The 71,100-nt window shown below is 44.6% G+C and overlaps 4 protein-coding genes and 3 pseudogenes across 5 annotated transcripts; 6 read left to right on the top strand and 1 right to left on the bottom strand.

Moving 5' to 3' along the window:
• Positions 1–22,818: 22,818 nt before the first annotated feature.
• On the top strand, positions 22,819–36,212 carry LOC147971522 (uncharacterized; annotated as a pseudogene).
• On the top strand, positions 25,968–29,203 carry LOC147971523 (uncharacterized; annotated as a pseudogene).
• Positions 36,213–36,803: 591 nt separating the features above from the next.
• LOC147971524 (uncharacterized) lies at positions 36,804–37,432 on the top strand (annotated as a pseudogene).
• Positions 37,433–38,057: 625 nt separating this feature from the next.
• On the top strand, positions 38,058–39,070 carry LOC147971525 (uncharacterized). The gene is made up of 4 exons (XM_087524006.1): positions 38,058–38,120; positions 38,237–38,701; positions 38,789–38,937; positions 39,013–39,070. The coding sequence occupies exons 1-4, from the start codon at positions 38,058–38,060 to the stop codon at positions 39,068–39,070; spliced, it is 735 nt and encodes a 244-aa protein (XP_087380132.1).
• A 525-nt stretch (positions 39,071–39,595) lies between these two features.
• On the bottom strand, positions 39,596–47,064 carry LOC147971526 (uncharacterized). Its single transcript, XM_087524007.1, has 6 exons — positions 46,967–47,064; positions 42,146–42,315; positions 40,368–40,400; positions 40,179–40,259; positions 39,939–40,102; positions 39,596–39,850 (listed from the first exon to the last, which is right to left on the bottom strand). The coding sequence occupies exons 1-6, from the start codon at positions 47,062–47,064 to the stop codon at positions 39,596–39,598; spliced, it is 801 nt and encodes a 266-aa protein (XP_087380133.1).
• A 1,703-nt stretch (positions 47,065–48,767) lies between these two features.
• LOC125509126 (mitochondrial outer membrane porin) lies at positions 48,768–51,999 on the top strand. The gene is made up of 6 exons (XM_048674016.2): positions 48,768–48,938; positions 49,058–49,125; positions 50,150–50,260; positions 50,348–50,437; positions 50,512–50,720; positions 51,463–51,999. Exons 1-6 carry the CDS (start codon positions 48,893–48,895, stop codon positions 51,764–51,766), a joined length of 828 nt encoding a protein of 275 aa, XP_048529973.1. The 5' UTR covers positions 48,768–48,892; the 3' UTR covers positions 51,767–51,999.
• Positions 52,000–52,186: 187 nt separating this feature from the next.
• On the top strand, positions 52,187–56,089 carry ICS2 (isochorismate synthase 2). 2 transcript variants are annotated; one of them, XR_015604724.1, is made up of 15 exons: positions 52,187–52,641; positions 52,733–52,989; positions 53,115–53,232; positions 53,346–53,462; positions 53,539–53,685; positions 53,860–53,934; positions 54,005–54,073; positions 54,266–54,384; positions 54,503–54,560; positions 54,705–54,815; positions 54,950–55,034; positions 55,129–55,226; positions 55,309–55,414; positions 55,497–55,581; positions 55,713–56,089. XR_015604724.1 is itself a non-coding variant. In XM_087526158.1 (15 exons), the coding sequence occupies exons 1-14, from the start codon at positions 52,336–52,338 to the stop codon at positions 55,569–55,571; spliced, it is 1,728 nt and encodes a 575-aa protein (XP_087382284.1). In that variant the 5' UTR covers positions 52,187–52,335; the 3' UTR covers positions 55,572–55,581; positions 55,713–56,089. The 2 variants fall into 2 exon arrangements, 1 of the variants encoding a protein (XP_087382284.1); XM_087526158.1 differs by having other exon boundaries at positions 55,322–55,414.
• Positions 56,090–71,100: the final 15,011 nt, after the last annotated feature.

Below are 71,100 nucleotides of genomic sequence, written 5' to 3' on the forward strand. Positions count from 1 at the left end.
AGAACTTCATCAGAGGTAGAGTTGTCAAAAACTCTGCACCACCTGCGTTGACAGGCCAACAGACCCTGGATCAGTTAAACGCTCTCGAGACAGATCCACAGCGTCCAGGGTACTTCAAGGGGTATAATTCTAAGCACGTCTGGACTCACAAAACATGCTTATGGGATCTGCCTTACTTCAAAGACCTCCTTTGCCCACACAACATCGACGTGATGCACACTGAGAAGAATATCACCGAGGCACTTTTTGGTACATTGTTCGGCATAGATGGGAAGTCAAAGGATAATACTAAGGCTAGAGTCGATCTGGAGGCGCTATGTGATAGGCCATTACAAAACATGAAAGAACCGAAAGGAAAGCAGAACTGGACGAAGCCAAAGGCATGGTTCAATCTTGGAAGGCCAGCTATGAGGGAAATTATCTTGTGGGTGAAAATGCAGTTGATGTTCCCGAATGGCTATGCAACAAATCTAAAGAGGGGAGAAAGTCTTGATAAATTGAATATATTTGGTCTCAAGAGTCATGATTGGCACATATGGATTGAGCGGGTAATGCCGGTGATGTTGCGTGGCTTCATCGCTGAGGATGAATGGCTAGTACTGGCAGAACTCAGCTATTTCTTCCGTGTTCTTTGTGCGAAAGAACTATCGCCTGGCGTGCTAGAAGAAATGGAAGAGTTGGCGCCGGAGTTGATATGCAAGTTAGAGAAGATCTTTCCACCGGGCTTCTTTAATCCAATGCAGCATTTGATTTTTCATCTCCCGACCGAGGCAAGATTAGGGGGGCCCGTGCAAAATCGTTGGTGCTACCCAACTAAGAGGATGGAGAAGACGCTTCGAGAAAAATGTAAAAATAAACGAAGAATTGAAGCATCGATGCCTGAGGCATTCATCACTGAGGAGGCGGCAAACTTCGTGACAGCACACTACGAAGCCAAAAATCGTCATTTGCATAATCCAAAGCCTCGGTACAACGCTGACGACCCTAAAAAGGGTGGATCCAACCTCAGCCTATTCAAAGGAAATCTCGCACCAGCCAGTGTTTCAAATACAGTATCTTTGGATAACGAAGAATGGCGGACCATTTCGTTGAATATCTTCAACAACCTGAGATGACGGCAAAGAGGGAGGTGGCCCCCACCCCCAGCCCATTTAGAAAAAACTTAACGCCCCACCTCTTTGCCGTCCGCTAGCGGACGGCAAAGAGAGATAAAGGCGGACGGCAAAGAGCGGCAGACGGCAAAGAGCAGACTAATTAATGGCCCCCCACCCCCGCCCGTTACTCTCTCTGCTCTCCCTCTCTCCTCCCCGACGCCCACCAGATCCCCACCCACCGCCGCCCCCACCGCCCGGCGCCGCCCCCGCCCCTCGCCGCCACCCACGCCGCCCGGCGCCGCCCCCACCCCTGCACTCGCTTGGCGGTCGCCCCGCCACCCGCCGCCCGGCGCCGCCCCCGCCGACCGTCCCATTGCTCCGGTGAGGGGCTACTTCTTTTTTCTGTTTTTTCATTTTTTTTGTTGTTTAATTGTTAGTGCTAGATTGTGTTAGTGTTAGAAAAGAATTAGAAGAAGTAGTAGAAGAAGTAGAAGAAGAAGAAAAGGAAAGAAGTAGAAAAAAGATGAAAAAAGAAAAAGAAGTAGAAGAAGAAGAAGAAAGGAAGAAAAGAAAAGTAGTAAAAAAAGATGAAAAAAGAAGAAGAAGAAGAAGAAGAAGAAAAGAAGTAGAAGAAGTAGAAGAAGAAGAAAAGAAGTAGAAGATGAAGAAAAGAAGTAAAAAGAAGTAAAAAGTAGAAAAAAGATGAAAGAAGAAGAAGAAAGGAAAGAAGAAGAAGAGAAAGAAAGAAGAAGGATAGAAGGAAACACCCCGACCCCCTGACCTCGACACCCCGACCCCGTGACCCCAACACCCCGACACCACGCCCCGACCCCGACACGACACCACACCCCGACCCCGACACCACACCCCGACACCTGACCCCCTAACCCCGACACCCTGACCCCGACACGACACCCCGACCCCGAAACAGCACCACGACACCCGACCCCCTGACCCCCCTGACCCCGACACCCCGACCCCGACACGACACACCGACCCCGACACGACACCCCGACACCCGACCCCCTGACCCACCGACCCCGACACCACACCCCGACACCCCGACCCCGACACCACACCCCGACACCCGACCCCCTGACCCCGACACCCCGACCCCGACACGACACCCCGACCCCCCGACCCCGAAACAGCACCCCGACCCCGACATGGCACCCCGACACCGACACGACACCCTGACCCCCGACACCTCCCGAAAAGGTGTTCTTTGGCCTTCCAGAGGCCGACAGGGTCATATATTTGTGAATTATTAGTTAGGTCATATATTTTTCAATTTTGTTATGAAAAACATCATATATAATTGTGTTGATCGGGTAGATTTAAATGTGCAGTTGTTTCATCGCTGCGAGGTTTGGTGTTCGACGACCTCACCGTGCGTTTGACGAGCTCTGACCCTTCGCTCGTGGGTGAGCACAAATGATATGTCCTCCTCCCCCATTAATTATTTGCTCTATTTCGGTGTTCGTGCCAATGAAACTTGATAGCTAGCTATATATGTGTCTTGAATCATCAGTATGCGTAACCAATATGTGTCTCCCGTTCGAAAGCGTCATAGTTATAAATATGCATGCATTTGCATATTTATAACCTTGATTCTTTCGAATTGTCCAACGCTATCAATGGACAGCCCGAGTATGTGTAGATTGGGTTCGTTTTCCCATATGCTTTGCTCCGGATCTGACACATAAATTTCGTCAGTGCCTCCCCTGTTGTTCTCCAGGTACACATCCTCTCTATTTATTGCAGAGACGTGTATCAGGAGAACAGCGGGGAGGTGCTGCCAAAATTTTGCGTCGGATCCGGAGCATAGCATGGGAAAATGAACCCAATCTACACATACTCGGGTGGGATTAGGACCTATCATTACCTATTAGAGTGTAGGTTGCATGGACGTAATAAAATTGACAAAGTAGATCAATTGATTAATATATACATGGTGAATTATATATATAATTGTTGCGTGTCCAGTAGCCCTGAAAGTCAAGATGAGTGATCGTGCGTGGATGTATACCGGTCACACTGGTCAGAACAAATGGAGCGCTGAATGGTAACCAAGGGGTTTGTGCAAGCCGCATTTGCAAATGGCCAGAGGAAAACCTGGTGCCCCTGTTTCCGGTGCGGCAATTGGGAAAAGAGGACAGAGGCTAAAATGGGCAAACACCTGCAGAAGAGTGGTTTTACGCCCGATTATACGGTGTGGACATTTCGTGGTGAGTCTGCCCAACGTGACCGAGCTGAGGTGGATCGTCGTCGCACCGACAAGCATGGTACCGGGATGGAAAACATGGTGCAAGACTATGATGATGCTCGGGATTCGGACGAGGAGATGGAGGAATCTGCAAAGGCCTTCAATGAAATGTTGGAGTCTTCAAAACGTCCGCTCCACGAGCACACTGAGCTTTGTCAGTTGGATGCCATCTCACAAGTAATGGCTCTAAAGGCTCAGTTCAACTTGGGCATAGAATGCTATGACGCAATTATGACAGTATTTGGACGCTTTCTACCCAAAGGCCATGTAATGCCTGCAAACCTGTACCAGTCGGACAAAATCCTCCATGCACTGAAGATGCCCTATGAGAAGATGCATGCCTGTGAGAAAGGATGTGCCTTATTTAGGCTTGACTATGCGGACTTGAACTATTGTCCCATTTGCAAGTCTTCCAGGTATATTGTGGTAGACAACGGTATGGGGGAGAAGACACAGACCAAAATCCCCGTTAGTGTTCTTCGGTATATGCCAATCGTACCAAGACTTCAACGTCTTTTCATGGTCGAAGAGACGGCCAGACAGATGACATGGCACAAAACAGGCAAAAGAACCGAACTAGATGCAGATGGGAATCTGATGATGGTACACACATCAGATGGTGTTGCGTGGAAAAAGTTTGATAAATTACATGCTGACAAAGCGGCAGATCCGAGGCATCCTCGAGTCGGCATCAGCACGGATGGGTTCAGTGTGTTTGGTATGACGGCAGCCCAATACAGTTGTTGGCCTGTATTTGTCTTTCCACTCAATCCCCCCCCGGACGGATAATGCAAAGAAAGAACATTTTCCTGACGTTGATAATTCCAGGGCCCAACTATCCGGGGAAAAGTATAAATGTGTACATGCAGCCGCTTAAGGACGAATTGCAAGAAGCCTGGGATAATGGGTTCAAGACATACGACGCCTATAGCAAATGGAACTTCATAATGCGTGTCTGGTACATGTACTCGACGCATGACTTGCCGGCGAATGCGCTATTCGTTGGCTGGTGTGTGCATGGAAGGTTCCCGTGCCCCACATGCAAGGGAGCTCTTGAGTTTCGTTGGCTTCAGGCCGGTCGCAAGTTTTCTTGCTTCGACATGCATAGACAGTTCATGGATCCTCGCCATAAGTTCAGGAAAGACAAGAAGAACTTCATCAGAGGTAGAGTTGTCAAAAACTCTGCACCACCTGCGTTGACAGGCCAACAGACCCTGGATCAGTTAAACGCTCTCGAGACAGATCCACAGCGTCCAGGGTACTTCAAGGGGTATAATTCTAAGCACGTCTGGACTCACAAAACATGCTTATGGGATCTGCCTTACTTCAAAGACCTCCTTTGCCCACACAACATCGACGTGATGCACACTGAGAAGAATATCACCGAGGCACTTTTTGGTACATTGTTCGGCATAGATGGGAAGTCAAAGGATAATACTAAGGCTAGAGTCGATCTGGAGGCGCTATGTGATAGGCCATTACAAAACATGAAAGAACCGAAAGGAAAGCAGAACTGGACGAAGCCAAAGGCATGGTTCAATCTTGGAAGGCCAGCTATGAGGGAAATTATCTTGTGGGTGAAAATGCAGTTGATGTTCCCGAATGGCTATGCAACGAATCTAAAGAGGGGAGCGAGTCTTGATAAATTGAAGATATTTGGTCTCAAGAGTCATGATTGGAACATATGGATTGAGCGGGTAATGCCGGTGATGTTGCGTGGCTTCATCGCTGAGGATGAATGGCTAGTACTGGCAAAACTCAGCTATTTCTTCCGTGTTCTTTGTGCGAAAGAGCTATCGCCTGGCGTGCTAGAAGAAACGGAAGAGTTGGCGCCGGAGTTGATATGCAAGTTAGAGAAGATCTTTCCACCGGGCTTCTTTAATCCAATGCAGCATTTGATTTTGCATCTCCCGACCGAGGCAAGATTGGGGGGGCCCGTGCAAAATCGTTGGTGCTACCCAACTAAGAGGATGGAGAAGACGCTTCGAGAAAAATGTAAAAATAAACGAAGAATTGAAGCATCGATGCCTGAGGCATTCATCACTGAGGAGGCGGCAAACTTCGTGACAGCACACTACGAAGCCAAAAATCGTCATTTGCATAATCCGAAGCCTCGGTACAACGCTGACGACCCTAAAAAGGGTGGATCCAACCTCAGCCTATTCAAAGGAAATCTCGCACCAGCCAGTGTTTCAAATACAGTATCTTTGGATAACGAAGAATGGCGGACCATTTCGTTGTATATCTTCAACAACCTGATAGAAGTGCGGCCGTACATCGAGAAAGTTCTCAGTACATTGTTTTGCAACTTCTATTTCCTTTGAACTGCTCTTATTCCTAGATATTTCATACAGTTGATACGTCGCCATATTCTCGTATGGAGCGGTGATCCAAAAGGATTCCGTCGAAGAGTATGAGCTTCTCGCAAAACAAGGAGGCGGCTATTCCGGTTTCATCTCTTGGTTCAAACAAACGGTAATTTCTATTAGACAATTTCATTTCATTTGCTAACTTGTGCGTAATGCAACAATCCTTTCATCTTAAACTTGTAGGCTAATTCAGAGTCTATGGACGCCGAATTGAGACAAGTCGCTAATGGTTTTGACGATAAGGTTCGTTCATCTGACAAATACGACATCAACGGGTATCGCTTTCGTACCTATGGCAAAGAGCTATCTATGGCTGACTGAAAGTCTACAAATTGTTGTGTATCTGCTATCGGCGAAGGAGGTACCGAGTATTATGGGAGAGTTGAAGCAAGTTATGAACTTCTATTCTATGGTGAAAACCCACCGAATGTCGTAGTCTTCAAATGTTATTGGTTTCAGCCGAAGAAGACTAGAAGGACTCATGAACATATAGGGCTAGTTGAAATCAACCAAATCACCCATTTAGATTTTCCTGATGTCTATATTACGGCTCAACAAGCAACCCAAGTATTCTATCTACCGTGGGCCTGCCAAACTAATCCAAATCTGAAAGGTTGGGATGTCATTTATGAAGTGCCCCCATGTGCTAGACTTTCTCCCCCAAAGGAAGAGGATTATGAACCTCACATTAACCCAGACACATATGAAGGAGAATTGTTCCAAGAGACACGTCTTTCCAAAAAGCGTTTCAAGAACCGCTATACTTCACCCCAAAACATTGAAGTAGACAGCGATAGTGAATCTGACATCACCCCAGAGGAGGAACAAGAAGAGCCGGAACAAGAAGAGGTTACTGCTGCAGATGACCTGTCAATGCTTGACCGATTACGTCAAGGTGGCCTTGCACATGTTGATGCCACTGAACCCTATGAGCCCATCATTGATTATAGTGATGATGATGATTATGCATTTATTGATGATACTGATCGAGATTATTAGTAGTGTCAGGTATTCAATTTTTTATGTTGTACTTGATGATGATACACTTAAGTGATATACATATTATTATTCATGTCAGTATTTTTTATGTTGTAGCTAATTTCGTTTATTCTTTGTCATGGCAGGTGTTGAAAGATGGTGGGCGCTGGTCGGGAGCGCGCCGAGGCCCCTTCTTCGTCGGTGCGTGGTGTGAGGTCTTCCATTCCACACGCACCTCTCCATCGAGCGTTGCTGGACAGTATGGCAACACCGTCGGGCCCTTCTTCGTCGACCGCGGTGCCCAGCAGGGGACGAGGTAAGAAGAAGAGAGGAGGTGGAGCACGTGGTCGCAGGAGAGGAGGTAGGGTGACTGCTACGGCGCCTTCCTCGCTGCCACCCCCAGCTGTTTCACCCGAGCACGTGACTGCTAGGGTGGACTCGTCCGAGGAGGAGGCTACACGGACTCCGGTCCACGGGTCTTCGACCCACTAGCCTCGGGTCGACGGGCCGTCGGCCCACGAGAGTTCGGCCCACGAGACCCCAGAGGAGCACACGTCTGGATGGGGTACCTAGGCGGATCAGCTTGAGGAGCCGAGTGGCCATGCTGGTGATGGAGGGGAGCCGACTGATATTGAGGAGGAGGGGGCACCGTCTACCAGCGTGGTTGTACACGGCTCCCGTCCGTGCCAGAAACCCGCGAGCAGAGGTGGTTGATTTTCCCTGATGGGGAGAGGTAAGTGCATTTAATATTTTTGTACCTTCTGCATTCATGTTTCTTCGAATAACTAATGCGTTGGCCTTGTCATGCTGCAGGGGTTGGGACCACCATCATAGTGTCCGCCGGCCCAACTCCGTCCTTGGAGTTCTTTGTCGGTAAAACTTCCCGGGGGTTTTCACGTTGCCTGGTGAGGGTCGGCTTCCAGAGCTTGGATTGAGTTGGGAGCACTACTTGGCTGCCTCGGCCCCGCCGGGTGAGATTATTGACGGTATCTTGTGCAAGACGAGGGCAGACGTGGTGATCAGAAAGTTCTGGGTAATTTCTCCTTTACACAATTAAAAATCTTCAACTAGCTAGTTATTAATTTTATTAATCAATATTGTCTCATTTGATTGCAGACATTCTACAGGTGCGAGGAGGGATACGAGGAGGAAGCGGCAAATGTTATCGATAACGTCTGCAAGCGCCTACTACAGAACTTACGGCACGAGGCTCGGGTGCAGGCTGTTCGAGACTACTACGCCTCGCATGGTATCAAGAAGACCAAGCCGGCGTGCCGTGATAAGTTCTTGAGTAAGGAGCAGTACATGAAGGTAATTCTTAAGGCCTTGTACTTACTTCCTTCATTTAGTAATTCATAGCTGTAGCGCTCAAGTTTCTATTTGCTAACTTAGGCCCCTCCGAGATGGTGTGCGGATCGGATGGATTGTTGGGAGGTGTTGGTCAATGAGTGGTGCTCAAATGAATGGCTAGCCCTCCACAACGATGCCAAGGACAAACGTGCCCAAATGGAAGGTGTGCCACACCATCAAGGCAACTCCAACTTATTTCAGTTCGGGCGGAACTGGGTATGTGGTTTGCTTCATGATTCATGCAATTCATTCATCATGCTAGCTTTAGCCCTTTAATTACTAATTAACTTTGTTTCTATCTTTCAGGCACGCTACAATAAGGCGGATAAGGTGCCAGAGGTGTACGACCTGTATGCCATGGCCCACACTGGCGCTTACAAGAAAGTCAAGGCATTCTCTGCGTCTGACCTCGATGATCCAAAGAACTTCACCAACATCTCCTCCCACGACAAGCTCGTGCAATATAGAGATCAGGGGAAGGCGAGGAAAGGGGAGGATTTTAACCCGAGCCAGGGTCCCATTGATACAGAGCTGCTGATGATATCTAGTGGCGGGAGGTCCCATGGCTCCATAGCCATAGGAGATGGACTTATCCGTTGTCCTAGCACTCTCCCGGAGATCAAGGCGCGCCAGTCGAGCTCCGCTCCTAAGATAAGGCCTCGTGAACGGCCAGTCCAACTCGCCTTCAAGGTTAGTAATACGTACTCAGCTATCTTTCTCCATTACATTGTGTGCGCTTCCATGAATGATTACAAATGGTCATGTGAGTGGTGTTGCAGGCTGCTATACAGAGTGAGAGAGATAGAACGGAGAAACTTCTGGCGGAGGCGGCGGAGAGGATGCGGGAGTTGGAGGAGAGGACGACAAAGATGTTGGAGGAGGAGAGGGCACGGAATGACATGCAGGCAAGGGCCATGTACGACTCCTTGTGGTAAGTTTCTTCTACAGATTAGCCAAAACATTCATGTAGTGTTTGTCTCATTACTAACTAGTATGACTCTGTTTGTCAAAACCAAATGTGCAGTCTGTGTGTGAGAAGTCCGGTCAGACCGCTCCAACGATGCCAGTGATTGCTCCTGGGACCACAGTGAGTTTAATTTGAATGGACATTACTTGCTAGTCTTAACATTTGAGTCTCATCATGGTAACGAGACATTGGTAATGATCATTGGTGCAGCGTAACTCTAGACAAGCATCGCACGATCCTTCTCCAGCTACCGGCATGAGCCAGCCCGCTCCTACACCTCCATGATCACGGTAAGTTTCTCTAGTGTTTTGCTTAACAAATGCATAAAGACCTAGACTTAGCTTTATTTCCTCCAATATGCTTACCATAATGACCTAGAGTTAGCTTCTTTTCCTCCAAAATGACTTAATAAGCTTACTGACCTCCAAAACCATCCATTTTACCTAAGTTAGCTCTAAAACGATTTGTACTTAGCTTACTTATGTCAAAAATTGCATAATTAGCTTATTTAGCTCATAAACGATCCATTTTACCTAAGTTAGCTCTAAAATGACCCATTTTACCTTAGTTAGCTTATAAATGATCCACTTTATCCAAGTTAGCTCTAAAATGACCCATTTTACCTAGATTAGCTCCTAAATGACCCATTGCACCTAAGTTAGCTCAAAAACGATCCATTTCACCTTAGTTAGCTCAAAAACAATCCATTTCACCTTAGTTAGCTCATAAACGACCCATTTCAACTAAGTTAGCTCATAAATGATCCATTTCACCTAAGTTAGCTAAAAACGATCCATTTCAACTTAGTTAGCTCAAAAATGATCCATTTCACCTTAGTTAGCTTATAAACGACCCATTTCAACTAAGTTAGCTCATAAATGATCCATTTCACCTTAGTTAGCTCATAAACGACCCATTTCAACTTAGTTAGCTCATATATGATCCATTTCACCTAAGTTAGCTCATAAATGACATATACTTCTTGTTCTAGTCTTCTTCTTCTAGTCACCTATTTCTAACTTTCTTATTTGCCATTTTGCAGATTTCATTCACTTCATGGAAGCTAGCTTGCTATGATGGAGTGCTTGTTTTTTCTTTGCTGAAACTTTGCATTGTATCTAGCTTCTATGATGGAACTTTGCATTGTAATATGTATATGGATGGAACTTGATGGAACTTGCTTATGTATGAATGGATGAAACTTAATTATGTGCTGGATATGTGATATGTTTGCTGTTAAATAGCCCTGTAAAATATATCTATATGTGTCATATATATTTGCTGTGAAAATTGTTGGATTCAAGAAAAAAAGAGCCAATATGCAGGCTCTTTGCCGTCTGCCACCGACGGCAACGGGCTCTTTGTTGTCAGCCGCGGATGGCAAAGAAGCCATGTGGCAGCCAACTGTGCTTCCTGGGAGCTGACCCATTCGGTCAGTTTGCCTACAGTGGCAGACGGCAAAGAGTGAACAATTTTGCCATCAGCGGCGGACGGCACAGGCCTGCCATTAGCCACCTAATGGACTAACAGCGCATTTTTTGCCGCCTGCTTTCTTTGTCGTCTGCTGCTGATGGCAAAGGCCCCTTTGCTGTCAGCTGCATAAAGCGAACGGCAAAGTAGCTGTTTGCCAGACCTTACTTTGCCGGAGCCTGTTGCCGTCCGCGGCAGATGGCAAAGACCTTTGACGTCCGCCGTTCAGGCCTTTGCCGTTCGCCGCGGCAGACGGCAAAGTAGTTGATTCTTGTAGTGTGCTAAGCAATATGACAATAATGAATGTGTCATGATAAAATGAATGGTGGAAAGTTGCATGGCAATATATCTCGGAATGGCTATGGAAATGCCATAATAGGTAGGTATGTTGGCTGTTTTGAGGAAGATATAAGGAGGTTTATGTGTGAAAGAGCGTATCATATCACGGGGTTTGGATGCACCGGCGAAGTTTGCGCCAACTCTCAATGTGAGAAAGGGCAATGCACGGTACCGAAGAGGCTAGCAAGGATGGAAGGGTGAGAGTGCGTATAATCCATGGACTCAACATTAGTCATAAAGAACTCACATACTTATTGCAAAAATCTACAAGTCATCAAAAACCTCGGCACTATGCGCATGCTCCTAGGGGGATAGATTGGTAGGAAAATACCATCGCTCGTCCCCGACCGCCACTCATAAGGAGGACAATCAAATAACACCTCATGTTTCAAATTTGTTACATAACGTTTACCATACATGCATGCTATGGGACTTGTAAACTTCAACACAAGCATTTCTCAATTTCACAACTACTCAACTAGCACAACTTTGATATTATTACTTCCATATCTCAAAACAATCATCAAGCATCAAACTTCTCTTAGTATTCAAAACACTCATAAGAAAATTTTACTAATCTTGAATACCTAGCATATTAGGATTTTAAGCAAATTACCATGCTATTTAATACTCTCAAAATAATCTAAGTGAAGCATGAGAGATCAATAGTTTCTATAAAACAAATCCACCACCGTGCTCTAAAAGATATAAGTGAAGTACTAGAGCAAAACTATATAACTCAAAAGATATAAGCGAAGCACATAGAGTATTCTAACAAATTCCAAATCATGTATGGCTCTCTCAAAAGGTGTGTACAGCAAGGATGATTGTGGTAAACTAAAAAGTAAAGACTCAAATCATACAGGACGCTCCAAGCAAAACACATATCATATGGTGAATACAAATATAGCTCCAAGTAAAGTTACCGATAGAAGTAGACGAAGGAGGGGATGCCTTCCGTGGCATCCCCAAGCTTTGGCTTTTAGGTGTCCTTAGATTATCTTGGGGGTGCCATGGTCATCCCCAAGCTTAGGCTCTTGCCACTCCTTGTTCCATAATCCATCAAATCTTTACCCAAAACTTGAAAACTTCACAACACAAAACTCAAAGTAGAAAATCTCGTGAGCTCCGTTAGTGAAAGAAAACAAAAGACCACTTCAAGGTAATGTAATGAACTCATTATTTATTTATATTGGTGTTATACCTACTGTATTCCAACTTCTCTATGGTTTATAAACTATTTTACTAGCCATAGATTCATCAAAATAAGCAAACAACACACGAAAAACAGAATCTGTCAAAAACAGAACAGTCTGTAGTAATCTGTAGCTAGCGCAAGATCTGGAACCCCAAAAATTCTAAAATAAATTGATAGACGTGAGGCATTTGTCTATTAATCATCTTCAAAAATAATTAATTAAATATAACTTTCCAAATAAAAATGGCAGTAGTTCTCGTGAGCGCTAAAGTTTCTGTTTTTTACAGCAAGTGTAACAAGACTTTCCCCAAGTCTTCCCAACGGTTCTACTTGGCACAAACACTAATTAAACACAAAAAACACAACCAAAACAGATTCTAGAAAAATTATTTATTACTAAACAGGAGCAAAAATCAAGGAATAAAAATAAAATTGGGTTGTCTCCCAACAAGCGCTATCGTTTAACGCCCCTAGCTAGGCATAACAAGCAAGGATAGATCTAGGTATTGCCATCTTTGGTAGGCAATCCATAAGTGGCTCTCATAATAGATTCATAAGGTAATTTAATTTTCTTTCTAGGAAAGTGTTCCATGCCTTTCCTTAATGGAAATTGGAATCTGATATTTCCTTCCTTCATATCAATAATTGCACCAATCGTTCTAAGGAAAAGGTCTACCAAGAATAATAGGACATGAAGGATTGCAATCTATGTCAAGAACAATAAAATCTACGGGCACATAATTCCTATTTGCAACAATAAGAACATCATTAATTCTTCCCATAGGTTTCATAATAGTGGAATCCGCAAGGTGCAAGTTTAAAGAGCAATCATCAAAATCACGGAAACCTAACAAATCACACAAAGTCTTTGGAATCGTGTAAACACTAGCACCCAAATCACATAAAGCATAGCATTCATGATCTTTAATTTTAATTTTAATAGTTGGTTCCCACTCATCATAAAGCTTTCTAGGGATAGAAACTTCCAATTCAAGTTTTTCTTCATAAGATTGCATCAAGGCATCAATGATATGTCTAGTAAACGCTTTATTTTGACTATAAACATGAGGAGAATTTAGCACGGATTGCAACAAGGAAATACAATCAATCAAAGAGCAAATTTCATAATTAAATTCCTTGAAATCCATAATAGTGGGTTTAGCAACATCTAGGGTTTTAATTTCTTCAATCCCACTTTCATCAATTTTAGCATTAAGATCTAAAAACTCCGAATTTTTGGAACGCCTTCTAGGTAAAGGTGGATCATATTCAGTCCCATCATTATCAAGATTCATATTGCAAAACAAAGGTTTAATAGGGGACACATCAATAACTTTTAGATCTTCATCATGATTTTCATAGGAACTAGAAGAACACGCTCCTATAAAGGCATCTTTCTTAGCACGCATCCTAGCGGTTCTTTCTTTGCAATCATCAATGGAAATTCTCATGGCTTTGAGAGACTCATTGATATCATGCTTAGCTGGAATACATCTAAGTTTCAAAGAATCGACATCAAGAGAAATTCTATCAACGTTCCTAGCCAACTCATCAATCTTAAGCAATTTTTCTTCAATCAAAGCATTAAAATTCTTTTGCGAAGTAATAAATTCTTTAATATTAGATTCAAAATCAGAGGGCATCTTATTATAATTTCCATAAGAATTGTTGTAGGAATTGCCATAATTATTAGAGGGATTACTAGGATAAGGCCTAGGATTAAAATTTCCTCTATACGCGTTGTTACCAAAATTGTTCCTACCAACAAAATTCACATCCATAGATTCATTATTATTATCAATCAAAATAGACAAGGGCATATCATTAGGATCAGAAGAAACACTCTTATTAGCAAATAATTTCATAAGTTCATCCATCTTTCCACTCAAAACATTAATTTCTTCTATCGCATGCACCTTTTTATTAGTAGATCTTTCAGTATGCCATTGAGAATAATTAACCATAATATTATCTAGGAGTTTAGTAGCTTCTCCTAAAGTGATTTCCATAAAAGTGCCTCCCGCGGCCGAATCTAAAAGATTTCTAGAAGCAAAATTCAATCCGGCATAAAAAATTTGTATAATCATCCACAAATTTAAACCATGAGTAGGGCAATTACGTATCATTAGTTTCATTCTCTCCCAAGCTTGTGCAACATGTTCATGATCAAGTTGCTTAAAATTCATAATATCGTTTCTAAGAGAGATGATCTTAGCGGGAGGAAAATACTTAGAGATAAAAGCATCTTTGCACTTATTCCATGAATCAATACTATTTTTAGGCAAAGACGTAAACCAAGCTTTAGCACGATCTCTACGTGAAAAAGGCAATAGCTTCAATTTAACAATATCATTATCCACATCTTTCTTCTTTTGCATATCACACAAATCAACGAAGCTATTTAGATGGGTAGCGGCATCTTCACTAGGAAGGCCGGAAAACGGATCTTTCATGACAAGATTCAGCAAAGCAGTATTAATTTCACAAGATTCAGCATCGGTAAGAGGAGCAATCGGAGTGCTAACAAAATCATTGTTGTTGGTATTGGTGAAGTCACATAATTTAGTATTATCTTGAGCCATCGTGACAAGCAAGCAAACTAACACACAAGCAAACAAAAAGCAAGCGGGCAAAAAGAGGCAAATAGAGAAATAGATGGAGGATGGAGAGAGAGAGGGCGAATAAAACGGCAAGGGTGAAGTGGGGGAGAGGAAAATGCGAGGCAAATGGCAAATAATGTAATACGGGAGATAAGGGTATGTGATGGGTACTTGGTATGTTGACTTTTGCGTAGACCTCCCCGGCAACGGTGCCAGAAATCCTTCTTGTTACCTCTTGAGCACTGCGTTGGTTTCCCCCGAAGAGGAAGGGATGATGCAGCAAAGTAGCGTAAGTATTTCCCTCAGTTTTTGTGAACCAAGGTATCAATCCAGTAGGAAGCTACGCGCGAGTCCCTCGTACCTGCACAAAACAAATAAATCCTCGCAACCAACGCGAATAGGGGTTGTCAATCCCTACACGGAAACTTACGATAGTGAGGTCTGATAGATATGATAAGATAATATTCTTGGTATTTTTGTGATAAATATGCAAAGTAAAATAAAGGCAAAGTAAAGAGCAGAGGAAATAACTAAGTAGTAGGAGATTAATATGATAAAGATAGACCCGGGGGCCATAGGTTTCACTAGTGGCTTCTCTCGAGAGCATAAGTATTCTACGGTGGGTGAACAAATTACTATTGAGCAATTGACAGAATTGAGCATAGTTATGAGCATATCTAGGCATGATCATGTATATAGGCATCACGTCCGAGACAAGTAGACTGACTCCTGCCTGCATCTACTACTATTACTCCACTCATCGACCACTATCCAGCATGCATCTAGAGTATTAAGTTAAAAACAGAGTAACGCCTTAAGCAAGATGACATGATGTAGAGGGATAAACTCATGCAATATGATGAAACCCCCATCTTGTGATCCTCGATGGAAACAATATAATACATGCCTTGCTGCCCCTACTATCACTGGGAAAGGACACCGCAAGATTGAACCCAAAGCTAAGCACTTCTCTCATTGCAAGAAAGATCAATCTAGTAGGCCAAACCAAACTGATAATTCAAAGAGACTTGCAAAGATAATCAATCATACATAAAAGAATTCAGAGAAGATTCAAAATTGTTCATAGATAGACTTGATCATAAACCCACAATTCATCGGTCTCAACAAACACACCGCAAAAAGAAGATTACATTGAATAGTTCTCCACAAGAGAGGGGGAGAACATTGTATTGAGATCCAAAAAGAGATAAGAAGCCATCTAGCTAATAACTATGGACCCGTAGGTCTGAGGTAAGCTACTCACAGTTCATCGAAGGGCTATGGTGTTGATGTAGAAGCCCTCCGTGATCGATGCCCCCTCTGGCGGAGCTCCGGAACAGGCCCCAAGATGGGATCTCGTGGATACAGAAAGTTGCGGCGGTGGAATTAGGTTTTTGGCTCCGTATCTGATCGTTTGGGGGTACGTAGGTATATATAGGAGGAAGGAGTACGTCGGTGGAGCAACAGGGGGCCCATGAGGGTGGAGGGCGCCTGGGGGGTAGGCGCGCCCCCTACCTCGTGGCCTCCTCTTTTGTGTCTTGACGTAGGGTCCAAGTCTCCTGGGTCTTGTTCGTTGAGAAAATCACGTTCCCGAAGGTTTCATTCCGTTTGGACTCCGTTTGATATTCCTTTTCTTCGAAACCCTAAAACAGGCAAAAAACAACAATTTTGGGCTGGGCCTCCGGTTAATAGGTTAGTCCCAAAAATAATATAAAAGTGGATAATAAAGCCCAATAATGTCCAAAATAGTAGATTATATAGCATGGAGCAATCAAAAATTATAGATATGTTGGAGACGTATCACTACGTCGGCATTTCCCTGGAGAGGGAGGGATGATGTAGCACAGCGACGGTAGTTATTTCCCTCAGTTATGAAACCAAGGTATCGAAGCAGTAGGAGAACCAAGCAACACAACATAAGCAGCACCTGCACACAAATAACAACACATCGCAACCCGACGTGTTAAAGGGGTTGTCAATCCCTATTGGGGTACGACGCCTCAAGATAGGCAAACAGGTGTGAGGTAAATTGTAGTAGATTGATAGATCGAACACCAAATAAAATAAATAAAGATAAAATGCAGCAAGGTATTTTTGGATTTTTGGTTTAATAGATCTGAATAAAAATGCAAAGAAAAAGTAGATCGCAAGGCAAATATATGAGAAAGAACACCCGGGGCCGTAGGTTTCACTAGTGGCTTCTCTCGAGAAAAATAGCAACTGGTAAGTAAACAAATTACTGTTGGGCAATTGATAGAACTTTAAATAATTATGATGTTATCCAGGCAATGATCATTACATAGGCATCACGTCCAAGGTTAGTAGACTGACTCCTGCCTGCATCTACTACTATTACTCCACACATTGACCGCTATCCAGCATGCATCTAGTGTATTAAGTTCATGAAAAAATGGAGTAATGCAATAAGAACGATGACATGATGTAGACAAGATCCGTTTATCTATATGGAGGTAGATATAGATCTCGTCTTTTTATCCTTAGTAGCAACGATACATACATGTCGGTTCCCTTTCTGTCACTGGGATCAAGCACCGTAAGATCGAACCCACTACCAAGCACCTCTTCCCATTGCAAGATAAATAGATCAAGTTGGGCAAACAAAACCCAAATATCGGAGAAGAAATACGAGGCTATAAGAGATCATGCATATAAGAGATCAAAGAAAACTCAAATAACTTTCATGGATATAAAAAGATATGAGTGATCATAAACTCAAAGTTCCTCAGATCTCAACAAAACAAATCGCAAAAGAGTTACATCATATGGATCTCCAAGAGACCATTGTATTCAGAATTCAGCGAGAGAGACAAAGCCATCTAGCTACTAACTACCGAACCGAAGGTCTACAAAGAACTACTCACGCATCATCGGAGAGGCACCAATGGAGGTGGTGAACCCCATCTGAGATGGTGTCTAGATTGGATCTGGTGGTTCTGGACTCTGCAGCGGCTGGATGAATGTTTTGTCGATGCCTTTAGGGTTTCTGGAATATTGTGGTATTTATAGAGCAAAGAGGCGATCTGGGGGCACTTGAGGTGGGCACAACCCACCAGGACGCGCTTGGAGGCCCAGGCGCGCCCGGGTGGGTTGTGCCCCCCTCGGGGCACCCCCAGGTGCAACCAGGGTCCATTGCCTTCCTTCTAGCCCATAAAAAATCATCATGGAGTTTCGTGGCATTTGGACTCCGTTTGATATTGATTTTCTACGATGTAAAAAACATGGGAAAAACGACTACTGGCACTTGGCACTATGTCAATAGGTTAGTACCAAAAAATGATATAAAATGATTATAAAACATCCAAGATCGATAATAAAATAGATGGAACAATCAAAAATTATAGATACGTTGGAGACGTATTAGCACCCCTAAGCTTAACTCCTACTCGTCCTCGAGTAGGTAAGTGATAAAAACAGAATTTTTGATGTGGAGTGTTGTTCATCAAGTCATATCATATTCTTTTCTTTATAGCATGGACATTTGGACTTCTATGTGATTCAAAGCAATAGTCTAGTTTTGACATAATAATTTAGATACTCAAGCACATCAACAAGCAACCATGTATTTCAAAATATCAATGCTAAAAAAAGTTATCCCTAGCCCATCATGCTCAAACATTGATCCATTCATGAAACACACTCGAATATTAACTACACTCAATACTTGAGCACGGTCATATTGCCTCCTAGTTGGTGCTTTTATGAGAGAAGATGGAGACTCAAATTTCAAAAATTAAAAATTGCATAAAGTAAAATAAAGGCCCTTCGCAGAGGGGAGTAGGGATTTGTAGAGGTGCTAGAGTTCAAAGCAAAAAAATTAGAGATAAAAACATTTTGGGAGGTGTATCCATCCCACCAACGAAAACGACTTAGAGTTCACAACACTTTCCATGCTAGATATGCCATAGGCGGTTCCCAAACAGAAAATAAAGTTTATTCTTTTTTCCACCATAACTTTCACTTTACAAATAATTTATTATTTGACAATATAAAGTAAATTCATTTTTTTATTTCAGGACTGGGCATCCCTAATACCTTTGCCATACTCTCGTGTAATGACAAGTGAATAAACACTCATCTTGAGAATAACACATCTAGCATGAAAAATATTAGCCACCCCTCACCGCTCCGCGAAAAGAGATGTTTATTTTGAAAATTAGAGATGCCACATGCAAATTTGCTTAGAACGGCAAAAGAATACCACATATAGGTATATATAGTGGACTCATGTGGCAAAATTGGTTTAAAGGATTTTGGATGCACAAGTAGAGGTCATACTTAGTGCAAAATGAAGGCTAGCAAAAAGATTAAGAAGCGACCAACCAAGAAACGAATAATCTCATAAGCAAGCAATTAAGCATAATTAACACCGAATAATGCACCACAAGTAGGATATAATTTTCATTGCATCATTATTGACTTTCGTGCATGCATAGGGAATCACAAACCTTAACACCAATATTCTTACTAGAGCACAATTACTCATCAACATAACTCACATATCACATCATCATATCTCAAAACTATTACTAAGAATCAAGTTTATTCATTTTGTCCAATGATCTTCATGACATTTTTTTATCCTTCTTGGATATCTATCACTTTGGCACTAATTTTCATGTGTTGCTTTTCATAATCTCGAACAAATATAAGTGAAGATCATGAGCATAACAAATTTTCTTTCTCTCAAAATAATTTAAGGGAAGCAAGAGAGAATTTCTTAAAAATTTTACTAATTCTTAAATAAATCTAAGTGAAGCAAGAGAGCATTTCTTCAAAAATAACAAAGCACATCGTGCTCAAAAATATATAAGTGAAGCACTAGAGCAAGTCCTAGCTCATAAAAGATTTAAGTGAAGCATAAAGAGCAATTCTAACAAGTCATGATATAATTTTGGCTCTCTCAAATAGGTGTGTCTAGCAAGGATTGATGACTTAAAACACAAAATAAAACAGTTAAAGACACATATCATACAAGACGCTCCAAGCAAGAAACATATCATGTGACGAATAAAAATATAGTCTCGAGTAAAATACCGATAGTTGCTGGAGGAAAGCGGGGATGCCACTCGGGGCATCCCCAAGATTAGTTGGCTGCTCATTCTTGGATAATATCTTGGGATGCCGGGGCATCCCCAAGATTAGGCTCTTACATCCTTCCTTCATCCATCGTAAGATAACCCAAAACTTGAAAAGTTCAATCACACAAAACTCAACAAAAAACTTCGTGAGATCCGTTAGTATAAGAATAATAAACCACTACTATAAGTGATGTATCAAACCAATTCATACTTTGTTTTTGTATTATATCTACTCTATTCCAAATTTTCTATGGAAAAAACTCATCAAAGAAAACCATAGAGCCATCAAAATAAGCACACAACACAAAGAAAACAGAATTTGTCAAAACAGAACAGTCTGTAGCAATCTGACTATTTCGCATACTTCTGTAACTCAAAAAATTATGCCAAATTAGGAAGAGCTGGGAAATTTTTATATTGGTCTACTTAAATTGCAATGGGCATTTTATCGCTCTCTGGTAAAAAATGAAAATTAATTTCGTGAGCGTAAAAGTTTCTGTTTTTTTCAGCAAGATCAAACAACTATTGCCCAAGAAGATCCTAATGGCTTTACTTGGCACAAACACAAATTAAAACATAAAAAACACAATCATAACAGTAGCATAATTGTGACAACACTCAATAATAGAAAGCAAAAAGAAAAAATAAATTTTATTCATTGGGTTGTCTCCCAACAAGCGCTATAGTTTTACGCCCTTAGTTAGGCATAAAGCAAGGATCTAAGTTTTGTCATCTTTGTTTCGAGATCCATAAGATGCCCTCATGATTTATTCATATGGTGACCTAATTCTTGTTCTAGGAAAGTGTTCCATACCCTTTCTCAAAGGAAATTGGAACTTAATATTGCCTTCTTTCATATCAATCACGGCACCGATAGTGCGTAAAAACGGTCTACCAAGAATAATTGGACAAGACGGATTGCAATCAATATCAAGAACAATAAAATCTATGGGCACATAATTCCTATTTGCAAGAATAAGAACATCATTAATTCTTCCCATAGGCTTTTTAATAGTATAATCCGCCAAGTGTAATTCAAAGAACATTCTTCAAGATTGGTAAGACCAAGCACATCACATAAAGATTTCGGAATTGTGGAAACACTAGCACCCAAGTCACACAAAGCAAAACACTCATAATTTTAATATTGACTTTGATAGTAGGTTCCCATTCATCATGCAATTTTCTAGGAATTGATACTTCTAATTCCAACTTTTCTTTCAAAGCTTCCATCATAGCATCAACAATATGTTTAGTAAAAGCTTTGTTTTGTTCATAAGCATGGGGTGAATTTATCATGGATTGCAACAAAGAAATACAATCAATCAAAGAGAAACTATCATAATTAAAGTCTTTGTAATCCAAAATGGTGGGCACATCACTAGCTAAAATTTTGACCTCTCCAAACCCACTTTCATCAATTTTCTTAACAAGATTTTCACCCTCCGAAATATTGGGACGCCTTCTACCTAAAGTTGACTCTTCTCCAGTCCCTTTTTCATCATACTTAACTTTACTAAACAAGGAATCAATATAATAAACACCAACCATTTTAAGATCTTCATCACTTTTGCAAGAATAATCACTAGAAAAAGCTTTTTCTAAAAATTCTCTTTTAGCTCTAAGCATAGTAGTTCTTTTCTTACTTTCATCCATAGAAACATAAAGAGCTTTAATTGATTCATCTACTTCAGGCACAAAAAATTTCACCTTGACATTTTCCACATCATGAGCAATTCTATCAACACTTCTAGACAAATCATCAATCTTATTCAACTTTTCTTCTATAGAAGTGTTGAAAACTTTTTGCGTATTGATAAATTCTTTAATATTATTCTCAAGATCAGAGGTGTTCCTATTATTATTATAAGATTGATTTCCATAGGAATTACCATAATTGTTAGAGGAATTACTAGGAAAAGTCCTAGGATTAAAATTTCCTCTATTAAAAACAGAAAAGAGGCTAGCCAACTCGCATGGAGAAGGCTCCCCCGATTTCAGCCTTCGTTGGTCGTCGGATGCTGGTCAGCTGGGTCGTCTGCGTGCTGCTTCCCGTTGGATCATCGCGTCTTGCATCACGTCTCGTTTTGACCGACCGATGAAAATGATGAGGCGAATGGCCTGTGGGCTCATGACGAAGGGCGATAGGCTGGGTCAAACGTTTCTGGGTGTTCGCGCGGCCTCTCCTCATGCGCCGCGTGCGCGCATCGTACGCTCCCGCTTTTGCCGTTCGCTCCTTTGGCTGGTTGCCAGCCACATATGCACCTGTTTCTGCACCCGCGGTTGTGCTGTACCGATGACGGGTGGGCCTGTGCTACCCTTGGTCCCACTCATTAGCTGCATTAGCTGCATGTCACACGGTGTGGTTTTGTTTCCGCGGGTCAACCACTTTTGGTGGGTCGTTCCCCACGCCCTGCGCATGTCGTGCGTTGTGGCGATAGAGCAGAGGGGTCAGCCGGTGCGTGTGCACCCGGCTTCTGCGCCTGCGGATTCTTACCAGCGTCGGTGCCCTCGTGCCTGCAAGTGGCCCTCGCTGATGCATGGCCCCGCGTGTCACCTTCCTGGTGTCTTTTACCCGTGTGTGCGTTGCCTATTTGGCCTGCTGACCTCATGATTCGGCCGGCCCGGCGCATGGAGAGTGGGCGAGCGGTCTCGTCGGGCTGTACTGCTGGTGGCCTGCTACTATTCCCTCCGTGTGGGCGGGGCCAATGGACGTGCATGCGGTGCAGCGTGGGTACGCGTGACGCCCCGCGTGACCATCGTGTGCGTCGGCGGTGCGCATTCTGGAGAGTGCCCTCTGTGGGGTCGTTGCAGCCTATGACAGTGGGCTCTGGAACCCCTGGGGCCGGTAGGCAGGCAGCGTGTCGATGGATGTGTGGTGGGTTCCCATACGCCTCTATGAGAATTGCCCCTGCCATTGCAGTGGCTGGGGGGCTTTTCTCTCCGGTTTCCCCCTTTCCTCCTTCTATCCCTCATTTCCTCCATGCCGCTTTGTTCGCTCGCTTTCGTCCACGCTTCCAGGCCGTCGCGTCCTGTCCTGTTCGCCTGCCTTCATCCAGTTCGGCCAGCTTACGTTGCGGTTCTCGCCATGGCCGCGCGTTCCTACATGGGTGGTGTTGGTTGAGGTTCATCTTCTTATCCTTTCCCTGTCCATGTCTGTCGTTCCTTCTCCTGCTTACTGACTTGGTTTGCTTGTCTTTGCTCCATTGGTGCGCAGTTTGCTGCCGATTTTCCCGTTGGCTCTTACGTGGGAGCATGCGCCATTACGTTCTTGCTGTTCAGGTTAGTGCTTGTATCTTCTGCCTCTGTGTGGACATATGCCTTTGAGGTGTTTGTTGAAATGGTTGGGTGCTGCTCGAGAGGATGGTTGCCTGCTATCATGTGCTCTGCTTTGCCATTTTCGCGTTCCGTGATTTGTGCATGTGCATGCTTCATGCTGTTCGTCGGCGACTAATATGAGTATGGTTTGTGTTTTAGGTTGTTTTCAGGTTGGTCGGCTGTTCGTCCATGTTCACTTGTTGGCTGCTCTTCCGGTTGTGCTTCGTCATTCTGGTAATGTTCTTCTCTTTTGCCTGTTTGTCTCTATTTTGGATTGTCGAGAGATGCATTGCTTAGTAATAGCCCGAAAGACTAGGTCCGAGAAGATGTCGTGCTTAGTCCTTTTTGGTTGGCTGCTGCCTCTGCAGTGGCCCTGAAGGTTTATACTTCTTGTGTTTTTTACTTTGCTTGAAAAAACACGGTGGTTGAAGTTGATTGATGGTCTTTCGCTTCCTGCATGTATACAGTTTAATTGCTCAGTAATTAAAAGTTGATATAGATGTAGTGGATGGTGTTTTGTCATGCTAAGTGATGTTGTTTCCTTTGGTTAAAAGAAGAATTGTTCTGGTGTCGTTGTGTGTCTCTGCACTTATTTAGTACCTTTGATAGAATATATATGTGCTCTGTGACTTGTTGTGTTCTAATGGTTCTGTTTGCATTTATTTTGTAGATTGGAAAGGCTAATCTGTTTTGAATTAGTGACCTGTTGCTGCTCCTCAAGGTTTGCTCTCCTTTTCCATTGGATGTCAGCTACCTTTGGGTTCAGATGTATTTACTTGTTTGTGCATGTTATCATGGTTGTTGATGTACTGATAATATCGCTATTCCGGATCTGCTCTGGGGGTCGTGTTATTTTTCAGTTTTTTTATAATTTCGTTGTGTGTGAGCAGGATGTGTACTCTTATTTCAACTGTTATACCCATTTTGGAAGCCGTGGTGGATCGGTGTTCTTTGCCGGCGCTTTTGTATCTGTGTGAGGTCACGGAGGATGGGTCCGTTCTTGGTGGGGTAGAACTGGAGCTTCCAGGGGATAGTTCTGCTCCGGTTCCGCGACGAGAATTTTTTGGAGCTCAGCCTGGTGTGGTTTTGTCCATGCTTATGAACAGGCTGCCCTCTAGGCTATAAGTTTTTTGCAGCGTCTGTATGGGTTTGTGGTTCGAGACTATAATTATGACTGTATGATGGCCTATAGGAGCTCCCTTCGTTCTTCCATAACTGTTGCAGTCTCTGCCATTCGGCGTGTTGGTCACTTGGAGAGAGAGCTATTGTGATTGTGCCGTATGTCTGCAGAGACGGAGATAAATCCAGATGTTAGCCCTATTCTGGTCCAGTTTGACTGGGGTCTACTGTGCTCTCAGATGCTTTCCTCTCTTCAATCTCTTTAGCTATCTTTTCTGGGCTTCCTATTTGGACCTGTGTGCCTGCTTTGTACTGAATTGGTTCATTCCTCTGATGCAATAAAGTCCTTGGGCTTTCTATATGCCTCTTACACTGTTTTCTTTCTGTGTTTTGCAAGACTGAAAAGAATAGTCTTCCACTCTTCCTCTTCGGATTCAATGCTCTTCCTGTGTGCCCAAATAATAATAGTCTTCTTCTTTGGATTCAATGCTCTTCCCGCGTGCCCAAATAATAAATATGTTACTTGTTTATTGATTCTTCCTCGGCTGGGTCTTTGGTCTTTGGACCGCCCCCTTCTCTTATAGAGAAAAAACTAGCACGGGCTTTAGAGGACCCTGTTCCTTTTGGGCTTCTGGTTCTTCATGGGCTTTTGGGAAGGTATTTCTTGGGCCACGAACTTTAGAGAATCTTGTTTGTTTGGGCTTATAGTTTCCCATGGGCTCTTGGGAAGGTGTCTCGTGTACTTGCTCTCTCTCTCTCTTGTTTTTTCGCCGCTCGGATTTGTTTGATTGCCTTTTCCTTCTGCCTGTGTATTTTTAAAAAGGCTTACAGTTTATTTTTGGGATGCCTCTCCCTTTCATTTAAAAAAAATGTTCCATGCCCTTTATAGAACCTTGTCTTTTGAATTATGTTCCTGGGTCTAGGTGTATGCCTTTTTGTTGTTTAATGCGCCTGATTAGATTGCCTTTCTTTATGTTACGTTCCTGTTGCAGTGTGTTGTGGTTGTTCTGTTCTTCATGTCGTTCCTGTGAGTCATGCCTCAGCGCCGTTCTGTTCGTCGTAAGGCCAGTTCAAGCACCAGTCAACCACCTCTGCGCCGTGTTGTTCGATGAAGGCTATCTTTCTGTGACTCACTGTTGCCCTACATATCCTCAGGCCTACCTAAAAGAAAACGTACGGGGTGCCCTTTTAAAATAAGTCCTTTTCCTTTATAGGTGTGCCTTCTGCACTCTCTCGATTCCTCTTCGTACCTATGATAGGCCCTTTGTTTTTTTAGATGATGGTTTCTTCCCCGTTCTTATTCCAGAAATTACGTCCCGTAATAGAAAGAGATGCAGGGTGGTTGTTGATAGACTTAGGGGGAAGGGGCCTGCCATTGGATCGCCCTTAAGTGCTGACTAGGTTGGATTCACGGCTGAGGAGTCTGAGATGCTGAAAGGTATGCTGAGTGCCGATATGCCTAGAAACTATTGTATGATGCATTGCTGATTTACCATTGTTACTGAGTCAATATAAATTTGTAGCTGGGTGCCTAAAGAGATCTTTCTACGGTGGCCCAGACTACAAATGTACCAACTGTGGTGCAGTCTTCTGGTTCGGGGAGAGGGTGAGATCGGAATCCGCTATTACGCTAAGGCGGGTGGTTTACAACAAATGTTACAAGGGTGGTAAGGTGTATATTACACCTTTTAAAAAGCCGCCCTTGTTTCTCTCTGAGTTGCTGAGATACAATGGTCCCTCGCGTAGCAGAGAGTTTATAAAAAAAATTGCCAGTACAACTGCCTCTTTGCATTTACTTCCATGGGAACTACTGTTGACCGTTCTGTAAATGATGGTAATGGTCCAAATATATACAAAATAAACGGGAAGGTTTGTCATCGAATGGGATCTCTTATGCCTAAGGAAGGAAATACCCCTAAGTATGTCGAACTCTATATATATGATACCCAGAATGAGGTGCAAAACAGGATTCAGGCTTTAGAAAAGGGTGAAAAGAGTGATGGTGGTTTAGATGAATCTATTGTTGAAGGCTTGATGCATATGCTTGATACACACAATTCTTATGTCAAGATGTTTAGATCGGCTAGAGAAATACTAGTAGCCAATAGGCATGCCGAGATAGCCATTCGTTTAGTTGCCCCTGGAGAATCTAATGGACCACAATTTAGCCTTCCTACAACTAATGAGCTAGCATCTTTAATGTTTGGTGAGTTCACGGTGGAGGCTTCTTGTCGTGACATAATAATACACGGTAGAGATGACAATCTGCAGCAAATATCTTCTTTGCAAACTTCATATATGCCTTTGCAGTATCCTCTTCTCTTCCCCTATGCAGAACATGGGTTTCAGCTCGGGCTTAAATATATTGGTTCAGACCCTTTAGATACTAGCAAAAAAACAGGCTAACTATGCAGGACTACTATTCCTATTGTCTCCACTATAGACCAGAGCAGCATAATCCATACCTTTGTTGTGGTTTGCTTTCCTCATAGGCCATTGTAGATGCACGCGCTTGCATAGACGAGTGGAGGCTGCATTTCATCATGAAGGCTAATAATGATCTTAGAGCAGAGAACTTGCAAGGAGTCACTGATGCTGTTGGAAAAGGGCAGACAGATGCAAGTTCTGTTGGCAAAAAAAACATACTTCCATCCTCTTTTACCGGTGGCCGGCGTTATATGATTGAGAACTTTCAGGAGGCGGTGGCTATTTCACGTGTCTTTGGCCCACCAGACCTTTTCACCACCTTTACCTGTAATCCCAAGTGGCCTGAGATAACAGAAGCCCTGTGTTCTGAGCCTGGCCAGATGCCTTCAGACAGGGTGGATCTTCCGGTCAGGGTTTATCACATGAAGCTCAATGACTATATTCATGATATTAAGAGTGGGGAGGCCTTTGGTCCTGTCGTAGCGGGTAAAACGTTCTTTGCGATTCCTCTCATCTCTTTTTGCCTGTTATTTTCCACCTCAGCTCGTGATATTTTTTATCCCTTTGTTCACAGTACTGCACACTGTGGAGTTCCAGAAAAGAGGGCTTCCTCATGCCCATATCCTGATCTGGCTTGATAGGAAAAAACAGGAGGTTAGTCCTGCTTTAATTGACTCTTTTATATCGGCTTCCATCCCTGATCCTGTTGCGGATCCTCTTGGATATGTTCTTGTTTCTGAACACATGATGCACGGCCCTTGCGGGGAAGATGGTGTTAAATGTCCTTGCATGAAAGATGGATTGTGTTCAAAAAATTTCCTAAGTCATTTCAGCTCGAGACCTCTCTAGATGATAGTGGATTCCCTGTGTATATTCGCCCAGACAACAACCATTTTATAATTAAAAAAAAGTGAGGCTTGATAATAGGCATGTTGTTCCTTATAATCTACTTATGCTAAAAAAATACCAAGCGCATATTAACGTTGAGTGGTGCAATAAAACCCATGTCATCAAGTATCTTTATAAGTATGTTACAAAGGGTCCTGATTTTTCAAAAACTTTGTTTGAAAGCATCAAAAACAAGCATGGTATTGAGATTGATGAGATCATGGAATATAGACAGTGCTACTACATATGTGATAAAGATGGTTGCTGGAGGATATATGGTTTTGATATACACAGCAAGATGCCTTCTGTTGAAAGATTGCATGTTCATTTATTAAATAAACACATGGTGTGTTTCAATGTTAAAGCAAACCTGAAGTCAGTTGCTGACGATGAGTGGCTACAGAGAACAATGTTAACTGAGTGGTTTGTAGCTAATAGATGCCATGCAAATGCTAGGTCTCTTACTTATTGTGACTTCCCAACCAAATGGACTTGGCTAGCAAGCAAAAAACAATGGATTCCTAAGACCTCAAGTTATAGGATTGGTAGAATTTATTCTGTTCACCCTACAACCGAAGAACTTTTCTATCTTAGAATGCTCTTGATGGTTGTCAAAGGTGCCATGTCTTATACGGATGTTAGAACTTATAATGAGATTGTGTATGAAACCTTTAAGGAGGCATGTGCTGCTAGGGGCTTACTTGGAGATGATCTTGAATGGTATAGTGCGTTTGATGAGGCTTTGACCTGGGGTATGGGAGATCAGCTGCGCATGCTTTTTGTTACAATCCTTGTTCATTGTGGTGTTAACGATGAAAATGCTTTCTTCGAAAAATATTGGTCACACTTAGCTGAGGATATTAAGTACAATATCAAGCGCTCTTTTCGTGATGATAATCATGTTGTACCTCCTGATGAGCTGAGAGACATCTTTCTTGATAAGTTGACAGTTCTATTTAGTAAAAATGGTTCTAATATTCTAGACCACAAGCTGCCATTAAAGACTACATATGATGATAACTCTGATGACAATGACATGATAACTGATGAACTATCTGCTGATCCTAAAAGTGAACTACTAAAGGCAGAAACCATGTACAACCAATTAAATCCAGATCAACTCCTAGCTTATAAGAATATTATCGACCGAGTTGTGTCTGGAAAACCTGGCTTCTTCTTTGTTTCTGGATATGGTGGAGCTGGGAAAACTTTTCTCTGGAGTTCCATAATTGCTTATCTTAGAGGTAAAGGAAGGATTTTTCTCACAGTTGCATCTTCTGGGGTTGCAGCACTTCTTTTACCTGGTGGTAGGACTGCTCATTCTAGGTTTAAAATACCAATCAGTCTAGATGACAATGGAACATGTGATATAAGAAGATCTAGCAAATTAGCAGAGATGATCGAATCAGCCTCCCTAATAATATGGGATGAGGCTTTAATGACGCATCATAGATGTTTTGAGGCTTTGGATAATAGCTTGCATGATATTCTGTCTGCTGATGATCCTTCTATAGCTGACATGCCTTTTGGTGGTAAGGTTATGGTTTTGGGTGGCGATTTGAGACAGATTTTACCAGTCATTGAGGGTGGGGCTCGCTCACAGGTTATAAATGCTGCTATAACAAATTCACCACTATGGCGTTTTATAGAGGTTCTACATCTTAAAGTGAACATGCGTTTGGCTGTGCAAACAACAGATCCTGTTTTACAAGCTGAGATAGCTTCTTTTGTTGGTTGGATCTTGAGTATTGGTGATGGTACAGCGCCTTGTGTTACTAGACAAGGGGAGTGTGGGCCAAGTTGGGTAACAATTCCTGATGATATGTTGATCCATTCTGAGGAAAATAGAATAGGCGCTATTGTTAATGTTGTATATACAAACTTTGCTAAAAAAATTGTTCTAATCGAAAGTACTTGTGCCAAAGGGCTATCTTAACAACAACAAATGATTTAGCTTAGGAAGTTAATGACCATGTGCTAGCCTTAATGCCTTCTACTGAGAGAGAGTACTTAAGCTATGATTCTATAGGAAATGTTGTTGACTCAATGCGTAATATGGATGTGTTTTATCCTATCAAGTACCTCAATACAATTAAAATTAACAATTTCCCACAGCACAAGTTGCTATTGAAGAAAGGTGTGCCGATTATGCTCCTTAGAAATTTGAGTCAGGCAACTGGTCTTTGTAATGGTACTCGTCTTGTTGTCTCTAAACTTGGTGAGGAAGTCATTGAGGCTATTATCATGACTGGTTCTAATATTGGAGATGTTGTGTACATTCCAAGGATTTGCCTCACTGCCAAGGATCCTAAATGTCCATTTACTTTACATTGTCGTCAGTTTCCGGTCAGGGTTTGTTATGCCATGACTATCAATAAGAGCCAGGGACAGACTCTCTCAGCTGTTGGATTATACCTGAAAAGCCCAGTTTTCACTCATGGCCAGCTTTACGTGGCGGTTTCACATGTGACTTCCGAGAAAAGCTTGAAAATACTTATCGAGAACGAAGATGGCACACTTGGATCTCAGACTAGAAACATAGTTTTCTCTGAGATCTTTGAGTCTTTGGAATAGTACCTACGTCGTGCTTTATTTTGCGACCTGCTTTTGGTCTCACTACTACTTGCTGCCTCTTAGTCTCTATTATTATATGCTTCCTGATTTGGTGAAATATTTCTATTGTCTGCTCCCTTTTCAATAAGATTTGAGTTTGTAAATGTTGTTTTATCTGTTGCTGCTCATTACCTAAGATAGCGAATATTGTTCTTTTCTGTGCATCTATGTACGTGTTAAAGGTATTTTGGTAGTTCGCTTAATATGTCTGTTTGCTTGACTTCGATTAGGTATGCCATCATATTGCAAAACCTAATATGTTGCTTCTTTGTGTATTTTTACCTTCCTAAGCAAAAGTGTATTTATGTTTCCAGATGGCGCATCATATGCTCTCTGAGATACACAAGCACAGCAGGAAGTGGGTTGTCTCTGTCCTTGTCTCGCGCCTGTGGTTTTATCGTGGGGGGACTAAGAATGGGCCTATCCAGCACATGGACTTAGTTGTTCTTGATAGCCAGGTTTGTCTTTACATAGCTAGCTCAACGCCAACTATCCATATTTGGCCTAGGATACCTTTCTAATTGTTGTTTCTGTTGGCAGGGCAACCATATGTATGTGCAGATACCTCCTCAGCGAGCAGAAGAACTGAAGAATGAGCTGCAGGAAGGAAAGGTCTACGTGATGAGCAACTTCAACTGCGTTGAAGCAAAGACAAGTTATAGACCTGTTGAGAGTCGCTTCATGATTCAGTTCACCAGGTTTAGCAACGCTGTTTTACGCCCGGACTTGGAAGCAGATTACCCGTTCTGCACCTATAATTTGATCCCATTTCAGGACATCCCCGGGCCATGTGGTCCACCGCCTCGTTTCCTTGGTAAGTTGTGTCACTGCACGCCTAAGTACATTAAAAACCACTTGTCAAATATCTGGAGTCTGATGCTCTTGCAAATTCTATGGTTTTGAAGATGTCATTGGAAGAATAACTGCTATTTCTGATGTGGTCACTATCCAATCAATGCATCAGCCAGAGCCATCAAACACAAGGACAATAATCCTAACTAAATTACAGTAAGTGGCATTTGCTTATTATTATGCATGCACCATTCTAGGCCACCTGCTTGTTCGTTCGTTTATTGATTTGTTCGTCATATGAGACCTATAGGGGCAAGGAGCTAAGGCTTGTCCTCTGGGGTGATTGAGCGATTGAATTCGAAGAAGAAGTAGTGCGGGCAAGAGACGAAAAGGAAGCTGTGATTGCAATTTTCGTAGGAACACTACCTAAAATAAATCAAGGTGGTCAACCTATTGCATCTTATACATTTATGCATTCTGTATTGTATAGCCTTTTCATTCTATGTTCAATGCAGCCTCTTACCCCTCTATATTGTTCAATAACTATGCAGGTGTTCAAGGACTTAGTGGTAGTTCTGCTTGCCGTTGGTACATTGACGACGATCTCCCAGTGATAAATGACTTCCGCAACAGGTGATTTCTATATGCCTTCTAATTGGCTTCTCTTGCTTTAACCATGAATATGAAGACAGTGTTGTTTTCTTTGTCACGCTGCTAACTATCTCCCCTGTTGCGTATTAAAATAGGTTGGGGACTAATTTCAAACCCATTGATAACAATGCTGCTTTGACCGAGAGTGCATTTACTACCCGTATCTACGCTGATCCTGTTCAAAAGACCGTGTTAGAGCTCCTCCGCCTGAACCCTTACAAAGATGAGGTATCCTCGCTATCTTTTCCTCTATATGTTGTTCCCAATTTTTCCTGGTCATGTGCTCAACTGCAAGTTATGTTACTTCAACAGGAAAAACGGTTCATATGTACCGTTACTGTCCAGAGGCTCAATCCTGATCAGCGCTGGTGGTTCTTCTCTTGCTCCTCCTGCAACAAGACCTCTACAATAGTCGCATCGAACTACCGATGCGCCAATCCTAACTGCTCATCCATAGCAGCACATGAAACGTATGTGCCTTCCAAGACCTCTACAATAGTCGCATCGAACTACCGATGCGCCAATCCTAACTGCTCATCCATAGCAGCACATGAAACATATGTGCCTTCCAAGACCTCTTTAGAAAGGACTACTACAGTATTTTCTAATACTTTCTTACACTTATGATCGTATTTTCTTTTTCTAGCAAATCACCATGCCCACCCAGCAGGACCAGGCGTGCTTTATTTATCGGCAATGACAAGAAGCTCCCTTTGGCACAAGATCCTCCAAAGAAGTGTGACGAAATAGCCGCGGTAAATATTTCTCTGCTCCGCCTGAGATACCTGTTAACACATATATGCTAACTAACGCATAATACTATAAATGCACGATATACGTTCAGTAAATGAGAAGCATAGTCACGCATTGATACACAGGTGTCAAGGCAAAATCTTACTATTGTATAACCTAATACCCATCCAATATCAATATGCTATATATCTCTCTATTATCAAGCTTATGTATATGTTGGGTGCTCCAGGTGAACGATGATGAAAAGGCTGAAGATCCTTCTGGTGCTGCTGATGCAAAAGATGATAAGAGTCCACTTCAGAAAAACAAGAAGTAAGTACTGCTTCTTACATTCCGTTAATATAGCTGGTTTCCAAACCTGTCTATAGCATTCCACTTATTTATTTTTGACTAACACACCTTGAAATAAAGGAACCCCGTTGCTGGAAAAGGAGCTGGAGGAGGGAAGAAAACAAAGCAGCAGTGACTCCTTTGCCCTGCCTATGCAACCTTAAAATATCTATAGGTACACCACAATTTCCCTATATACTACTGTTCTTGGACTTGTTTTGCCATTCTCATACTTGGAACTGGTTTCTGAAACTTTGCATTCTGTTGTAGGTTATCTATCCTATGTACATTAGCTTCTCCTCAGCAAGATTGAAGGAGAAAGATGGTAGTTTATGCATCTGGCTTCGCTCTCGACAACGCTCCATCACAATGCTCTTTGACCAGCTACAAGCAGAGTCCGTTGCCGTGTATGCTTCTTGCATAGACCTTGGTGTGGTTGTATGCTTCTTACGAAGCATGTCTAAAACTCCTCTATTTATATGTTTGTGTACTAAAAAGTCTCTGGCTGCTCAAGTAGCAGTGTCAAAGCACGACAAAACAAAAAACTCCTCTATATAATCAAGTGAACTCTAGCCTATTATGTGTGTGCTGTTCGATTATCATTTGCCTTTTTATGCGTGATATGCTGCCCCATAGTCTGCAGATGATTTCTTCTTTTCATAGATGATTTTTCCTCCCCTCTGTTTTAGACTCTGGTCATCTCCTCCTTTTTTTCATAACCTTTAAGGCTCTGGACCATTCCTGTTTTTACTTCGGCTGCCCAGTAGGCCCATTCTTGGTCGTGCCTCATATCTAGACAAGGTGTGGGTTGTGTGGCTGAAGACTGGCCTATGTGCTGTCCCCCATAACCTGCATGCTCTCTTACTCCACCCCACCAATCCCATCGTCACACTCTCCGTGCATCCATTTCTAGGGTTTCTTCCCTCGCTACATCTCTTGGTGCCCTGGGCTTATGATGTCTTCTTCAACCGATGAAGTTGCATCCTATACTGCTATTTCAGTTCAAGGTAGATTCCATTCTTTCCATGTTCCTCTAAGCTCAGTCGCTGCCCCTGTATTCTTAGATCCAATCGTCCTTTCTCGGCGCCTAAGCTGGTGGATAGTCTAAACTATTTTATAATCTTGCTAGGTATTTCGTCCTCGTCTGTCTGTTCCATAAGAAATATTACAAGAGTTTTTCTTTCTTATGGTGAAACAAAATGCCCAAAGATCCAGACACACTACCATTTCCAAATCATTTTCTCTCCTGATAGTAGAACTACACGAAGGCACTTTGATAATGCATTGGCTAAACCTTTTCAGCTTAAGTGCGATGAAATTGTTACTATTGATACTCCTGACCAGGAGTTCTTAATTAGCATCCCAAACAAGCAGCAGAACAAACAAGCAGTCGAGTTCCTTCAGTTCGAACAGAGGCTTAACCTCGGTAATATATACTTTACCACCCTCTGTGCAGATGAAAACTCAACATTTTGTGGCACACCAGCCTACGATTTCAATGATAACCATGCTGGATCCCAGGTTTTAGTTGAAATAACAAACCTCCTACTGCATCTTTGGACATTCAAGACAGTGGATTTTATGCTGCATCCATATTGTGTCGTCTCTGAGCTTTACCCTGACACAATCACCTACAATGATCTTCTCATGTTCCGGTGCATCTGTTGGACAGACGCGCCAGAAAATGTGCCATTGCGGATGAATATCAAGATCAGACGTAGGTTTAGGGATCGAGCAAACACAGCAATAGGGATCCACCTGGACATGTTCACTATGCTTATTAGTGTGCTTAACAACCCTTTCAGCAAGATAATGAGGCCCATTGAGCCATTACCACCTGTGCCAAATGCTCGGGACATCACTGTCGATGCTACTGCCCCACACTGTTTTCTTCAAGACACGGAGGTCGACCCCGATAGATTCCAAGAGCTATCACATTCTATAATCCTCAAACGAGAAGATGGCGTTGAACCCATAGACACAAAGGAAATATTTTCTGCGGTCATTCGGTATATACTAGCGTCAAGATACGTCATGGTGAAGCCAATTAGCTTTGATGCTTTCCTTGTATACTATCAAGGGGATGTTCAGTATGCTACATTTGCAGCATTCAGATCAACTATTCTAGCAAGGGGACACATTGAGCTAGGCGGCCACATCTTCAAGGCTATTCCTTGGTGTTCTTCTTACGGTGGCCAGCAAATTTCACTTACCCGATTTATTCGTGTGAGTATAAGTGAACTTCCGGCTGGAATCCTCCGACACGAAATAGCAAGCCAGCTGTTGAGCCCGTTTGTCTTGGTTGAAGAGAATGGTTTGCCTGGACAGGGCTTCATAAATACACTCAGATATGACTGTTTTGGCTGGGTCGACAATGTGATTGATATCCCAGATTATATTACCATCTACATAACGCCACGTGGATGCGAATCAGACTATATGCATACAGGACATCATTACATGCCGCTGTACACGCGGCAGGCAAAGATAACGGTTCGATCTCCAACTATGCTGGAAAACTAAGGTATGCTATATGTGTGAGTCAGTTTATGTACACATACTGACAAGGTCCTATGATATAACAGTTAACTTATTTCTTCATTTCTCACAGGAATATTGCTGTGATGAAGCCTACAAAAGTTGATGTATTCTGCTCTCTGAGCAAACTGCTATACATCAAATAGGGAGAAGATCGAAAACTTCAGCTACCTATTACAAATGTCTTATTAGCAAGCAACCTTACTATGCCACCAGTGTATTTTTATTTTCAAACTGTAACACCAGTTTAAGACCTGTATTACCTGCTTCTCTTTTCTATTACTTGCGATCAACAATTACAGTGGCCCTCTGTGTACCTTTCTATTCGCATTTTTCCTTTCCAACTACTACTATGGAGGCCCGTAAAGTTGTGGTGTATGGGCCCAGAGACAGTAGCCTAGCCAAAAGGCCCATATAGACATATCATATATTGCTATGAAGGTAGCCAGATGAAACCCTAGATCGGCAGAGTGTTCTCTCCCGCACGTTCAGTGCGTCGCTACCAAACAATGACCACATCGGTGCGAGCGCAGTCAATATTACTAACCGTTGTTTCTCCATGTGTTTCAGCATCTGGATGCCCGGAGAACTCCTTAGCAGGACCACAGGTAACTACCCTTACGATTCAGTGATGTAGCCGAAGATCTATGTGCCCTCTTTCTGATTAAGCTTGCAGCTGTGGTCGACGCTTAATCTATCTACCTGATTTCATAGGAGATGCCGTTGGATGCAGAGGAGATGCATTCCAGGTTTTCTCCGGATGAAGAATACTCCAACAATAACCAATCTGAAGGCCAGCTGCTTGAGGTGGCTTTCTTTCAGAAAAATAAAAAAGCATTCCTTTGATCAGAATGATTTTCCTTGGTATGCACTGAAGTTGTTCCAATTTTTGATGCAGGAGGAGATGGCAGGCATGGAAGAGGCCTACACTCAGTATGAGAATTCGCAGCCCCGCTGTGAGGTTGGTGGTTATATAGTAGAAAACAACTGATACTTTAGTCATCTGTTGTGCATACTTTTTCTATGCCTATTTCCTCTCAGCAGGATTCGTAGTTTAAGCTTCGTGGGCTTATTATGAAAACTATTTCTTAATGTCATGAAGTTTTAAGCAGGCTAAAAGATATGCATGTACTGACACCACTCAGCAAGGCAAATTTTGAACCACGAAAACCAATGCTGGCGTGGTCATCTAAAAAGAATACACCAAATACTTCCATACAAGCACACACCAAAGTCTTTTTGTTTCATATAGGCACAGTACTCGAGAGCTTCCTGCATTATTTCAGTGTTGGATGTGAGTCTTTTTGTTTCATATAGGCGCAATACTCCTATTTATACATTGCATTCAGGATTCAATTCACACTTGTGATAGTCATTAGTTCATGCTTGTGATAATTAGAACCTACCAAGTAGTGAATGTTGTGGTCTACACCGTCGATGCATAGCTTATGCTCTTGTGCATAAAGTTGTCCAGGATAAATTAGTTATCTTCATTCAGTTGTTACCATAGCAAAAACGAATATGGTGTTAGTTCTGCTTGGGTTATTCAAAATACACTTTCCCTTCTAAAAGCTTTTACATGCCGAAATATGATTCATGCCCTCACGCCTAATGACATCCGTTTAAAATGACAGGCCATACCACATGATCAAAATCCCTTATAGGATGATGCTGGATGTTCTTTTACAGACTTTAGAACTTCCAGCAGCTGAATATCGAAGCAAAGCATGTAACGGCGGTAGAGTATGTGTCACTGTTTTTTTCCATACGCCCACATCATATGTTGAAGATCATGGCAGTCGTATGGCTATTCCCAGGGTACAATGTACCGATCATGCAATGTCAGAGGACAGCTGCCATGGAGGCAATTGGATACATAAAATGCATGGTTAAGACTAAACTAAGAGACTACAATTATAGCAACATGAAGAAACTGGATGAGGAAAATCAGTCTCTAAAGCATGAGCTAGCAGTGGTGAAGTATAACAACCAAAAAACAAAGGCGAAGAACAAATCCATCAAGAACAAATTAATGATGGCTAGGTATAAGAACAAGAAAAAATGCTATGGGTTGGTTCATTCTTACAAGATACATGCATGGATTATCTGATCATATATGCAATGTGACAGCGCTCAACATATCACCTGGGAAAGAACCCATGGATCAGCTTATGAATGAACCTCTTAACAGCATTGAGAAGATAGCAGAAAGACTCAAGCGTAGGGTGCTCAAATCAGAAAAGCAACTAAAAGGCATCAGGAGAGGTTTCTAGAGTTCTCTTCTACAAGAATGGATCCTAAACCAGACCTTTTAGAATTGTAGTCTATTTCGATCCTTTTGTTTAACCGCATAGGTTAACCGTAATGTATAATTATGTTTCTCTGTCTGTGTAAGACTTGCGAAGACTGTGTAAGAAGTAATGATGGCCCTGTTAGGACTCTGTTGCTTGTACCGTTTATGCCTGTGTGACTTTTTATTTAATTTTTAGTGCCATTTATGTCTCTATAACTGGCATAGCTAAGGCCATCAATATACTACAGGATTCCTATTGCGTATACAATTCCTGTTTCTGTAGATAGCAAAACTAAATTCGCTAATGCAGTGCAAAATAGCTCGTTTCTATCTGCCCGTGAAAATCTGATCGCACGGCTGTGAGAGTGGGCTCATATTCTAAAATACATGCGATAAAAATGAATAAAGCCTTGGGCCTGGTGTCCATATCAGGCCGCACTAAAAACCCTTGCCAAGCCCACAATAGTCCATATACAGCAAGCACACTAGCTCCAACTCACAGATTCTAGGGTTTCTATCAGCCGCATCCATTTCCAGTTCGATCTACCACCCCCCGAGCCGCCTCTATCTTCCAACTTCGTAAACCATGCATCCAGTGCAAGGATATGGCGAGCGAGAATCCAGATTCTCCATTGGATGAAGAACTCATGGTCAGGGTCCTTCCACAGGTACGTGCCTCAAGACAATTGGGTAATTTACTTCCTATTTATATAGTCGATTAAAGCATTTATGCAATGACATCTTTGTCCATTTGTGTGATGCATGCCTGATTTACAACTTGCAGATGTCGCCAACCCATGTCAACATAAGCAAACGTTACATTCTTCAACAAGCCACGAACACTCTTAAGCTGCAAATAACTGACCATGACATACTTGACATGGGAGAGCATGGCCTAATTGCCTCTCTTTCAATCAATTTACCACCTCATAGAGGCTGGGCAGCCACAGAACCAAAAAAAATTTATGGGGATTTCAAAACTACATCCCTCGAAGCTGCTGAATCAGCTAATGTAGCTGCAATAAGCTATCTACAAGAAAACAACATAGTAGTATTTGATGATGCAAACCTACAACCCCTAAAGAAATGCAGAAGAGAACTTCTACAAGCAACATCCTGGTCATGGGGTTTTGAGCAATCTACTATGCAGCTTAAAAAACAAGTCGAAGCCATGGAAAGAGATAGGGTGCAACCATTAACATTGCTGCTTTCATCCGATGACGATAGTCCAAATACACCGCTTCTTGAGGTATATTAGATATATTTTTTTCTTAGTTTGTGTGCCAGTTTTACACATACAAAAAATAGACCATGTATATCTCATAACAAGTTTCAGGAACCCAACGATGAATTGGTTCCAACACCTGAAGCAGAACCACAGTTCAATCACAGCGCAACGAACACACCGCCAACTGAAGTGATCTCTAACCTCTTTCCTGCCACCAGCAAGCTGGACCCAGAAATCGCAGGCAACGGAACTACTAGGTAAAACATTCACAAGAAAAACCTACTAAATCAACTATCTTCCTCTTTGATCAACCAACAAAGCACTGTATGCAGGGTGTCTGCAAAAAGAAGTGCAAAAAGAGCGTTGTTCGACCATGGCAATGAGCAGTAAACCCAAGCAACAACGTCGACTAGGATACTTTTGAAAGCTAGCTCAAAGGCATTACCAAAACTTATTATCCTTCGTGCGGAGTATTTTCATGCAGCCAAAACTTTAATCCTATCTTATGAAATCCCATGTACTGACTATGCTATATCTATGTGTGTACGCTTAATTACTTCAGACAAACGGCATTACAATGTTAGGCAAAAGCATATAGCTCACTAATAGTTTAGAGTCTTCATCATCATTGCATTACATAGATAGCATAGAGGATACATTACTACCAAAAGAAAAGCATCCTGGTTCCCTTGCCCCAACAAACCCAACCATAGTCTATCAAACGACTGAACATTACTAAACATAGGCATACCATCATACTAGAGAACATATCTACATGTCCTTGTAGAACACCTTCCCATCTTCCTACTTCCAAACTGCATCACAGAAACCTACAAAAACCCATACTTACTTAGACCAGGAAATAAACTAAATATTTCTTTCAGAAATAAAATTATGTTTCATACACCAACCTCTTCAGATTTTGTGCACAGTGAACACTGGTACCCCCTTGCAATGTCGGAGAGAAAAGACACAGATTTCCCGTTCTTTCAGCTTCGCTCTTTCCATGAAGCGGCTCCAGTTATGTGTTATAGCAGCCCTCTTGTCAACCCCTTTCATCAGTCGAACATAGGTTAAACAACGCCCAGATGAAAGCTTAATCCGCATTCGATTAACTGGACTGGAGAGAAACTTCATGAGGTGCTTCTCAGTGAACAAAGTACAGAAGTACTACAAGCATTCAACAGACTTATAGTTATACACTATGATTGATAGAGTAGGAAAAATACACATATAGGCAAATAAATTTGCTTCTCACCATTCTCTGCCCAACTTTGGTAAAAGTCTTGTTCATCTCACACACATAGTGCCTAATAGCAGGCTTAACAGAACGAACATAGCAGCTAAGACGCTTTCGAGCACACTTTGACATCATAAATTTCTTTGAATACATCCAGTCGGCTTCAGAATTAGGATCATATCCTAACAATAAAAGTAAAATAATTAATTTCCTATCTATAAAAAGAAACACTCTGGATTATCTAGCATTAGTCCTTACCAACTGAGTACTCTCTAGGGCAGTCACACACATCCTTGCATGTCTTCTGAAGCTTCTTTTTCTTCATACGGTAGCACATGCCTCAATAATTCAACAAACAAATGGCCCATAAGCGCAAATGACTAAAGTGCAGATCATGGCCACATTTTATTAGGTTAAATGTCTGATGTTTACCATTACTAAAAATACCTTCATCAGAGCTTGTGTCCACGCCATCATCATGTTGGAAATATGCCCTAGAGGCAATAATAAAATGGTTATTATTATATTTCCTTGTTCATGATAATTGTCTATTGTTCATGCTATAATTGTGTTATCCGGAAATCGCAATACACGTGTGAATACATAGACCACAACATGTCCCTAGTGAGCCTCTAGTTGACTAGCTCGTTGATCAACAGATAGTCATGGTTTCCTGACTATGGACATATAAACAGAAGCTAAAGGAAGAAAAGCAATAAAACTAATTCACTTGCTTTAGATGTCATTGATAACGGGATCACATCATTAGGAGAATGATGTGATGGACAAGACCCAATCTTAAGCATAGCACAAGATCGTGTAGTTCGTCTGCTAGAGCTTTTCTAATGTCAAGTATCCTTTCCTTAGACCATGAGATTGTGTAACTCCCGGATACTGTAGGAATGCTTTGGGTGTGCCAGGGTGACTATAAAGGTGCACTACGAGTATCTCCGAAAGTGTTTGTTGGGTTGGCACGAATCGAGACTGGGATTTGTCACTCCGCATGACGGAGAGGTATCTCTGGGCCCACTCAATAAGACATCCACGTAATGAGCTCAATGTGACTAAGGTTTGGTCAAGGGATGATGTGTTGCAGAACGAGTAAAGTGACTTGCTGGTAACGAGATTGAACGAGGTATTGGGATACCGATGATCGAATCTCGGGCAAGTAACGTACCGATTGACAAAGGGAACTGAATACGGGATTGATTGAATCCTCGACATCGTGGTTCATCCGATGAGATCATCGTGGAACATGTGGGAGCCAACATGGGTATCCAGATCCCGCTGTTGGTTATTGGCTGGAGAGTTGTCTCGGTCATGTCTGCATGGTTCCCGAACCCGTAGGGTCTACACACTTAAGGTTCGGTGACACTAGGGTTGTAGAGATATTAGTATGCGGTAACCCGAAAGTTGTTCGGAGTCCCAGATGAGATCTCGGACGTCACGAGGAGTTCCGGAATGGTCCGGAGGTAAAGGTTTATATATAAGAAGTCCAGTTTTGGCCACTGGGAAAGTTTCGGGGGTCACCGGTATTGTACCGGGACCACCGGAAGGGTCCCGGGGGTCCACCGGGTGGGGCCACCTATCCCGGAGGGCCTCATGGGCTGAAGTGGGAAGGGAACCAGCCCCTGGTGGGCTGGTGCGCCCCCCTTGGGCCTCCCTTGCGCCTAGGGTTGGAAACCCTAATGGGGTGGGGGCGCCTCCACCTGCCTTGGGGGCCAAGCCACCCCTAGGCCGCCGCCCCCTCCCATTAGATGGGATCTGTAGGGGCCGATGCCCCCAGCCCCCTATATATAGTGGAGGGGAGGGAGGGCAGCCGCACCTAAGTCCCTGGCTCCTCCCTCCCTCCCGTGACACCTCTTCCTCCCCGCTTGCGCTTGGCGAAGCCCTGCCGGGATCCCGCTGCTTCCACCACCACGCTGTCGTGCTGCTGGATCTCCATCAACCTCTCCTTCCCTTGCTGGATCAAGAAGGAGGAGACGTCTCTCCCAACCGTACATGTGTTGAACGCGGAGGTGCCGTCTGTTCGGTGCTCGGTCATCGGTGATTTGGATCACGACGAGTACGACTCCATCAACCCCGTTCTCTTGAACGCTTCCGCTTGCGATCTACAAGGGTATGTAGATGCACTCCTCTCCCTCTCGTTTCTAGATGTCTCCATAGATTAATCTTGGTGATGCATAGAAAATTTTAAAATTCTGCTATGTTCCCCAACACATCAGAGCTGCTGTACGCCCGTTCATCAGAGCTCGTGTCCACACCTTCATCAGAGCTGGTATACGCGGGTTCATCAGAGCTCGTGTCCACAGCTTCATCAGAGCTGTTGTCCGCGCTCTCATCAGAGCTAATGTTCACATGATCATTGATGCGATCTCCCCTCATGCCTTCAAACCTAAACAGCAAAGATTTTCAATCGGCACAAACTATGTAGAAACAGGCAGAAAACATCGTGCTGAAAAAAGACAACAATGGAGTAGGAGTTGGCTGAAAACGAAAGGAGTTGCCAAATCCAAATGAATGCGGACCAGATCCATGTTTCAAATAAGCCCCAGCCAGTCAAAAAGGGGAAGAAATCTCACCAGCACGCAAACGCTAGGGTTCGTCTCTCAAGGAAGGGTTCGACCACCAGACGAAGATGCCGAGGAAGAGGAATAGCAGGGGACCGATGCCTGCCGCTTGATATTCTACAGCGAGCGGGCCAGGCAGAAAAATTGCCCGTGGGCCAAACAACAAGCAGGCCAGCCCAGTAAACCTTAAATACTCTGTAAATAATATTAGACGTGCTTCTAAAAGAAAACACACACATAGCTCTTTTTTAGGAGAAACAGGCACATAACTTTCAGTCCACATAATACATGCATATGCCTCACTAATTGGTACAACCGTTTTTTATTGAGAGACACAACCTTTTCAAAACACTTCTAATTTAATTTTTCATAGCAATGGCTGTTTTTTTTTGTTTCAACTCTGGCTCTATGCTATTAAAGTAAACCAAGTATATTAAAATAAACCAACTATATTCATATATACCTCAGTAATTGGTATAGCCGATTTTTATTAAGAGAGACAACATTTCAAAACACTTATATCTTCATTTTTCATACCAACGAATATTTTTTTTGTTTCGGCTTTCACTCTATGTTGTTAAAATAAATCAACTATTTTAAGATAAACCGACTATATTATATCTTCTTCCCTTAGGTTTCTTATCTTTTCCCCTCTTTTTTCCAAGAAATATATGCATGCCCAACTTTTTCATCATGATAACCATGTTTTCAAACTTGCTAAAAAATACAACCAAGCCAACTTTGCTTTCTCATCATACTGCATGTTTTCAAAATTGCTGAAAAAATGCAGCCAAGCCAACTTTACTCTCTCATCATCCCAAGAAATATATGCATGCACAAAATTTTCATCATGATAACCATCATTTCAAACTTGCTGAAAATTTACAAAGACGCCAACTTTACTACCTCATCATAGTGGCCATTTTTCAGATTGAACATGTTCATATTATGCAAGATTTCCCTTTTCCCAGACTATGGTTCAGTTCAAGGTTCTTGCAGCATGAAACTCTTTTCATCGACAACATGTCTTCAGCGGGTCTCTGCGCCATTTGGCGCAATGGGTCAGCTAGTAAGCATTCTTGTTGAAATTATTGCGAGAAATAAAATTCACATCAATGGAATCACTATTTTGCTCAATCAAAGTAGACAAAGGCATATCATTAAAATCAATAGGAGCACTTTTACTAGCAAGCAATTTCATAAGAGCAGCAACTTTATCACTCAAAGAAGAAATTTCTTCAACCGAATTAACTTTTTTATTAGTAGGGGCTCTTTCGGTATGCCATTGTGAATAATTTGTCATGATATTATTAAGAAATTTGGTGGCTTCACCCAAAGTAATTTCCATAAAAGTACCACCTGCGGCGGAATCTAAAAGATTACGAGAAACAAAATTCAACCCTGCATAAATTTTTTGTATGATCATCCAAAGATTTAACCCATGAGTTGGGCAATTTCTTAGCATCATTTTCATCCTTTCCCAAGATTGCGCAACATGCTCATGTTCAAGTTGCTTGAAATTCATGATCTGGGTTCTAAGGGAAATAATTTTTGCGGGAGGAAAATACTTAGTGATAAAAGCATCCTTGCACTTATTCCAAGAATCGATACTATTGCGAGGCAAAGAAGAGAACCAATTTTTTGCAGAATCACACAAAGAGAACATAAATAATTTCATCTTGACCACATCATTGTCCACATCTTTTTTCTTTTGCATATCACATAATTACACGAAGGTATTAAGATGGGACGTGACATCCTCATTACGAGTACTGGAAAATTGGTCTTTCATAACAAGATTCAGCAAAGCAGTATTAATATCACAAGTCTCCGCACTAGTGGCGGGAGGAGCAAGCGAAGTGCCAATAAAATCATTGTTTTTGGTATTTGAGAAATCACATAACTTGGTGTTCTCTTGAGTCGTGATGACCACACAACAAGATTGCACTCAAAAACAGATCCGGCAAGAAAACAGCGAACGGAAAAAGAGAGGCGAATAAAACGGCAAATTTTTGTGAAGTGGGGAGAGGAAAACGAGATGCAAATGGCAAAAAATGTAAATTTCAAGGAGATGAGATTTGTGATTAGGAATCTGGTTATGTTGAAGATCGTCCCCGGCAGCGGCGCCAGAAATTCTCCTTGATGGTATCTGGAACTACGTCGGTATTTCCCTGGAGAGGGAGGGATGATGTAGCACAACGATGGTAGGTATTTCCCTCAGTTATGAAACCAAGGTATCGAACCAGTAGGAGAACCAAGCAACACAACGTAAGCAGCACCTACACATAAATAACAACACATCGCAACCCGACGTGTTAAAGGGGTTGTCAATCCCTTCCAGGGTACGGCGCCTCAAGATAGGCAAACCGACGTGAGGTAAATTGTAGTAGATTGATAGATCGAACGCCAAATAAAAATAAATAAAGATAAAATGCAACAAGGTATTTTTGGATTTTTGGTTTAATAGATGCGAATAAAAATGCAAAAAAAGTAGATCGCAAGGCAAATATATGAGAAAGAAGACTCGGGGGCCGTAGGTTTCACTAGTGGCTTCTCTCGAGAAAAATAGCAAACGGTGGGTAAACAAATTACTGTTGGGCAATTGATAGAACTTCAAATAATTATGACGATATCCAGGCAATGATCATTACATAGGCATGACGTCCAAGATTAGTAGATCGACTCCTGCCTGCATCTACTACTATTACTCCACATATCGACTGCTATCCAGCATGCGTCTAGTTTGTTAAGTTCATGGAAAAACGGAGTAATGCAATAAGAACGATGACATGATGTAGACAAGATCCGTTTATCTATATGGCGGTAGATATAGATCTCATCTTTTTATCCTTAGCAACAACGATACATACGTGTCGGTTCCCTTTCTGTCACTGGGATCAAGCATCGTAAGATCGAACCCACTACCAGGCACCTCTTCCCATTACAAGACAAATAGATCAAGTTGGCCAAACAAAACCCAAATATCGGAGAAGAAATACGAGGCTATAAGAGATCATGCATGTAAGAGATCAAAGAAAACTCAAATAACTTTCATGGATATAAAAAGATATGACTGATCATAAACTCGAAGTTCATCAAATCCCAACAAACACACCGCAAAAGAGTTACATCATATGGATCTCCAAGAGACCGTTGTATTGAGAATTCAGAGAGAGAGAGAAAGCCATCTAGCTACTAACTACGGACCCGAAGGTCTACAAAGAACTACTCACACATCATCGGAGAGGCACCAATGGAGGTGGTGAACCCCATCCGAGATGGTGTCTATATTGGATCTGGTGGTTTTGGACTCTGCGGCGGCTGGATGAATATTTCGTCGATGCCTTTAGGGTTTCTGGAATACTATGGTATTTATAGAGCAAAGAGGCGGTTCGGGGGGCACCCAATGTGGGCACAACCCACCAGGGCGCGCCTGGGTCTCCTGGCGCGCCCTGGTGGGTTGTGCCCCCTCGGGGTACCCCCCCAGGTGCAACCAGGGCCAATTGCCGTCCTTCTGGCCCATAAAAAATCATCATGGAGTTTCTGGCATTTGGACTCCGTTTGATATTGATTTTCTACGATGTAAAAAACATAGAAAACCAGCAGCTGGCACTTGGCACTATGTCAATAGGTCAGTACCAAAAATGATATAAAATGATTATAAAACATCCAAGGTTGATAATAAAACAGCATGGAACAATCAAAAATTATAGATACGTTGGAGACGTATCATTGACTGGCAGCCATAGCGAAGGGGGACGCGAGACGTAAACAAACAAATCATTGAAAATTCATCTCTCTTGAATTTTTCTTGCAACTTCCGAATGTATACTTCAACAAAAAGTAGAGATGGTAAGTATTCGACCCGCTTAGTGCATCTCCAACGGCAACACACAAATTTCCTCCCACATCCGTCTGTGGACAGGGGGACCAGTCCGCGGACACGGATGCGGGAGGACGCCATCCAATGTTAGCCGCATACATTTCAAACTTTTTTCAACAAACCGGATGAAATTCATGCAAACACAACCGGATTTCATACAAACATGACAGATTTCATACAAACACAACAGATTTCATTACATTTTGAACATTTAGAACAAAATAAAAGACCCGCCCCCAAAACCTATCCTACTGCGGCGATGCCCGACGTTCAAGCCCGTGTCGTCCTTCATCTGCCGTCTCCATAAGCACCAGTGATAAGACCGGTGAAGTGAAGATGCGGTCTCCGGCAAGGAAGAGTAGAACACGGTAGACGGACCGGCCCACATGGGACACAAGTCACCACCACCTCCCGTGGCCTACTCATCCTCGGAGGAGTTCGCAACCTGTCCTTCGCCGGTGGACGTGAGGTCCACGATGGAAATGGTGGCGCCAGTGCTGTCTTCCTCCCACTGGGCCGACTAATGGTTCGTCGGCAGCGTGTAGGAGGCGCAACTGGCGTTGTTCTCTCTTTGCGATCGCCTGCAGCTGCACCTCCATGGTGGCCGCTTCCTAGCGAGCGATAGCTTGAGCGCGGATGACATCGTATATGGCATGTGCTTTGCCATGAAGTTGGGCTTTGCCGCGGCCATGGCCTCCTCGCTTGCGTGCTTACCATAGATCTGGCCTTCCGCCAGCCGATGTTGCTCCAGGAGGAATAGGTTGTACCTTTGTTCCTCCCGCGCCTACTGGAACACCGATAGAGGCACCAACGCATGCTGCGCCTCCCCATGGTGGTGTTTTAGTGTGCATGCGCCTGCTCCATGGTGAAGCCAGCGTGCACAGGAGGCGCGGGAGCCAGGGCGGAGTCGTTGGAGCCCGTCTCCATCGTGGTGTCGTCCTCGTCGTCAGAGACCTTGGGCGAGCTGGACGGCAAGTTGGCCTCCATCCGCCTGGCATGGCGGCTATGCCAGGCAGCGGCAAGGGCGGACACCACGTGCTTCATCTCCTACGACAGTCTGCCCCATAGTGCTTTCCCGCTGGCGGTCATGGCGGATGTGGAGGAAAGGAGGAGGATGTGGAGCAGATGTGTTGTGTTGTGGAGATAGTCAGGTGTGGCTGCCCTTAGTGGATTTCAGTGAGGCTAGACGTCTATGCGGGACACTGAAGTGGGTTTCTTGGTCGGCGAGCCTGCTTAATGGCGGCATGCGGACGAACGGGGCATTGAAGGGGCGTGGTAGATATTCGTCCCGTCCCATCTAGTCACACATCTCCGGCATTGAATAGGCGTGGACACTGGATGCGCGTCAAGGGCGACGCCCTCGGCCGGTGAGCTGCTTCAATGCCAACACCAGTGAGACGTCACGTCCTCTCTTCACTGGGGAGCGGCCGCTCTACATCAGCATGAATGCAGATAGCTGGTGCGCAGCGGGAACGCGCGCGGGCGCGAGAGAAGGGGTTTGGGTGGACCAGGGTGGTCAGAAAAGGGCGTGAGATCGGTCCGGACTCCCGCAACCCCCTCCCCCCACGTTTGTCTCCGATTTGCGGGAGAAATCGCGTCCGGACCGCTCCGCGTACCGATACAGGTCGGCATTGGATGATTTTCCGCTGTCTGGACAACGCGGTTCGGATGGTTGCGGGTCCGCCTTGAAGATGCCCTTAATCAATCCAACATCGGTTAGAAAGAATCTAAAGTAGTACCCAAATAGACAAGATCAATAAAAAAGTAGCACTTTGGGGGATGTCATGTGAATTATACATGTTGACCCGATCAGGTACCTCTTGATGAACTAGGGGAAAAAATTCCACAAAAGACATGTTATTTACATCCGCAAAAAAAAGACATATTATTTAGGCCACATGATTGGAAAAGAATAAACCCTTTTGATTCTCTATGCATTCCGAAGGACTCCACATAATGTATGCAACTTTGAGAAACCAATAAAATACTAAGGACACAACACAAGCAACACATATAGCAGCCTTAGCAGGACATCACATATCCACTTGTGTGTGTGTGTGTCTGTGTGTTTATCTCAAATTGCACATGAATTAAACTATACGCAAAATATGCAAAACCAAGCATGTATATACGTTTTTTTGTTGTTGCAAAAAACCTGCATATATGTTGTTTTTTCAAAACATGATTTTACCAAAACATGATTGCATGAGCATAGCACAAGAAAGATGTGATAAAAACAATGTCTTCTAAACCAGAATGTCAAAAAAAATATCGCATGAGTCGTGTGGAAACCCGAAAATGGGCGAGAAAAACAAAACATTAAGCTAGGGTTTTATGAGGGCCCACGCGCAGCCGCAGCCGCTCTCGCCATCGCCTGGTGCGCCGTAGAATTTCTCCGCCTTTATTCCCCCCCTCCCCGCTCCTTCCCTCCCCTCCACCACCTATCCGCCGCCTCCCCCCACCCTCCACAAACCCACGCAGCTCCAGCGGCGCAGGCGCATCCCAGCTCACCGGCGGAGATGGGCGGCCCAGGCCTCTACTCCGGGATCGGCAAGAAGGCCAAGGGTGAGCGCCCGATCCTCCGCCCCTCCCGCCCGACCCGCGTTCGTGGGATTTTCTTCTTCTCCGAGCTAGATTCCTCCCTGTGAGATATGCTGATTGTTGTGCTTGCTCGCTCGCTGCAGATCTACTGTACAGGGACTACCAGACCGACCACAAGTTCACCCTCACCACCTACACCGCCAATGGCGCCGTAAGTGCTCCCCTACATCTTGTCTCTTCCTGCTCCGTTTTGCCAGGTCGCGTCGTGCGAGAAAGGGACGCGGTCTGATCCGGGCTCCAGGAGATTATTGGGTTTCCTGATCTGTTCGCGCGGTTTATTGTCGTTCCGTGTGATCCGAGTGATTGATCGCTGGGCAGTGGTTTGACGACCCGTGGCTCTGGGTAGGGCGAGGGTTTTTAGATAGGTTTTGCTGCTTATGGCTTTTGCTTATTTGTTGTGGGTTGCATTTGGGCTGATAGAGGAATTGATTCTGTTGGTTAGGACTTCGGGAGAATGGGATGGAACTCAATGTGCTAGCCTTGCCATTGTCCTGAATTCATCGGGGAGTTGTATCCCAATAATTTGTCATAGAATTTACGCTTAATAACTAGGGCACATCGGCAGACCCTACCAAGTCATCAACATAGGGCTGGAGACTGGAGAACAATAGCTGTATTACTGTCTTATTGAGGTAGCTATCTTGCGAGTAATTACAATCACAACAATATTTAAGGATTGTTGTACTGTGTTTTCTGGGGCTGTAGGTGGGGATTTTCTGTCATTGTTAATCATGTCATTTGTTAGACCAAAAGAAATGGGCTAATCCAATGTTCCAAAAGCTATTCTACTTTATTCTGTCGTTTCCTTATTTTGGTTTGGCTGGGGGATGTGTGGGTTCTGATTTTTTTTTCCATAAAAAATAAAATAAGATATAGATCTGGAGTCTGATGCAACTGGATTTATGCTGTCGTCAATATCTTCAACAAATGATATATTTCTTCACATTAGCATTTTAGTGGATGCCACCCCATTCTTAGAACAGAATCTTTGTGTAAAGTGCCATCACAGTGAAATATGATGTGTCACCGGTGCAGTGCTGTACATATCCTAGCGTTCTCTTGATATTACTTTTTTCTTGTGACAACTGCTGCTATGTTGACATTGCTATGGTAACGGTGTGGTACCTATGATATAAGTTCTATTGTCAACCTTTTCTTTGAATTTCTCCATGCAGGCAATTACTGCTACCAGTACAAAGAAGGCTGATCTTATACTCGGTGAGATCCAATCACAGATCAAGAACAAAAACATCACTGTAGATGTGAAGGCCAACTCAGCATCGAATGTATGTCTCTCTCTCCCTCATCAAACATTATAATTGTTCTGTTGTATTTCCAGCTTTTAGTACTGACTGATTTGTTCTCTTGGGCAGGTCATTACTACAATTACCGCTGACGATCTTGCAGCACCAGGGCTGAAGACCATCTTGAGCTTTGCTGTTCCTGATCAGAAATCTGGAAAGGTGGTATCCTAACCCTCAATGTAATGGTTTCTTAATTGGTTGTTGCTTATGTTTGATTCGTTCTTTGTTTGCAGGTTGAGCTCCAGTACTTGCATGATTATGCTGGTATTAATGCAAGCATTGGCTTGACTGCCAATCCTGTAGTCAACCTCTCCGGCGCGTTCGGAACTAGTGCTCTAGCTCTTGGTGCTGATGTGTCGCTTGATACAGCCACCAAGAATTTCACCAAATACAATGCTGCACTTAGCTACACTAACCAGGATCTTATCGCATCCCTGAACCTGTGAGTTTTCAAGATCTATCTATGTAAATTAGGATTCACAAGTATTACTTTGCCAATCTTAGCTTATTTGATCCTTGTGACATCTTCATAGGTACGTGATCTAAACGCTCTTTAGAGTATATGTTAATCACTATTTGTTGTATCTCACCTAGCAAGTTATTGTTCAGTTGAGACAGTATACAAATAGCTAAAATATAACTTTCCAAGGTCTTTTTGTGTTATATTAGGTCATTCTTTATCATCTACCAATTGCTTGGTAGTTGCAACATGTTGCTAACAAACTCTTGTATCATTGCAACCACAAATAAAGCTGACCTAGCAAGCAGTTGCTGTGTCCTTTTATTCGTTTTTTTCTTCTTCAAATCAGACATATCCTTTCTCAACTACTCCCTCCGTTCCGAATTACTCGTCGCAGAAATGGATGTATCTAGATGTATTTTAGTTTTAGATACATCCATTTCTGCGACAAGTAATTTGGAACGGAGGGAGTAGCTAATATTGATCAGTGCCCCTCGAAGAATACAGGTTGTGAGCTGTTAGATTCTTTAATCCAAACCAATTAAACAAGCTCTTGTTCTGATTTTTATCGTGTATGTTTGGTAGTTAAACATGGACCTCCTTTAGCATCCTCAGAAGAATCAAAATGTATACAAGCTGATGCAGTTAACGAGGAACTAACATCAACTCTCGGTGCACCGTTGGCTAGTTCCCACTAACGATTTGAATTGAAATATTCTTGCAGGAACAACAAGGGAGACAGCCTGACTGCATCCTATTACCACATTGTGGAGAAATCCGGCACAGCTGTTGGGGCAGAGCTGACCCACAGCTTCTCAAGCAACGAGAACAGCCTCACCTTCGGCACCCAGCATACCCTGGACCCGCTCACCCTTGTGAAGGCCCGGATCAACAACTCTGGCAAGGCCAGCGCGCTGATCCAGCACGAGTTCATGCCAAAGTCGCTGTGCACCATCTCGGCGGAGGTGGACACCAAGGCCATCGAGAAGAGCTCGAAGGTCGGCATTGCTATTGCTCTCAAGCCTTGATTGCGAAATCAAGCCCCCCTTCTCTAAGCTCTCAGTCAGGGGTGTTCCTCGGTTTCGGATGAAATCGGGGTGGGTTGACAATACTTCACACGCCCTTGGGCGCGTTGTTGCAGTCTGTTAGATTTGAAGAACTGCCGTGTTTCATTCCTGAGGAATTTTGTCTTTGCTCGGTGTAGTGCCTGTCCGTTGAGCCACACTCGCAGTAATAATTCAAGCTCTGAAAATTCTGAACTTGATTCAGCATTCGTCAATTTTTTAACTTGCTGTGGTGTAGCCTACTTTCCAAGGGAGAAGATAATGATTGTTGCCTGAGTTGAGCCCTCGATCCGGCAATAATATACAATCTATAACTGGGATGAACGGCTGACTGGTTGGCCACGTTGAAAAGCGTCGTGCAAGCGTGCGGCTTATCGGCTGGCCACGTGGCGGAAGCAGATTTACGCTTCTGCCACTTATCCCCATGAGAATCGTCTCTTATCTCCTCTCGTTTCCCTCGCGACGAAACATGCATCGGCGTCTACGTGCGTGGGGTACTAGATAGTGTCTCGCTCGAGATCACATCCTCAGCAATGTCGCCGTCGCCGTCGTCGTCGTCGCTCTACTCCGGTCGCCTCCTCTCCTCCCGCCCGGCGTCCAAGGGGCTCGTACGTCGTCTCCTCGCTCGCGATGGGAGCAGGTGGGTCAGGCCGTCGTGCTCCCTGTCTATGGACGGCTGCGCGGCAGGTGTCGGCGACCGGGGCGTGGTGACCATGCACGAGACGCGGGCCCTGCCGGCAGCGTCGGCGCCGCAGGAGGCCGTCGGGCAGCTCAGGGCCGCCGTCGCCGCGCTCAACGCCGACCCGCCGGCGTCCTCCTCCGGCATCATCCGCATCGAGGTAGCAAAGCCAAAGCACATGTCCCTCGTCAATGGCGCGTGTGGTGTGGAACTGCGTTTGATCGTTCTATCTGGATAAAATGCGCACGCAGGTGCCTATTCGGCAGCGAGGGGACGCCATCGAGTGGCTGCACGCGCAGAGGCAGAGCTCCCTGCCCCGCTGCTTCTTCTCCGCCCGGGCGCCCCTGCCGGACACGCCGGCCGTCGCCGTGGGCAGCCGCAGCAGCAACGGCAACGGCGGCCACAAGGAGCAGTGGGAGCAGCCGGTGAGCGTCGCCGGCGTGGGGTCGGCGGTCTTCTTCCGCGGCACGGACCCCTTCTCCCTCCGCGACTGGCGAGCCATCAAGAGGTACGCAAAAACTCACTACCTACTCGATGAGCTAGTAGTATGTTTTTTTGAATTGAATGAACTGTGATAAAGCTTGGCTTAGAGTGCGTTGACGATGCTGTTCCTCCTCTTCTTTGCCCGTGAAGATTTCTTTCAAGGGATTGCCCGCTGATCCGCGCCTACGGCGCCATCCGTTTCGACGCGTCGAGCGACGCCTCGGTCGAATGGGAAGACTACGGCGCATTCTACTTCGTTGTTCCACAAGTAAGTCGATCCGCAACTGGTGACAGTTTCATTCTGCATGATGAATGCAATGTGCATGTGTACTGGCTGCTTCTTTTCAAGTGTGTGCAATGTAAAAGTGTACTGCATTGCAGGTTGAGTTCAGCGAGCTCGAGGAGGGCTCGGTTCTGGCGACGACGATTGCGTGGGACGACTCGCTTTCTTGGACATGGCAGAGCGCTGTGGACGAGCTCCAATCAACATTGCACAAGGCATGACATTTTATTTTTCTGTATTGTCATGTGCAAGATAGTAACTTAGCAACCACTAATTTGAGCTTCTATGCAGATATCACCCTGTTCAGTTAAGGTGAACAGGTCCACCCTACAAACCGCCATCGTAAATCTCAATCATGTCCCCACCAAGGCGTCCTGGGATCTTGCTGTTACTCAAGCTCTTCGGATGATCAAAGGGAGCCAAACCGAATTAGTCAAGGTAAACCGAATTAGCGAGCAATTTTTTTTACCTGTCCTTTTGCGAGTACAGAGAGGTTTGGTCAAATCTGATATTTTTGTCAATGCTAGAATCTTCCAGTTAGTTAAGAAAATACTTGTTTTCCATTTTTGTTCACCACATATTTTGAACTTGCCATTGAAATATTTTCCACAGGTTGTGTTGGCAAGGTGCAGCAGGTACATCACTGATACTTGCATCGACCCTCTGGAGCTGTTAGCTTGTCTGAAGGTATGTTGTATTGTTGTCCCCTCCCCTCGTTGTTTACAAAAAGATCATTCCGCGACTCTTGTGTATACAGGTTGAGGGCCAGAATGCCTACCAGTTCTGCATACAGCCACCTGATGCTCCTGCATTTGTTGGAAATAGTGTATGTCTTCTGTGATGCACTTTCCTTTCTTCCTGATTTACCCGACCTTCTTTCATATCATGTATAGTCAGAATCCTGTTTAGAGATAGGTCTTTTTTATGCCTTGTGCATTGTTTATCTGTATATTTGCTCTAGCATTGTTAAATAACTCTGTTCTAACTATTGCTAATTTCATCCAAACATTCTGAATAGCCAGAGCAACTATTTCACCGGAAATACTTGAACATTTCCAGCGAGGCTTTAGCCGGCACGCGAGCAAGAGGGAAAACAAGGGCTGATGATTTTCAAATTGGCCAGGAATTGCTTCTAAGGTTTGTTTCCCCTCTTTGTGCTTGGAATCATAAGATTGACATATTTCTGAAATTTTACGGTGATATCGGCACCTTGTACGAAGACCAGACTGGTCAGTAATGCAAATAATTCTTGCAGCATCAAAGAGGACACTGAATTTACTATTGTACGGGACAGCATAAAGAAGAAGCTTGAGGCAAGTTAAGTTTCACAGTCCAATTTCAGATATGATCGTGGAATAGTTTGCTTTGCTCTTGGTACTCAGTAGTAATGCTTTTCAGAAAACAAAATATGGTTACTGCAATTTTTGCTGAACCAGTGGATCTGATCTAATCTGCAGATGATCTGTGATGAGGTTGTTGTCAATCCCAGCAAGGCCCTTCGGAAACTTCCAAGAGTACAACATTTGTCAGCTCAATTAGCTGCAAGATTAAGAAATGAGGACGACGAGGTAATCTATGATTGAAATATTCTCTGTCACTTGGATATGTAGGGATCATTTGAATTTTCTTTTGCCTTGGATTATTGCAGACATCAACTAGTGTTCATATAATAGACTATTGATACTTTGTTCTGGTATTGCAGTTTGACATCCTAAATGCTCTTCATCCAAGCCCAGCTGTTTGTGGTTTGCCCACTGAAGAAGCGCGCCAATTCATACGAGATTATGGTGTGTGCTTGTATTCTGGGTAAAATGTTATCTGTAAACTAACATATGCAACCTATTGATGGTGATCTCTGAATGCTATTTTCTGATGTTGCAGAAATTTTCGACCGTGGAATGTATGCTGGACCTGTTGGTTGGTTTGGTGGAGCTGAAAGTGAGTTTGCTGTTGGGATTAGATCAGCGCTACTTGGAAAAGTAAATAAAACACATGTCATCAATATTTGTGTAAACCTTATCCTTCTTAACCTATCCTAATTTAGAAGCATAAGTCACCTAGCTGTCTTGTCCAGGGATATAGCACTTTAGTTTATGCCGGTGCCGGGATTGTCGAAGGTACAAATCCATCTTTTGAATGGGATGAGCTTGATCTCAAAGCATCTCAGGTAGTCTCTGTCCAACGTCATGACCGTTATTACTGACTTCTATTTGGAATGCTAACACGTTAGATTTTATGACTATTTTCAGTTTGCAAAGTTGTTGCAGTATCAAGAACATCATATTTGCTACCAAGAGGCAGGAAACATGGGGACATTGATTTGAACTGTAACTAGTAAGTCATCAGAGATTACAATACTTAGAAAGAGGCGGGAAATTACGTTATCTCAATTATATAGAATGTCTACAACTTCAGTTTGTATCTGACATTATGCCCGATGTGTTTATTTTGAACTCCTTCTACAGGGAAGTTTTGATTTGTTGGGAAGATTCCAAATGGAGTTCATATCTGTTTGTGTGCGTGCGTTGTAAACTTCGAAGGATTTCAGCCTGATTTGCATGGCTCTTGAAGACGCAATCACAGAAATATCGAAATATCGATTCGAGGAGATGACAGTGATGATAGTCGTGGAGCGTACAGAAGATTAAATAAAAGCATATTAAATAATTATGTACAATGATTGTAACAAGTCAGTTTAGTGCAAAGTGTATATTACCATTCTTTTGACTTCTTCTCTGGCCTGGTCCAATTGCTTATATGATCTGGATGCTTCTTGTTGCAAGCATAATGTACCTGATGCATTATTTTCATCTGATGGGCAATGACATAGATCATTCATTTATATTTGTAAGAACAATTCTTAGTCCAGTTGGTGCCCATTGCAGTGATTCTTAGAGCGTGTGGCATAGTCTCTGAGCCCATGATCCTCTTTCTCATTCAACTGTAGTCACAAAAAATAGGCCAACCTCACACTGTCACACAAAGTGTTATGGCCGGTTTAGCTAGGCCCACTGAGCAATCTTAGCCCATAAGTTATCTTAGGTTAATTCTTATGCAAGTTATCTTAGGTTAATTCTTCTGCAAGTTATCTAGGTTATAAATATAGGCTGTAAGACTCCTTTTGGAATTAAGCAATAAGAAGATTATCTCTATTGCCCGGCTCCTAGAGGAGCTGGAACCCTAGCCGCCCCCTGCCTCTTGCGCTGCCGTCGTCATCCTCCTCTCTCGCGACGGCGCCCAGCCGCCGGCGCGACCGCTCATCGCCATGCCCACCCCCCTCCTTCCCCTACTGCCTACGGCCAAGACCGGGCAGAACCCTAGCTCCTAACACCTTGGTATCAGGTACCCTGGTTTCGACCATGTCTTCACCGCCTCCAAACCCGCCACCACCGCAGCCGCCGCTGCCCAACGCCTCCCCCACCGCCGCTGCCACCAATTCCACCAACGTCGCCGCTGCGTCGCCGGGCACCACGGCCTCCCTATCGGTGCCAATCTCCCCCGCACCCGGCACCACGCCGGGTCAGGGCCAGCCACAAACCCCCCTCCAGCAACCACCGCCGTCGCCTCCCCCAGCGCCGCCGCAGTTCACACCGGAGGCCATGGCCGGCGTGCTCAACGACCTGGTCGTCGCGGTCCAGGGCATCCGCCTCTACTTGGCGGGCCCGTACGGGCCGCCTCCACCGCTTCATTCGGCCGCGTCCGCGGGCCAGCAGGCGCTGCCATGGTACTCAGTACAGGCGGCCACCACCGGCGGCTACTCGGCGCTTTCCCCATCGGCGGCTTCGACGCCGCCTTGGCCGCAGTGGCCGACGCCGTTCGCGGCGCCAACCGCGCCGCCCGCCACCACCCAGGGACCGTAGTGGCCGACCTGGGCCCCGCCGCCCGCGCCGTCCCTCACCACGCCATCCCTCCCGGTGGCAACGGTGCAGGTTCCACCACCGCCCCCGCCCAACCCTAGCCTGGGCCGGTCCTCGCCGAGCGGCCTTCCGATCCAGGAGGTCCGTTTCCCTTCGTCACCGTCGCCACTTCCTGGCTGGCTCCACGGGCCGCCGTCAGCTTCCACGGAGGCCCGGCCGCCGTCAGGGTTCCAGTTGCAGCCCGAGGCGTCGGGAGCCACAGGGGACTACGTCGGCCCTTCCACCCTGGACCGAGCTCCGTCATCAGCCCTCCGTACCGCCGAGGCAGTGGGCCAGGGCGCGCCACACCAGTAGCCGCCCCGGTTCGCAAAGATCGACTTCGCCACGTACGACGGTTCGGACGACCCGCTTAACTGGCTCAACCAGTGTGACCAGTTGCCGCGTCGAAGCGCACTTGGCTGGCTTCCTACCATCTCCGCGGGGCCGCCCAGACATGGTACTACGCCCTCGAGCAGGACGAGGGCGACATGCCACCGTGGGATCACTTCCGCGGGCTATGTCTTCTTCGATTCGGACCACCGGAACGCGGCAGCCGCTTGGCCGAGTTGGGCCGCCTACCGTTCACCTCCACGGTGCAGGATTTCACCGACCGCTTCCAGGCACTAGCATGCCACGTGCCTGGTGTGACGGCCTTACAGCGGGCGGAGCTCTTCGTCGTCGGCCTTCCCGAGCACATTCGCGTGGACGTCGAGATGAAGGGGCCACAAGACCTTCAGACGGCCATGTACTATGCCCGCGCGTTCGAGCGCCGCGCGGTGGCCATCCAGCAGGAATCACCGTCCCGGACCGCCGGGTTGCTACCCGGGCCGGATTCCGTGCAGGGTCGGCCTGCGCAGGCTTCTGCGACACCCCTCATCGCGACCGCGGCGCGGCAGTTCCGCCGGCTCACATCAGCCGAACTGCTCGAGCGTCGTCGCCAAGGGTTATGCTTCAACTGCGACGAGCCCTACACGCCTGGCCATGCCTGCCCGCGACTCTTCTACCTGGAGGTTGCAGACTACATTCCAGAGGACACCGTCGCCGCCGACCTGGCAGCCCCAACTGTCGAGAAGGTGTTTGGCGCTGGTTGATCGCCTCCAGGAGTTCCGCAAGCGCTTCCCCACCTTACAGCTCGAGGACGAGCTGTTTGTGCAGGCAGGGAAAAGTGTTATGGCCGGTTTAGCTAGGCCCGCTGGGCAATCTTAGCCCACAAGTTATCTTAGGTTAATTCTTATGCAAGTTATCTTAGGTTAATTCTTCTGCAAGTTATCTAGGTTATAAATATAGGCTGTAAGACTCTTTTTGGAATTAAGCAATAAGAAGATTATCTCTATTGCCCGGCTCCCAGAGGAGCCGGAACCCTAGCCGTCCCCTGCCTCTTGCGCTGCCGCCGCCATCCTCCTCTCCCGCGACGGCGCCCAGCCGCCGGCGCGACCGCTCATCGCCACTCCCAGCCCCCTCCTTCCCCTACTGCCTACGGCCAAGACCGGGCAGAACCCTAGCTCCTAACACAAAGCCACAACTTTTGGAAAATTTCCCAAGCAACCACAATTTCTAGGACAAACCTGACATGCATGGTCCACATTGCAGCTCCCACGTGGAAGAAGATAGAAAGATTAGTGGAGTTGGGGTTGGGGTTATACAAAATCAGGGATTTGCGGTATCCCCTCTGATCGAAGTTGTACTAAGTGAGCATCAATTAATTTGGATCGAAGGGGGTAGGATAAATTGGAGTCTCGATAGAATTTCTGTTGTGAATGCTACTCCTTTCCTCTGGGTTTATAAGGAGCTTTTTTAGGGGTAGCAGTGGTGGAGCTATGTAGTCAAAGATGGACGGCCGGTTCAAAGGAAGGCCACTATTGTTTGTCCTCATAGCCCAGGTTACTTCAATCATATACTGTATTTTCTCTGGGCTGGGCGGGCCATGGCCTATTTTGATAACACATAGCCCCGCCAGTGTTTATAAGGCTTAATACGTATTAATATTTACTTTGAATATCAATTATACCACTAACATATGGGATGTATGCCACAGAAGTACAACATCAAATTCATATTTAAAAGAAGTTTCCAACGGTATAATTTTTATGGCATACATCTCATATATTGTTGATAGAGCTATGGTCAAAGTAAATATTAAAATACATATATGCACCATTAGGTATGAATGGTGAGCTATATCAAAAACAATGAAAAACATTACATATATGCCTTATAAATCTGGATGAAGAGAGTACCGATTATTTTAATTTGTTTATTTCGACATAAATTTTCCATGGATGGCCTGTGCAGGAGCTATAATGTAGCCAATGCCGGTTAGTTTTGTGCTTAGTTCGATACAAAAAGAGAATTTGAATTGTGTGATCAAGGTGGCAACTCCAAGGGGACAGGGACGTGCTAAGTTTAATACCTACTGGGGTATGCTATACCGGTAGTAATTACTCTATTAGGGAATACCGATGGGCCAAGTTCAATACCAATGGGAAGTTCTTGGTGTTGGAAATATGCCCTAGAGGCAACAATAAAATGGTTATTATTACATTTCCTTGTTCATGATAATTGTCTACTGTTCATGCTATACTTGTATTAATCGGAAACCGTAATACATGTGTGAATACATAGACCACAACATGTCCCTAGTAAGCCTCTAGTTGACTAGCTCGTTGATCAATAGATGGTTATGGTTTCCTGACCATGGACATTGGATGTCGTTGATAACGGGATCACATCATTAGAAGAATGATGTGATGGACAAGACCCAATCCTAAGCATAGCACAAGATCGTGTAGTTCGTTTGCTAAAGCTTTTCTAATGTCAAGTATCATTTCCTTAGACTATGAGATTGTGCAACTCCCGGATACCGTAGGAATGCTTTGGGTGTGCCAAACGTCACAATGTAACTGGGTGTCTATAAAGGTGCATTACGGGTATCTCCGAAAGTATCTGTTGGGTTGGCATGAATCGAGATTGGGATTTGTCACTCCGTATGACGGAGAGGTATCTCTGGGCCCACTCAGTAATGCATCATAATAATGAGCTCAATGTGACTAAGGAGTTGGTCACGGGATCATGCGTTACGGAACGAGTAAAGAGACTTGCCGGTAACGAGATTGAATGAGGTATGGGGATACCGAAGATCGAATCTCGGGCAAGTAACATACCGATAGACAAAGGGAATTGCATACAGGATTGATTGAATCCTCGACATCGTGGTTCATCGATGAGATCATCGTGGAACATGTGGGAGCCAACATGGGTATCCAGATCCTGCTGTTGGTTATTAGCCGGAGAGATGTCTCGGTCATGTCTGCATGGTTCCCGAACCCGTAGGGTCTACACACTCAAGGTTCGATGATGCTAGAGTTGTTATGGGAAATAGTATGTGGTTACTGAAGGTTGTTCGGAGTCCCGGATGAGATCCCGGATGTGACGAGGAGTTCCGGAATGGTCCGGAGGTGAAGATCGATATATTGGACGAAGGGTATTGGAGTCCGAAATTATTCCGGGGGTACCGGGTGACGAACAGCGTGTCCGAAAGGGGTTTCGGAGGCCCCGACAAGCGTTGGGGGGCCTTATGGGCCAAGGGGAGGGGGCACATCAGCCTACTAAGGGGCTGAGCGCCCCTCCCACCCCATCTAACGTAACCTAGAGAGGTGTGGGCGACTCCCCTAGGGCAGCCACCCCTTCCGGCTTGGGGGGCAAGTTTCCTAGGGGTGGGGGCACCCAAACCCATCTAGGGTTTCCCCTGTGGCCGCCACCCCTCCCCTAGGGAACCCTAGGGCGCCTTCTCCACCCCCTTCCCCCTATATATAGTGAGGAAGAGAGAGGGCCGCGGCACCCTTCCCCTGGCTCAGCCCCTCCCCCTCTCCTTCACCTCCTCCTCCTCCGTAGCGCTCGACGAAGCCCTGCCGGAGAACCACGAGCTCCATCACCACCAAGCCGTCATGCTGTCGGAGTTCTCCCCCAACTTCTCCTATCCCCTTGCTGGATCAAGAAGGAGGAGACGTCCCCGGGCTGTACGTGTGTTGAACGCGGAGGTGCCGTTGTTCGGCGCTTAGATCGGAATCGACCGCGATCTGAATCGTTGCGTGTACGACTCCACCAACCGCGTTCTTGTAACGCTTCCGCTTAGCGATCTTCAAGGGTATGAAGATGCACTCCCTCTCTCTCGTTGCTAGCATCTCCTAGATTGATCTTGGTGACACGTAGGAATTTTTTTGAATTATTGCTACGTTCCCCAACAATGGAATCATGAGCTAGGTCTATGCGTAGATTCTATGCACGAGTAGAACACAAAGCAGTTGTGGGTGATGATTTGTTCAATTTTCTTACCGTTACTAGTCTTATCTTGATCCGGCGGCATTATGGGTGTTGGAAATATGCCCTAGAGGCAATAATAAAATGGTTATTATTATATTTGTTTGTTCATGATAATTGTCTATTGTTCATGCTATAATTGTGTTATCCGGAAATCGTAATACATGTGTGAATACATAGACCACAACACGTCCCTAGTGAGCCTCTAGTTGACTAGCTCGTTGATCAAAAGATAGTCATGGTTTCCTGATTATGGACATTGGATGTCATTGATAACGGGATCACATCATTAGGAGAATGATGTGATGGACAAGACCCAATCCTAAGCATAGCTCAAAGATCGTGTAGTTCGTTTGCTATAGCTTTTCCGAATGTCAAGTATCATTTCCTTAGACCATGAGATTGTGCAACTCCCGGATACCGTAGGAGTGCTTTGGGTGTGCCAAATGTCACAACGTAACTGGGTGACTATAAAGGTACACTACGGGTATCTCCGAAAGTGTCTGTTGGGTTGGCACGAATCAAGACTGGGATTTGTCACTCCGTATGACGGAGAGGTATCTCTGGGCCCACTCGGTAATGCATCATCATAACGAGCTCAATGTAACCAAGTGGTTGATCACGGGATCATGCATTACGTTACGAGTAAAGTGAATTTCCGGTAACGAGATTGAACGAGGTATTGGGATACCGACGATCGAGTCTCGGGCAAGTAACGTACCGATTGACAAAGGGAATTGTATACGGGATTGATTGAATCCTCGACATTGTGGTTCATCCGATGAGATCATCGAGGAGCATGTGGGAGCCAACATGGGTATCCAGATCCCGCTGTTGGTTATTGACCGGAGAGTCATCTCGGTCATGTCTGCGTGTCTCCCGAACCCGTAGGGTCTACACACTTAAGGTTCGGTGACGCTAGGGTTGTTGAGATATTAGTATATGGTAACCCGAAAGTTGTTCGGAGTCCCGGATGAGATCCCGGACATCACGAGGAGTTCCGGAATGGTCCGGAGGTGAAGATTTATATATAGGAAGTCAAGTTTCGGCCATCGGGAAAGTTTCGGGGGTAATCGGTATTGTACCGGGACCACCGGAAGGGTCCCGGGGGTCCACCGGGTGGGGCCACCTATCCCGGAGGGCCCCATGGGATGAAGTGGGAGGGGAACCAGCCCCTAGTGGGCTGGTGCGCCCCCCATGGGCCTCCCCCTACGCCTAGGGTTGGAAACCCTAGGGGTGGGGGGCGGCCCACTTGGCTTGGGGGGCACTCCACCCCCTTGGCCGCCGCCCCCTTGGAGATCTCATCTCCTAGGGCCGGCGCCCCCCCTAGGGGTCCTATATATAGTGGGGGGTGGGAGGGCAGCCGACCCCTTGCCCCTGGCGCCTCCCTCTCCCTCCCGTGACACCTCCCTCTCCCTGAGCTTGGCGAAGCCCTGCCGAGATCACCGTTGCTTCCACCACCACGCCGTCGTGCTGCTGGATCTCCATCAACCTCTCCTCCCCCCTTGCTAGATCAAGTTGGAGGAGACGTCTTCCCAACCGTACGTGTGTTGAACGCGGAGGTGCCGTCCGTTCGGCGCTAGGTCATCGGTGATTTGGATCACGACGAGTATGACTCCATCAACCCCGTTCTCTTGAACGCTCCCGCTCGCGATCTACAAGGGTATGTAGATGCACTCTCCTCTCCCTCATTGCTAGATGACTGCATAGATTGATCTTGGTGATGCGTAGCAAATTTTAAAATTCTGCTACATTCCCCAACAGTGGCATCATGAGCTAGGTCTATGCGTAGTTTCTATGCACGAGTAGAACACAAAGCAGCTGTGGGCGTCGATATTGTCAATTTTCTTGCTGTTACTAGTCTTATCTTGATTCGGCGGCATCGTGGGATGAAGCGGCCCGGACCGACCTTACACGTACGCTTACGTGAGACTGGTTCCACCGATTGACATGCACTAGTTGCATAAGGTGGCTGGCGGGTGTCTGTCTCTCCCACTTTAGTTGGATCGGATTCGATGAAAAGGGTCCTTATGAAGGGTAAATAGAAATTGGCATATCACGTTGTGGTTTTGGCGTAGGTAAGAAACGTTCTTGCTAGAAACCTATAGCAGCCACGTAAAAACTTGCAACAACAATTAGAGGACGTCTAACTTATTTTTGTAGCATGTGCCGTGTGATGTGATATGGCCAAAAGGATGTGATGAATGATATATGTGATGTATGAGATTGATCATATTCTTGTAATAGGAATCACGACTTGCATGTCGATGAGTATGACAACCGGCAGGAGCCATAGGAGTTGTCTTAATTTATTTATGACCTGCGTGTCAACATAAACGTCATGTAATTACTTTATTGCTAAAGCGTTAGCCATGGTAGTAGAAGTAATAGATGACGAGACAACTTCAAGAAGACACAATGATGGAGATCATGGTGTCATGCCGGTGACAACGATGATCATGGAGCCCCGAAGATGGAGATCAAAAGGAGCAAATGATATTGGCCATATCATGTCACTATTTGATTGCATGTGATGTTTATCATGTTTTGCATCTTATTTTCTTAGAACGATGGTAGCTTAAATAAGATGATCCCTCGTAATAATTTCAAGAAGGTGTTCCCCCTAACTGTGCACCGTTGCGAAGGTTCGTTGTTTCGAAGCACCACGTGATGATCGGGTGTGATAGATTCTAACGTTCGAATACAACGGGTGTAAGCCAGATTTACACACGCAATACACTTAGGTTGACTTGACGAGCCTAGCATGTACAGACATGGCCTCGGAACACGGAAGACCGAAAGGTCGAGCATGAGTCGTATAGAAGATACGATCAACATGAAGATGTTCATCGATGTTGACTAGTCCGTCTCACGTGATGATCGAACACGGCCTAGTTGACTCGGATCATGTTTCACTTAGATGACTAGAGGGATGTCTATCTGAGTGGGAGTTCATTGAATAATTTGATTAGATGAACTTAATTATCGTGAACTTAGTCTAAAATCTTTACACTATGTCTTGTAGATCAAATGGCCCACGCTAATGTTGCCCTCAACTTCAACGCGTTCCTAGAGAAAACCAAGCTGAAAGATGATGGCAGCAACTATACGAACTGGGTCCGGAACCTGAGGATCATCCTCATAGCTGCCAAGAAAGATTATGTCCTAGAAGCAACGCTAGGTGACGCACCCATCCCAGAGAACCAAGATGTTATGAACGCTTGGCAGTCACGTGCTGATGATTACTCCCTCGTTCAGTGCGGCATGCTTTACAGCTTAGAACCGGGGCTCCAAAAGCGTTTTGAGCGACACAGAGCATATGAGATGTTTGAAGAGCTGAAAATGGTTTTCCAAGCTCATGCCCGGGTCGAGAGATATGAAGTCTCCGACAAGTTCTTCAGTTGTAAGATGGAGGAAAATAGTTCTATCAGTGAGCACATACTCAAAATGTCTGGGCTGCATAACTGCTTGACTCAGCTGGGAGTTAATCTCCCGGATGACGCGGTCATTGACAGAATCCTTCAGTTGCTTCCACCGAGCTACAAGAGCTTTGTGATGAACTTCAATATGCAGGGGATGGAAAAGACCATTCCTGAGGTATATTCAATGCTGAAATCAGCGGAGGTGGAAATCAAAAAGGAACATCAAGTGTTGATGGTGAATAAAACCACTAAGTTCAAGAAAGGCAAGGGTAAAAAGAACTTCAAGAAGGACGGCAAGGGAGTTGCCGCGCCCGGTAAGCAAGCTTCCGGGAAGAAGCCAAAGAATGGACCCAAGCCCGAGACTGAGTGCTTTTATTGCAAGGGAAGTGGTCACTGGAAGCGGAACTGCCCCAAATACTTAGCAGACAAGAAGGCCGGCAACACTAAAGGTATATGTGATATACATGTAATTGATGTGTACCTTACCAGTACTTGTAGTAGCTCCTGGGTATTTGATACCGGTGCGGTTGCTCACATTTGTAACTCAAAGCAGGAGCTGCGGAATAAGCGGAGACTGGCGAAGGACGAGGTGACGATGCACGTCGGGAATGGTTCCAAGGTCGATGTGATCGCCGTCGGCATGCTGCCTCTACATTTACCTACGGGATTAGTTTTAAACCTCAACAATTGTTATTTAGTGCCAGCTTTGAGCATGAACATTGTATCAGGATCTCATTTAATTTGAGATGGCTACTCATTTAAATCCGAGAATAATGGTTGTTCTATTTATATGAGAGATATGTTTTATGGTCATGCTCCGCTGGTGAATGGTTTATTCTTAATGAATCTCGAGCGTAATGTTACACATATTCATAGTGTGAATACCAAAAGATGTAAGGTTGATAATGATAGTCCCACATACTTGTGGCACTGCCGCCTTGGTCACATAGGTGTCAAACGCATGAAGAAGCTCCATGCAGATGGACTTTTGGAGTCTCTTAATTACAAATCATTTGACACGTGCGAACCATGCCTCATGGGTAAAATGACCAAGACTCCGTTCTCAGGAACAATGGAGCGGGCAACCAACTTATTGGAAATCATACATACTGATGTGTGCGGTCCAATGAGTGTTGAGGCTCGCGGTAGCTATCGTTATGTTCTCACCCTCACTGATGACTTGAGTAGATATGGGTATGTCTACTTAATGAAACACAAGTCTGAGACCTTTGAAAAGTTCAAGGAATTTTAGAGTGAGGTTGAAAATCAACGTGAAAAAAAAATCAAGTTCTTGCGATCAGATCGTGGGGGAGAATACTTGAGTCACGAATTTGGCACACACTTAAGGAAATGTGGAATAGTTTCACAACTCACGCCGCCTGGAACACCTCAGCGTAATGGTGTGTCCGAACGTCGTAATCGCACTCTATTGGATATGGTGCGATCTATGATGTCTCTTATCGATTTACCGCTGTCATTTTGGGGCTATGCTTTAGAGACTACCGCATTCACTTTAAATAGGGCTCCGTCGAAATCCGTTGAGACGACACCGTATGAATTATGGTTTGGGAAGAAACCTAAGCTGTCATTTCTAAAAGTTTGGGGATGCGATGCTTATGTCAAGAAACTTCAACCTGAAAAGCTCGAACCCAAATCGGAAAAATGCGTCTTCATAGGATACCCTAAAGAAACTATTGGGTATACCTTCTACCTCAGATCCGAAGGCAAGATCTTTGTTGCCAAGAATGGATCCTTTCTAGAGAAAGATTTTCTCTCGAAAGAAATAAGTGGGAGGAAAGTAGAACTTGATGAAGTACTACCTCTTGAACCGGAGAGTGGCGCAACTCAGGAAAATGTTCTTGAGGTGCCTGCACCGACTAGAGAGGAAGTTAATGATGATGATCATGAAACTTCAGATCAAGTTGCTACTGAACTTCGTAGGTCCACAAGGACATGTTCCGCACCAGAGTGGTACGGCAACCCTGTCTTGGAAATCATGTTGTTAGACAACGGTGAACCTTCGAACTATGAAGAAGCGATGGCGGGCCCGGATTCCGACAAATGGCTGGAAGCCATGAAATCCGAGATAGGATCCATGTATGAAAACGAAGTATGGACTTTGACTGACTTGCCCGATGATCGGTGAGCCATAGAAAATAAATGGATCTTTAAGAAGAAGACAGACGCGGATGGTAATGTAACCATCTATAAAGCTCGGCTTGTCGCTAAGGGTTATCGACAAGTTCAAGGGGTTGACTACGATGAGACTTTCTCACCCGTAGCGAAGCTGAAGTCCATCCGAATCATGTTAGCAATTGCCGCATTCTATGATTATGAGATATGGCAAATGGACATCAAAACGGCATTCCTTAATGGTTTCCTTAAGGAAGAATTGTATATGATGTAGTTGGAAGGTTTTGTCGATCCTAAGAATGCTGACAAGGTGTGCAAGCTCTAACGCTCGATTTATGGGCTGGTGCAAGCATCTGGGAGTTGGAACATTCGTTTTGATGAGATGATCAAAGCGTTTGGGTTTACGCAGACTTATGGAGAAGCCTGCATTTACAAGAAAGTGAGTGGGAGCTCTGTAGCATTTCTCGTATTGTATGTGGATGACATACTGTTGATGGGAAATGATATAGAATTCTTGGAAAGCATAAAGGCCTATTTGAACAAGTGTTTTTCAATGAAGGATCTTGGAGAAGCTGCTTACATATTAGGCATCAAGATCTATAGGGATAGATCGAGATGACTCATTGGTCTTTCACAGAGTACGTACCTTGACAAGATATTGAAGAAGTTCAATATGGATCAGTCAAAGAAGGGGTTCTTGCCTGTATTGCAAGGTACGAGATTGAGCACGGCTCAATGCCCGACCACGGCAGAAGATAGAGAAAAGATGAGTGTCGTCCCCTATGCCTCGTCCATAGGGTCTATCATGTATGCTATGCTGTGTACCAGACCTGATGTAAACCTTGCCGTAAGTTTGGTAGGAAGGTACCAAAGTAATCCCGGCATGGAACACTGGACAGCGGTCAAGAATATCCTGAAGTACCTGAAGAGGACTAAGGATATGTTTCTCGTTTATGGAGGTGACGAAGAGCTCGTCGTAAAGGGTTACGTCGATGCTAGCTTCGACACAGATCTGGATGACTCTAAGTCACAAACCGGATACGTGTATATTTTGAATGGTGGGGCAGTAAGCTGGTGCAGTTGCAAGCAAAGCGTTGTGGCGGGATCTACATGTGAAGCAGAGTACATGGCAGCCTCGGAGGCAGCACAAGAAGTAATCTGGGTGAAGGAGTTCATTACCGACCTAGGAGTCATACCCAATGCGTCGGGCCTGATGACTCTCTTCTGTGACAACACTGGAGCTATTGCCCTTGCCAAGGAGCCTAGGTTTCACAGGAAGGCCAGGCATATCAAGCGTCACTTCAACTCCATTCGTGAAAGTGTTCAAAATGGAGACATAGATATTTGTAAAGTACATACGGACGTGAATGTGGCAGATCCGTTGACTAAACCTCTCCCTAGAGCAAAACATGATCAACACCAGAACTCTATGGGTGTTCGATTCATCACAATGTAACTAGACTATTGACTCTAGTGCAAGTGGGAGACTGTTGGAAATATGCCCTAGAGGCAATAATAAAATGGTTACTATTATATTTCTTTGTTCATGATAATTGTCTATTGTTCATGCTATAATTGTGTTATCCGGAAATCATAATACATGTGTGAATACATAGACCACAACACGTCCCTAGTGAGCCTCTAGTTGACTAGCTCGTTGATCAAAAGATAGTCATGGTTTCCTGACTATGGACATTGGATGTCATTGATAACGGGATCACATCATTAGGAGAATGATGTGATGGACAAGACCCAATCCTAAGCATAGCTCAAAGATCGTGTAGTTCGTTTGCTATAGCTTTTTCGAATGTCAAGTATCGTTTCCTTAGACCATGAGATTGTGCAACTCCCGGATACCGTAGGAGTGCTTTGGGTGTGCCAAACGTCACAACGTAATCGGGTGACTATAAAGGCACACTACGGGTATCTCCGAAAGTGTCTGTTGGGTTAGCATGAATCAAGACTGGGATTTGTCACTCCGTATGACGGAGAGGTTGTTGGAAATATGCCCTAGAGGTAATAATAAATTAGTTATTATTATTATTATATTTCATTGTTCATGATAATCGTTTATTATCCATGCTAGAATTGTATTGATAGGAAACTCAGATACATGTGTGGACACATAGACAACACCATGTCCCTAGTAAGCCTCTAGTTGACTAGCTCGTTGATCAATAGATGGTTACAGTTTCCTGACCATGGACATTGGACGTCGTTGATAACGGGATCACATCATTAGGAGAATGATGTGATGGACAAGACCCAATCCTAAGCCTAGCACAAAGATCGTGTAGTTCGTATGCTAAAGCTTTTCTAATGTCAAGTATCATTTCCTTAGACCATGAGATTGTGCAACTCCCGGATACCGTAGGAGTGCTTTCGGTGTGCCAAACATCACAATGTAACTGGGTGGCTATAAAGGTTCACTACAAGTATCTCCGAAAGTGTCTATTGGGTTGGCGCAAATCGAGACTGGGATTTGTCACTCCGTGTAAACGGAGAGGTATCTCTGGGCCCACTCGGTAAGACATCATCATAATGTGCACAATGTGATCAAGGAGTTGATCACGGGATGATGTGTTACGGAACGAGTAAAGAGACTTGCCGGTAACGAGATTGAACAAGGTATCAGGATACCGACGATCGAATCTCGGGCAAGTATCGTACCGCTAGACAAAGCGAATTGTATACGGGATTGATTAAGTCCTTGACATCATGGTTCATCCGATGAGATCATCGTGGAGCATGTGGGAGCCAACATGGGTATCCAGATCCCATTGTTGGTTATTGACCGGAGAGTTGTCTCGGCCATGTCTGCATGACTCCCGAACCCGTAGGGTCTACACACTTAAGGTTCGATGACGCTAGGGTTATAGGGAAAGTATGTACGCGGTTACCGAATGTTGTTCGGAGTCCCGAATGAGATCCCGGACGTCATGAGGAATTCCGGAATGGTCCGTAGGTAAAGATTGATATATGGGAAGTATGGTTTTGGCCACCGGAAGTGTTCCGGGCATTACCGGTAGTGTACCGGGACCACCGGAGGGGTCCGGGGGTCCACTAGGTGGGGCCACCAGCCTCGGAGGCATACATGGGCCAATAGTGGGAAGGGACCAGCCCCTAGGTGTCTGGGGCGCCTCCCCACCAAGGCCCATGCGCCTGGAGAGAAGAGGGGGCAAACCCTAAGGGCAGATGGGCCCTAAGGCCCATGCCTGGTGCGCCTCCCTCTCCCCCCACTTGGCCGCCACCCCATATGGGGATTGGGGCTGCCGCCACCCCTAGGGTGGAAACCCTAGGTGGGGGCGCAACCCTCCCTCTCCCCCTATATATAGTGGAGGCAAAGGGGCATCCCAACACATGAAGTCCTTCCCGTGTTGGCGCAGCCCTACCCCTCTTCCTCCTCGTCTCTCGTAGTGCTTGGCGAAGCCCTGCTGGAGTCCCGCGCTCCTCCACCACCACCACGCCGTCGTGCTGCTGCTGGATGGAGTCTTCCCCAACCTATCCTTCTCCCCTTGCTGGATCAAGGCATAGGAGACGTCACCGGGTTGTGCATGTGTTGAACGCGGAGGTGCCGTCCGTTCGGCACTAGGATCATCGGTGATTTGGATCATGACGAGTATGACTCCATCAACCCCGTTCAGTCGATGTAGATGCACTCTCCTTCCCCTCGTTGCTAGATTACTCCATAGATTGATCTTGGTGATGCGTAGAAAATTTTAAAATTCTGCTACGATCCCCAACAGTGGTATCAGAGCTAGGTCTATGCGTAGTTTCTATGCACGAGTAGAACACAAGTTGTTGTGGGCATCGATTTTGTCAATTTGCTTGCCGTTACTAGTCTTATCTTGATTCGGCGGCATCGTGGGATGAAGCGGCCCGGACCGACCTTACACGTACTCTTACGTGAGACTGGTTCCACTGACTGACATGCACTAGTTGCATAAGGTGGCTAGCGGGTGTCTGTCTTTCCCACTTTAGTCAGATCAGATTCGATGAAAAGGGTCCTTATGAAGGGTAAATAGAAATTGGCATATCACGTTGTGGTTTTCGCGTAGGTAAGAAACGTTCTTGCTAGAAACCTA

This window comes from Triticum urartu, chromosome 5A, assembly GCF_056163025.1.
Source record: "Triticum urartu cultivar PI428250 chromosome 5A, HENAU_Tu73, whole genome shotgun sequence".
Lineage (NCBI taxonomy): Eukaryota > Viridiplantae > Streptophyta > Magnoliopsida > Poales > Poaceae > Triticum > Triticum urartu.

Bases quoted from the DNA above. Each gene is read 5' to 3' on its own strand.
- LOC147971525 (XM_087524006.1), top strand. From the start codon at position 38,058: ATGGCGAGCGAGAATCCAGATTCTCCATTGGATGAAGAACTCATGGTC. The intron at 38,121-38,236 runs GTACGTGCCTCA...TACAACTTGCAG, and splicing joins TGGTCAGGGTCCTTCCACAG to ATGTCGCCAACCCATGTCAA. The intron at 38,938-39,012 runs GTAAAACATTCA...CACTGTATGCAG, and splicing joins GCAGGCAACGGAACTACTAG to GGTGTCTGCAAAAAGAAGTG.
- LOC147971526 (XM_087524007.1), bottom strand. From the start codon at position 47,064: ATGGCCGCGGCAAAGCCCAACTTCATGGCAAAGCACATGCCATATACG. The intron at 40,401-42,145 runs CTGATGTGTTGG...CATATTTCCAAC, and splicing joins TGAACGGGCGTACAGCAGCT to ATGATGATGGCGTGGACACA. The intron at 39,851-39,938 runs GTGAGAAGCAAA...GAATGCTTGTAG, and splicing joins CCAAAGTTGGGCAGAGAATG to TACTTCTGTACTTTGTTCAC.
- LOC125509126 (XM_048674016.2), top strand. From the start codon at position 48,893: ATGGGCGGCCCAGGCCTCTACTCCGGGATCGGCAAGAAGGCCAAGG. The intron at 50,261-50,347 runs GTATGTCTCTCT...TCTCTTGGGCAG, and splicing joins AGGCCAACTCAGCATCGAAT to GTCATTACTACAATTACCGC. The intron at 50,438-50,511 runs GTGGTATCCTAA...CTTTGTTTGCAG, and splicing joins CTGATCAGAAATCTGGAAAG to GTTGAGCTCCAGTACTTGCA.
- ICS2 (XM_087526158.1), top strand. From the start codon at position 52,336: ATGTCGCCGTCGCCGTCGTCGTCGTCGCTCTACTCCGGTCGCCTCCTC. The intron at 55,035-55,128 runs GTGTGTGCTTGT...CTGATGTTGCAG, and splicing joins CCAATTCATACGAGATTATG to AAATTTTCGACCGTGGAATG. The intron at 55,415-55,496 runs GTAGTCTCTGTC...GACTATTTTCAG, and splicing joins TTGATCTCAAAGCATCTCAG to TTTGCAAAGTTGTTGCAGTA.